Here is a 70,202-nt window from a genome sequence, read left to right as displayed (position 1 = left end):
CCACTTGACTATCAAGAAGCTGAGAAACCATTGAAGCCAATAATGGCATATAAGAGCTGAATAAGCCTCCGTCATAATCTTCATTCGAAGACTTATGCCCAAAGTATTACAAATGGAAATACATCCTAAACGAGGATTCCATAGCTCTTTGGCTTGCTCCCATGGACCGTCTAATCATGAAAGATATTGCCCGAAGCACACCATGACTACGTCCATGAATGAGTACAATTCTGAAGTTTATAAATCCGATCGATTTTTTACTAGAGAATAATTTTCTCGTCCTTGCTTCTAACTTGCTCCTGAAGCAACAAGTGTAGAAAGTGGAAGTTTACCAAATTCTCGGATCTAATTACTACCATAAACATATGGTAGAATCAGGGCCTGCCAAGGTGTGGCATCATGCCCAAAGCGTGATTCTTGGCACCTAAGACCTAAAACTTCAAGAATAAGGGATGTTGTTCTGAAACCTTAACCTTGCAGAATCTATTTCTGTCTAGATGGAATAGATCATTGGTTATGCACCTGTTCGTGCCTGTACCAATGTTGTTGAGGAGTACCATTCTCATAGTCAATATGTGAGATCAATTTTGCTCTATTGAACACCGTTGGAAGAGTAGAATTTTGACATGAATGACCTTGTTGGCCGAATCCACCCTAGTAACTTTGGTTTACTTTGTGAACACTTTTCCATGTTCTTGGATTCAAGTTTGGCCTATGTTTTAGTTATGGATAATCTTATTGATATTGTCCTCGAATATGAGTTAATTGAATCATGTTTCTTAATACATGTGACCGATTCAATTAAACACATGATTAGGTAGGATTGTGGAAAAGTTAGTTGTCTGGATGAATGCGTACTACGCTTACTAACTTTACACCTAAATCACATCTCTAACAATGACTTCAGGTCCATCCAACCTGATTAAGAGCATTTGGCACGCTCCTCGTTGTATAAATGGTACTAAATTACCATTTAAGGGACCTTAAATTCTCCCCGTCGTTGAGTTTTTAAGGATATTCGAGATGACAATGATCATCAATGAAACCATTGAAGAAAATAGAGTGAAAAATCTTTGCACCACCTCCAAAAATGAGCCTGAAACTTTGATTGGGGCTAGTAGGTTGTCTCCCAACTAGAAACACACAACATGTGGCTGACCTAGAGCCTAGTGATTGAGCAGTTTACTTGTTTTGGCACGACCTTTTGGGACACTTAGATCAAACAATGATGCTACTACGCATCTTCTTACCCGAACTAAGGATCTTGTGCCTACAAGCACACTTTGCCAAGCCTGATCATTAGGAAAATTGATTTTTATATCATTTCTTGCAAAGATACGAAATCACCATTTTTTCATAGTGGATTCAAGGGAATATATGTGGACTAATCCAATCAAAATGCGGACCATATAAATACTTATGGTTTTGGTTGATCAATCGATAAACTGGTCGTATGTTTGTCTACACACATTGCTGGTAAACTTCATGGCCGATTAAGGGCTCACCACCCTACTTATCCTTTAAGGTCTGAGAGACTGGATAATGCCAGAGAGTTTATATCGACAGTTTTCGATAAAGTATTGCATGTATTTTGGGTTTATAATTGAACATCGAATTCTCATGTTCACCTCAAATAGCCTCGCCTAGTGATCATAAAGCGCAAATTTAAATGATCGCCCGGATTTTGGTGAACGTACCAAGTTTTTTATTTTTGCCTAGGGCTATGCAATCTTGTACGAAACTATGTTGCCACCCAACCTACTTGACATTACAGTTGGTTACTGGGTATGAACCTGACGATTTTCGTATTTACCCATTTGAGTGTGCATTCCATGTGCTAAGTCGCATTGCCACAACATACCAACATGGATCCTCAAAAAAGGATGTGAATCTTTATCGATCATGATTCTCCTTCACATTAGCTATCTTAGAACCCTTGCATGCGATCTCTTTACCGTTTATTTGCGAGTTGTCACTTTAATGAAACAGTCTTCTCGCTGTTAGGGGGAGATAAGAATGTCAACTTTCCTATAGATCTGCACGAATTTGCGTGGACGTTACCCACTATGTCTCATCTTAATTCCCGTACCGCACATGTATAATAAATAAGTGCGATGAAATTCTAGCTTTCAGAATGTTGCTCCATATGCATTCATCTGATCTAGCTAAAGTGACAAGATCATATACTAGCTGCAAACATGCATGCAAGGATAGACATACTTAACGGACGTCAAGTCAACATCCTCGAAGGGTGTGTCATCCCTATTGGACGGTTTGGACGTCCCTGTTGGACGATCCAGTACACCGGTGGATAACCAATCAATCTGTCTTGGCTTAGAGCACGACAGATCACTTAGTTCGTAAGATTCACTTCCCTAGAAGAGAAAGACACGACACAACAATGAATCTAAACTTGATAGTTGTTTAAAATCATTTTCATCTTATGTGATTAATCTGGATTACTCTCGAGACATGAAGTTCTTGGTTCAATATACTAGTTTGGGTGAGCTAAATGGAATTGAAATGAGATTACCATCGATGATGTTTTCAGTTATATGGTAGCTACCAACATAAATGAAAAGTGACGATATCGAACCGTGTTCCATTGATTAAGTGATAACGTATAACTGATTGGACAACTGAAGTTACAATCCAAGTCAAATTCCTTACCAAAGTGTGTATTGGACCTGTCGTTCCTACACTGCCCAAGGTAACCTTGTTATGTTACAAGTGAAAAAGGAAGCGTTATGAGATGAATGAAATAGTGCGATATGATGCACGCCTTATAACGCAAGGTTTCTCTCAAACGTCTTGTGATTGATAGCAGTATTATGAAATGTGGTTAATGTTTTCTCCATAGGGATATTGATACGGAGATTTACATGTAAGTTTCTGAAAAATTACATGGACTGGTTCAAATAGTTCCAAACCATGGAACACATTCTTAACTTGTTTGAGGTGTTCACTTACAATCAGACGAATGTGGTATACCCGTCTAAGTGATTATTTAATCAGTCAGGGATATGAATTATGTCATTGCGTGTTAAACTATGAAGTCTTATTCCAAATTGCTAGAGTTACAGTTTATGTCGTTGACATACATCTCACTAAGACTCCGGAAGAGCTTGAGAAAACTGCCTCGCACTTGAAGATGGAATTTGAGATGAATGATCTTAGGAAAACTCGTTTATGCCTTGACCCGAAGTTCAAGCGTTGTTTTGGCGGTACCTTGGTCTACCAGTCGAACTACACTCCGAAGGTGTCACCTTTGAGTATACCTTTGATCGTCCATAGGTTATATACAAATGAGACCCTTTGAAGAGGTTATGGAATCTGAAATTCCATATCTAAGTTTAACTTTGCGCTTTATTGTACTTAGCTCATTGTATTTAGACAGGACATCTCCTTCATTGTTGATATATTGGTAAAGATGCAGTACCGCGCCTACACGCAACCACTGAATTGGTATTAAAGACGTACCCTAAAGGTACTACGAATTTAGGCAAATCAAATCCCGATGCATCTCGAGCGAATCCAACCCCCTGATCCATGAAATGATGCTTGCCTTGTTTGTTATGCTGACGCTAGTTACTTATCAAACCCGCACAAGGCAAAATCCCCAAATGGTTATGTCTTTACCATTAAGGATATCATAATATCTTGGAGGTCCATAATATGACCTTAGTTGCGAAACCTTCGAATCGTTCCAAGACTCACCTCACTTCACTACGCCACAAGTGAGACATGGTTAGAAGTTCTTGTTGAGCATATTTTGAAGTACTTGCTGTGTTTTCATCCATCGTTGAGTCCCGACGACGATCCATGAAGATTATGCCGCATGTATTAACCCGACCAAGCCATGATACATCTACGAAGTCAACGCCAAGACATATTGCGTCCATATCTACATCAACAAAGCATCAGGAGATTAAAGTCATGCAACCCAATCCCAAACAACCTTGCCGACCTCTACACGAGGTCACTGCCGAAGTCAACATTGCAGAAGCTTGTTCGAGGAATTGGTATGCCTAACTATTCATATGCAATGCTTGTAGTTCTCATTTGGAAGTTATGTCAAACTCAAGGGGAGTATCCAGAAGTATACTCACTTTATCTTAATGTACTTTTTTTCCCTAGGATTAGGAGCATTTTTTCCTACTGGGTTTTCGCTACCTAACTAGGTTTTAACGAGACACCCATCCTGGGCTGATCATACCCTTGTGAGCTCTTCTACTTACATCCAAAAGAAGTATAGTTTTGACTTAATGCAACTTCTCATTTTTCTCCTTAGTCTATGGGTTTTTCTCCCACCTTGGGTTTTTGCCACACTCTCTTCCTCTCTCAATTGCCCTCCATAATTGTTCAGTAAATTATGCCTACAACAAAAATAAAAATGTATGATAAAAAATTTAGCCATAAACATAAATATACCAAATGTAATGTTTCTAACACTAAATGAATATATTTAGAAATAAAAAAATATTATTGAAATAATTAATTACGTTTATTAAAATCTAAGGACCTTGATAAAAAAAATTAAAAATGAATAAGGTTTTAATCAATGTAATAGGAAAAATAGGAATGAAAACCTTTTTTTTTTTTCATTATATAATTCAGTTTGGTTCAGTATTATTGTACTTGTAGCTCAATAATTCGTTAGATCCACCAAACTCATCAATACATTAGCGGCTAAATCCTTTCATGCATGCATGCACGTATGTGATTGACTGTACGTAATACTATTACCTGAGTTATTGTATGTTGAGTGATAAGAAAGCTTGGTTGAGTGATAAGAAAGCAGAATGGAAAGCTTTCCAGATATTGGTCCGACAACAATGAAAACTGGGTATAAACACAAAGGATGGTTCCATTTTAGTACGCTCTTTCAATAATGCATGCATTATTGCATTTGCTTGCAGTACTATTCTTCGTTTCATTTTAGTTTCACGTAGTGGGAGTTGGTACATGATTTTGCAAAAGTATCCTATAAAAGAAACCGCATTGGACTTTTTTTTTTCGTTCGAGGTAATCTTTGTCGAATATGATTTGCAGATTCTCTTGGCTGCAGTGACTTAAGTCATGGAACACATGACTCAAAAATTGACACTTGATTCAGGGACAATCTTGAAATACAGAATAATATTACAACATAAACAAAATGTGTATCATGCAATACATATTTTAGGTCTCGTACATTTTTCATAAGAGTTTATTTTAGGTCCATGATCAAGGAAACCCGAGATCTTGCAAAATTTAATAAAAGACATGTGATATATATGTATATATGCAGTACTTACAAAATCTATACTATTATTAAGAAAACCCTCATTGTCAATTTTATTTCCTATTTTGCCCTTACTTTTGATACATACTATTGACAAAAGGAGGGCAAAATAGTAATTTTGTACCTTTTGACAAAATGACGATTATATCCCTATTTTTCCTATTTTACCTTTTTTTTTTTTTGAGATAATGATAATTGATGTGAGGACCCTAGGAATCAATTGATATGACCGTTCACTAATGATCCAACGGTCGTGACTCAATCTTTCAATTTTCAAGGTAAAATTCCTTAGGCCTCATTTTTTTCTCTTTGTTGAAAGACTTGATCTCAGACTCCATTAGCTCAGAACCGAAGTCTATGTGATTCCTCGGTTGAGATTTTCCAAAAAAAATCCCATTTTTGTCTGGGAAATTAGAGCAGAATCGGTGAGAAATATAACAGTGAATAAAAGGTGGAATAAAAAAGGATGGGTTCTTTTTCTTCCCTTTTTGTGATGAAAACAGGAGGCAGGCAGGGAATAAACATGGAAATCAGTGGGAAAGTGAGAAGAAAAAGGATGGGTTCTTTTTCTTTTTCTTCCCTTTTTGGGTGGTGTGTTATTATTTAAAAAGGGGGTGGAGTGAAGAGGGAAAGATTGCGCATTCCTGGCCACACAATTCGATTAAACGGTTATGATTTTAGGATTCCAAGACTCCGGATAAAAAGATTTGGTGATGAAATTTTTTTTTTATAAGAAATAATATAATGGTATTTCATTGATTTTTACAAATAATTACAGGAATTGTCAATTAAGTACAATAATTTCAATAATCAACAAATTAATTTCAAGTGAATTTGCACAATAAAACAACCGACAGAGGATCTTAATCCCTCCATTGGCTTCCCAACTAACGAGTAAATGCGCAATGGTTGAAATGGTCACCCCAAGCCATTACTAATTGGCAAACATTTTTAGTAGTCACTGCAACTGGTCTTGACAAGTAATGTTTAATTCTCATAAATTGGATAATTTTATTTTTATTAATTAATATAAAACCCTAAAATTCCAGACATGCATGGAGAATGAAACATAGACAAGTTACAACAACCCATTCGAACTGATCACAGTTCTCGCATGTTACACATTCCAAGCCAAATATATTAATATAGGATATACTGAACATATTTTCATACCACATTATTAATTGATGCGACGTTTATACGCATAAAATGATATACTAGAGTAGTACAAAAATATGATATCTCTAATTAATTTCCATCAATCGACTCAATACTTGGTCAAGATTTGATCTGCATGCTCTTGCACCACCTTCCAAGCCAAGGCAATGTGGTGTTCCTCAGTCAAAGTTGCACCAACTGCAAAACGTAACATGTACAAACCTCCAACCACACCATGAGTCATGTACACATGACCGGACACATTGATGGACTCCAACAACTTGCGATTCACCTCGTTGATAATTACACTATTTTCATCACCATTAGCATCACAGCAATAATCCGTCTTGCCATTCTGATCACTTGAAGCCTTGTTGCTAATCGAGGATGGCGAAACCCTAAAACAGACCAAAGAGAAATTCCTAGGAGCCACAATCTCAAACCTTTTGTCCATCGCCACAAGCCCTTCAAAAATCTTGGCCATTTTTACGTGGCTTCTAAGAAAGTTTCTAAGGTTAGCCACCCCATAGCTTCTAAGCACAAGCCATAGCTTCATGGACCGAAACCTCCGGCTCAAGGCTATTTGCCAGTCTTTGTAGTCCACCACCTGTTTCAATTCTGTGGCCTTGTTCCTTAAATACTCAGGATACGTTGAGAGTGAACTTACCAACGTGTTGGGATTCTTAACCCAAAGGCAACAACAGTCGAGAGTGGTGAAGAACCATTTGTGCGCGTTGAGACTGAATGAATCTGCACCCTCGACGCCATCAAAGAAATGTCGAAACTCGGGACAAATGCAAGCACTCCCAGCATATGCTGCGTCCACATGAACCCACATGCCATAATCTCCCGCTACGCCGCAGAGTGGCCCCAATGGATCAACAGTAGCAATCGCGGTTGTTCCCACTGTGGCACATAGAAATAATGGGACAAGACCAGCTTCTATGTCTGAATATATAATCACTTTTAGGGACTCGGGTGAAAGTGCAAATGATGTAGATCTTGTTGTCTCTATGGAACGAAAATTCTCGGGGTGAATTCCAACAATTTGGGAAGCTTTTTGAAGTGCGCTATGTGTTTGATCGGATCCATACACAACTAGCTTCCCAATGTTGTGTCTACCAAATTTGCTTAGCTTTTGATCCCTGGCAGCTACCATTGCACAAACAAGGGCCTCACAAGTAGTCCCTTGTATCACATCACCACCATTGCCGGAGAAAAGGAAAGACTTGGGAAGTTTGAGCATATTTCCAAACCAATCCCTGACTGTGCTTTCAAGCTCAGTTGCAGCTGGCGACGACATCCAGTTGAACCCCACAACATTGAATCCCGAGCTAAGCATTTCTCCAAGGAACCCCGCGACGCTACCACTGGAAGGGAAGTAGGCAAAGTAGTTAGGGCTTTGCCAATGTGTTATGCCAGGGACAATATGGTCCTGAACATCTTGGAGGATGGTTTCAAGGGGTTCAGGGTTGTATGGGGCGGTATCCGGCAAGCGTTTTTTGAGGTAGCCTGGTTGGACTTGGCTTAGAACTGGGTGTTTCTCTATAGATTTGTAATAATCTGCAATGAAGTCTATGACCAAGTGGCCTTGCCTCCTGAACTCCTCAGGATCTAGAGGGTTTGTGGGTACGTTGGGAGAATTGTTTTCTTGTGAAATGAGGCTACCCATTTGGAAATTGGAAGAGTTGGAGTGGATGTTGATGAGTTGAGTTGCACTTGAGAAGAGTGCGTAAGGTAAGCTTATATAGGAGTTTGGTGTGGAATTCCCATACGTGCTTGCGCTCAAATGCACACGTTTGGATCTCTCTCCACTATTCGAATAGAATGCAAGTAATGACATATCACCTCTTGCAAGGTTAGAGCTCAATATGTTGATTTACAATTGATACACTTATTTAGTAACGCTACAGACATCAAATTTGAACAATAAATATTATTTGATTACTTGTTTGTATATAAAATTTAGGCCAAATAACACAAATAGTCCTTGTACCGTATGAGTCGTTGTAGTTTCATTGGGCTTTTTATGTCTAACCCCCTACTAATCCTCTTCAAATAAAAATGGAGGCTTCTCCAAATTTTTTCTTAACTAAAAACCAACTAATAACTTTATTTAATAAAAAAACACTTGAATTTTAATGAAAAAAAAACTTAAATTTTAAATAAAATTACAAATATACACAAATAAAGCTAAAGTCTTACAACCCACAGGACAATAATTCATACGCGTCATTTCCTCTTCTCTCTTTCCTGTTTATTTCCCTTTTTTTTTTCTTTTTTTTTTTTGTATCTTTCCTCTTGGAATAGGATCCTCTCCGGATCCTTTTTGTGAGGATCCAGAAGATTAATTAATTATCTCTATTTATCTTATATCGTGCAGTTAAAAATTATTTTAAATTTTAAATTTTAATTTGAATATAAATTAATATGTAACAAAAACTGATTGCATGATGTACAATGAATGAACACAATTGATTAATCCTCAGATCCCCACAAAAATATCTGGAAGTTCCTTGTCCTTTCCTCTCCTCACTCTCGCCTGTCCACACCGTCATTTTCACTTGACAAGTAATTTTGTTCCCAGGCACAAATTCTCATAGGGCCATAGTATGATTAAATAAGAAAAAAGCAAAAACTAAACCTTACCATTTTCGTTACTCAATACTACGGTCTGGTGGTATTCAATTTTATTTGGAAGTGAGAGATGTTAGGTTCGAATCTCGTGGATAGAGAATTCGATACCAAATTAGGTTGTTCATTGTATAACTTAGCCGAATTTCCCCTCTTCTTAATGTAAAAATATCGATGTATTAAAAAAAAAAAAAAACCTTACCATTTCCACTGACCTTTTTATTATTAGTTTTTTATTCTACGTAGTATTTAATTTGGTGTGTTATCACATTTTTTCCACGACATAATAACATGATTTATTAATCACATACTAAAATATAACAAAGTTGTTATCAACAGACATTTAAAAAATAATAATTAAATAATACAATTATTCATCATTTAGAACAAACCTTAATTTGAAAACAGTAATTTTATAAACGGAGCTCACTTTAATTTGGAAACAACAGTTTAGTTTGGGCAAATTTTTTTGTGTTTCTGTCTGTCATCTGAGTTATAATACAACCTTGCATCCTTTAGGACAAGCTAAGTAATAATATTACAATAAAAAAATGAAGAAAAACTTTTATTTTTGAGTTTTAAAAACAGTGGGGGTTTAGTCAAACTAGGAATTGATAAGATTTTAATATAATTTAAAATTCGGTTGTAGTCAATTAGGATTTTAAATAAAGATTTTGAAATCATAGTGTAGTCAAATTAGGATTTTAAAGAACTTTAAAGAATACATTCAAATCAAGAGGTAGTCGATTATGATTTTAAAAAAGTTCACACAAGTCTAGGTGTAATGAAAATTCTAAAGATTTGCTAGGATTTTAATGAATTCGGGAGCAACAAGTATATATAACCAAGAAGAAAAAATTGGCACCTTACCCCCTAGGATTTCAAATCCAACAATTACTTTCAGTTTTATGGCTTTGCATGTTTCACTTGTGAATGCTTTGATGCCAACACCGAAGAAAGGGCTTCCAGTTCGTCTTCATCACCACTAGGCATCACACTGTCTGAAATCTTCTGTTTTGGAATGTTTTTTTGTTAATATTTTTCTTTTCCCTTTGTATTTTTTATCTTCTGCGATACTAAAAGTGATAAATTGTACGTGCGAGGTTTGAAACTCAACAAGCGGGAATACATTTGTGTTGATTGAATTGAAGACTTTGGCCTTCAATTTTTGAAAACTTTCTGCAGAACTTGATAAACGAAATTCATCCAGTAGATATGGTCTCCAAATCGAGACTTTGCCTCGCGCCCTCATGTTTTGGTTTTTATTACTGATTAAGCAAATTCAAATTTCTTCTAAAACCTAATTAGTTGATGGCAAATTGAAACTTTATTATTCAATCATCAAAAATGAAAATTTATTTCATTGGGAAATCGAATCTCTGCTACAGCATTTTGTAGGTTGAAATTTTTTCTTGAAGTCTGTGGAATCATGTTTTGGGGTACAAAGGCCCCAAGGGGAAGGGGAAGAGAAAAAAAAATTCATTTATGTTTTGTATTAAAAAAAATTACCTATATAAATGAAAAGAAAGGCTATCCAAATTCATCAAAATATAATCACTTATTACTACGGTTTAGTGATGTTCCTCTTCACTTGTAAGTGAAAAGTTTTAGGTTCGATTCTCGCCAAAGGCAAGTTTGAACCACATTATTGCTAGCTCATTGTAAGGCTAAACCCATCCCCTCCCTCTTAGTGTAGATAACATCATTTGTTAAAAAAATAATAATAATAATCCATCAAAATATATAGATAAAGTCCACACTACTCTTCCAAAATCCATATAAAAATCCTGAAGATTTAACAAATCCTATCAAATCTATCATTTACAAAAATCTTTTAAAACCCTTCCAAATCCTAATTCATCTGATTTAAATAATACAACTATGCCTCATTTAGAACAAATCAAGAGATACTATTTGAAAAAAGTTGAGATTCCACCATAAAACCAATTGGCAATATGGAGAGTAGTTCAACTACTTATAAGCACATGCACAGTCCCTCTTTTCATCGATGTGGGATTCATTCTCAACACTTATCTCACGTGTGGCGAATTTTCAAGTGTAACACGTGAACAACACTCATCAATACGGGATTCATTCTCAACACTCATCTCACGTGTGGCGAATTTTCAAGTGTAACACGTGAACAACACAACTCGGGTGACGTGAAGCACATTTGCCCATTGGGCTTCACATGTGGGATGATAACCTGCTCTAATAACATGAAGAAGTTGGGTTCCACTATAAAACTAAATGGCAATATAAGAAGTAGTCCAATTATTTATAAGCACATGCAATGTCCCTTCTCCCATCAATGTGGAATTCATTCTCAAAACTACTTCTAGAAACAGTATCACTATTTCTAGAAAATAGTGGTTACTATTACCATTTATAGACAGTGATATTATTTCTAGCAACAATGGCTCAATGGTCTCTATTTCTAGAAATGGTGGTCAACATTTCTTGAAACCATATATTTTACCGAAGTGGTCTCCATTTCCAAATAGTGCCAGTATTGTTTGAAACTTTAAGTTTAATTAATTTTTTTATATTTTGAGAGGAAATGCACCACCCTTGACATATGACACGTGAACCGTGATGGCAACCGTGTATATGAACAGAAGGTTGATAGTGCTGGTGATAAATGAGAACGAGAGAGAACAGTGACAAAAAGAACACCCAGAGACTGGGACCCGGAGGTGGGGGAGGGAGATAGACACAGGTAAGAGCAACTCCACCCATAGAGTCTTTCCCCCTGGCAATCCACTATTGAATTCACCTTTTTAAACAGTAACTGCCTTTAATGAATAGTAACTGCCATTAATGAACAGTAATTGCCATTTGCATCTCCACCCTTGGAGCCCTCCCCCCTGGCAATAGACAATAAAATATTAGTTTTTTTTGTTTGTTTAAATAATACAAAATAAAATTATTTGTAATTTCGGATAAAATTTTTTAAATCGTTCTCGTTGCGCCACGTGTCATTTTATAAAAAAAAACAATTATTTAGCGATGGATTTCGATAAGATTTTTATCCAATGTTATCGTGCCTGTCACAGCCCGTCCCGGAATTTTTAATTCCGAGGACGTGAAATTACAAAAACGCCCTTAAACGGGATTAAGGTGCGTAATTTTGGTGTTTGTTTTACCTAAAATTTCTAAGCTATTGTTGTGTTGGACTTTAGGTAGGGTCCTATACCCTAATTTCCTCCCCATTTTCCGTAACCTTTCCTTTTCTCTCTTCTTCTTCCATTTCAGATCTCTCTCTCTCACCCTCTCGAACACACGGCAACCACCAAGACCACCACAAAAACACCCTAAACTTCCACCAACGACGGATTTAAGAGTGTCATCGTACTCCTGAAGACCATACGATCACGATGATACCCATTTCAAGTAAGTTTCACTTCGAAAACCCTAGTTTCTAAAGTTGCCGTGAATGTGTACTGTTCATGAGCTTTGAATTGGTTGTGTTTTAGGCCAAACCAAGCTCATAGTGAGCTTTAGGATGTCCCAAGGAAGCTCGGAGTGCTTCGTTGGAAGTTTTTGGACGTAAGAACACGGAGATCGACAAGTTCAAAGTTTGGCCGGAGCTTTCGAGGCGTTTTCCGGCGAATCCCCGGCGAGTTAGGAGTCGAGGTAGGTATCAATCTCTTCGTCTCGTCAAGTACTACAACTTTCATTTTTGTTTCACTCAATTTCGTTGAGTATTGAAGAAGTTATACTCATTTGAAAAATACCCAGTTTCCGGCGACCTCCGAGGCTTTCGAGGCAGTTTCCGGCCAAACCACGGCTAAATAGGTGTTGTGCAAGGTACCATTCTCTTTGTCTCTTCAAGGGCTACAACTTTCGTTTTTGAATCACTTGATTTCGTTGAGAAATGACAAAGTTATGGCAATTTGAAAAACTGCCCAGAAAACGGCCGCCGGAAAAACCAGTCCGGCGACCCAAGGAAGAAGAAGGTGCTACAGTAAAAATAAAAAATAAAAATAAAATTATTTTAAAAATATGTCGACGTCCGTGACGTCGAGTAGATCACTATGGTATATTCATATACCTAAATTGAACACCGTATGAGAAAGTTATTGAGGATTGTTGGTTAGGTGTTCAAATAACGTTTTATAATTTTCACATTTAGGTGAAAATGTGAATTGACGATCCGACCGTTGGATCGTCACCAAACTTTGATACGTTGTAATACGTAATATTTGAGGATTATTGGAACTTACGGATTGGGAATCCGAGTTACGGATCTTCCGGAATTGGAATTGTAAGTCCATAATATAAAATGTTAACCGTCACTTAGTTTTGGAAATTGACGGAGATCCGACCGTTGGATGGTAATGAAATTTTAGGATGTTGTCCTAGAGGTATAATGTGGACCTCTGGAAGTTATGGATTAAAATCTGAGTGGTGGATCTTCCGGATCAATCTACGTAGTGACGTATTTTATATAAGTTATATATTCTATCGATATGAATTCTGAGGTTGGAATTGATTATTGTTTTAGGCGCCGATCGTCATGACGCCTTGGCGTATTGTGCTAGGGAGTTGTAGGGCGAACTCCAGGTGAGTGGGCAGTTTTGTTTTCCGTATATATATATATATACTTGACGTTTCCCAGAAATTGAAAATGCATGAAATTATGCTTTAAATGAAAATGCATAAAAGTATATGAAAAGTATATAGAAATGTGAGTTGAAATGCCATGCATGAATTAATATATGATGCATATGTATGAATTGGTGCGGTGGACGCACATGTAAGAATTGATTTATGATGCATATGTATGAATTGGTGCGGTGGACGCACAGGTAAGAATTGATTTATGATGCATATGTATGAAATGGTGCGGTGGACGCACAGGTGAGTATTTAATTACTGTTATGATGATGATGATATATATTGAGCTCAAATCCTGCACCATGGTTTAGTGCTTATAGTATTCACCGCATCGCACGCTCGCCTTGGATCCAAGTAGATGCTAGTCGTACAGTCCACGCGGAGTGGGTACGACAGGCCAGTCGCGAGAGTGTTAGTGAGATTCCGACTGGTGGGTGACCTTAGATTATGTGCACAGATGATTTATGAGAAGCACTAGAGCGTAACTTGTGTGCAGAAGGCCGGACGGGTCACAGAGGTGACTCCGGTAGAGTGATAGTGATAGATTTTGAGCTCTAGGTTCAACCGTACAGGGCTATTAGAGGGCCTCCGGTTGATTACTTTCTTGCACCTGATATGATTATTGTTGATGCATCCATACTTAACTGTTGAATTAGACATGGCATGGCATGATTGATAAAGAAAAAATGTTGAGTTAATGAATTAAAGTATTGAGAATATATATGTATATTTATATTTTACATTTCTGGGAAAATATACAGGTTTTACAGAGAGGGGTTACAACGTTTTGAAAAATGTTTGGATTTGGAAAAGAATTGTTTTACTGACCCACTGAATTTTGGTTTTGCGCCCCTCCAGGTTCAGGAATCACAAAGGTGTGGTGACTACGAGGAATACAGCGGGGTTCTGACAGATTGGACAAAATTAGGACTCACCTTCGGGTGTATCAACTTATAAATTGTATCTTAAAGCTTCCGTACTGTGCAAATGGTTACGTCACTCTCACGTGACGGCCAGCATGCCCTCCTTCGGGACGGGGTGTGTCAGTTGGTATCAGAGCATGGTTGCAATCTTGGACATTTTGAGAAGTTCTAGTGAATTCTGTCAGAACTACACTGTCTTGTAGCAAGCCACTTAGTTAGAGGAATTTAGTCTCCCTAATATAGTGGTTTAGGGAAAACTATTATTATGGTGATTCAGTCTATTATAAAAAGGGACATTTTAAGACGGGTTATGAGTCGAATTTGAATCACCTTATGAAATGATGAACCTGAGGGAGCGAAGTAACGGTTTAACCATTTGGAAAAGATGTTTCAGATTATGCAAGTCAAAGGAATCTTCCTTCTGACAGGGGGTCGAGACGACTACCTGGTTTTGGGTATGAATTTGTATCCTGGTGGAAACAGGAGTATGATTTGTTGTCATCGGAGGAACAACCGATTTAAAATTGTTTAAGGAAAAGTTTATCCCTCTGGCATTTATTGATGGTAGTAAACAAGAGTTTACAAATATGAGACAAGGAAGGTGATGATCGAGGGATATTATAGAAAGTTTTCAGACTTGCCTCGTTCCATCCAGATATTGTTGTGAATTTGGTGGAGGTGTTATGTTGTTTTAGGCTGGGTGACAAAAGGAAGTGGTATTTTTGGGTGACCCCTATCCATGGTATTTCTTACCAGGAGTATATGAGATGTTGTTGAGCCTTGAGGACTCTGAGAATATGATCAGCGAGAGTAAAGATGAATAAGAAAAGAATGGGAATTAGATGAAAGAACGATAAAGTTAATGATTCGTCATATCAAGAATATCGAAAGACTCAGAGCTTCAAAAGAAGTGAAGCTAGAGTTAATTTTTCCAGTTGAGGTTTTAATGTCGCTGGTCAGAGTAAAAGTGATGGATATACTGGTAATCCCAGATATTTGAGACAAGGTGTCTCGAGTAAAGGAAATGTACTTTGTGCAGCAGGTACAAAAATTAACACTTTGGGAAGTGTGAAATTAATGAATGTGTTTATGTGAACAGAGGGGACACAGAATTGTGAATCGTCCCTAGAATCAGTTGTACTCAATAATTTTCCATGATATCATAGTGTCGATTCAGCAGAGTTATGGACTTAGTAGTTTGGTCGGATTGACCGTGAGTACAGAGAGATTTGATGAGTTATATGTTCAGCTGTACAGACCATGAGAAATTAGTGAGTTATAGGCTCGGCCGTACCGACCACGCGAAGTGGATCCGGCCGACGTATTATTAAGATAAGAGTTGAATCAACCGTATTGGTCATTCTAGTTGACTTCGGCTGATATATTTCTTATTATGTATGTTATTACCTAGAAAGTAGTAAATAAATGTAGTTGAGACGAGTGTATGTATTTTGCATTGAGTAACAAAATAGTAATGTTATATCTTTGAGAGTGGTTGCCTACTTATCGAGACAACGATGATTTATCAGTATTGCGGGCTGCAGACCGTAATATTAATAACTCATTCGTGGATTCGTTAAGCAAGCAACCTGGTAGATTATTTTATGTTAGTATTGTACTTATTTAGAATGCTTAATAATAATAGAATATATATTGTGTCGGTTAAATTATTTCCATTAGATTGGTTGGTTATAATTGTGACTAAATGGATTGTTACGGGAAACCAGTCACTTTCCATCGATCTGGATGACCAGAGATTACTTTTGTAAGTATGCAAAGTGGATTGAGTCAGGCCGTTATTTACGCTGTGAGAGCAAAGAGATTGTTTTTGAAAGGCTGTCAAAAATATTAGCTCATGTGGTGCTAAATGATGTTGTTTGGAGTAGTGTGAATAATGTCAAAAGGGGTTAGACTTTCTTGATGTCTTCCCTGAAAGTATACCTGGATTGCCTTCGGGCAGAGATATGAGGTTCACTATTGAATTGTTGCCAGGTATAAATCTATGTTAAAGATTGGTTCAGGATGAGTTAAGGGAATTGGAAATTCAGTTGAAAGAATTGGTTGATAAAAGTTTCATTCAACCTAGTACAACACTTTTGAGGAGCACCAGTTTGTTGGTGAGAAAGAAAATGGACTTAGAGATTGTTCATTGATTATAGACAATGGAGTCGGGTAACGATTAAGAACCGTTATCCATGGTAATGTACTGATGTTTATTTAACCAGCTCAGAAGTAATTGCGAAGATTCAAAGATTGAATTGAGATCTGGTTACTACCAATTGAATATTATAAGTGACGTTGATCATAAGATGGTTTTCTGGACTCGTTATAGTCTTTATGAAGTTTGGTGATGCTATATGGATACTCATGCTATTTTATGAGTTATTGGATGAAGTATTCCAATAATGCCTTGATAAATAGATATCATTTTCATTGAAGATATTCTGGCATATTCTGAGCCAGAGCAGAGCATGTAAACGTATTAAGTCGGTGGAACAAAGATTGGAAGAATGTCGGTTGTATGCTAAGTAGCAAATGCTAAAGTTAGATGAATCAGGTGGCATTCTGAGATTTGTTATATATTCTTAAGGTATTCAAGTGAATCCTTAAAAGATAGCAGAAATTGAGAATTTGGAACAACCACGAGTCGTAATTGAGATTTGGAATTTCTTAGCTTACCAGGCTATCTTGGATGGTTGTGAAAGATTTTTCAGTCATTGCTTTGTCATTGACGAGACTGTTGAGAAAAGAGGTCATGTATGAGTGGGAAGGAAATTGTGAGCAAAGGATTCAACAACTGAAGTATTTCCTCACTCATGCACGTATTTTGGTATTCCCAGAGAATAGTGGTAATCATAAATTTTTAGTGATGTTTCTTGAATGGTATTGGAGGCATGTTGATGCAAATGTTAGGGTGATTGCATACGTTCCACGATGAATGGAATCTCATAAGATGAATTACCCTACTGGTGATTTGGAAGTCACGATTACCATTCTTGCTGTGAAGTTATGGAGACATTATATTTTAGTAGGAATGCAAGATTTTTTTTACGAATCCAAAAAGTCTTCAATATCCATTACTTGGAAGGATTTTGATATGAGGCAGCGAAAGTGAATTGTATTGCTTAATGAACATGATTGTACGATCAGGGTGATCGTAAAGTTTGTTCTAGTTGAAGCACTTGGTGAGAAGACTACAGTAAGATTAATATCTGGCACGTTGCCAAGAGTATCATCTTGTGGATTGAAAACCAACGGAAGAAAAATTAAGAATGGAAGATCGAGAAGAAGTTATACTTGTTAAGTAACAAGTTAGTACATTTACTCCAGTGTTGAGTAACAACCTTTCCCAGACAGTGCAACACTACTTATTTGTTTTATGGAAAAGAGAATTAGATTACGGAACTGCTAAGTTTCTTAAGTATGTTGGTTGTGCAGTTTCCGAAGTAACGCCATAAGGACCATGAAATGTGTCATGTGAGTCGGTTTTTGATGACTTGTGAATGGAACGTTTCTGGGTAGAGAAAGATTCGATCAAGAAAGAGTTTTAGTAGACCCTGAGACTATGGATGAGTCTCCTCAAAGTATTAAGGTGATTAAGTTAACCTGAAGTAACCATGAATGGCAAAAGAGATCAACAGATGGATATGCCACTAATCGAGTGTGTAAGGTAAATGGTTTGATATTTTTGGAAATTTCACCATGAAAAGAAATAGCAAGATTTGGAAAGGAAGACAAGATAAGTCTTAGACACATCAGATCGTTTTGATCACTAAAGGAATCGATGAAGTTGCATACAAGTTTGTGATGCCTTCAGAATTGGCTAAGGCACATAATGTATTTTGTGTTCGATGCGTTGTCACTAGGTGGCAGATTTGTCGCATAAGATTCTGGTTCAACCTTTGGAGATTAATCCGGATTCGACTTGATGAGGAACCAGTGACTATACTGGATTGGAAAGATAAGACTCTGAGGAATAAGATCGTGAGCTTGGTAAAAGTATTGTGGATGAACCATTCAGCAGAAGAAGCTACTTGGGAGACAAAAGAACGGATGAGAGATATGTATCCGAGGCTATTTTTTTAGTATTGAGAGTTTGGTTGGTGGCTGGAATTTCGGGGACGAAATTCTATAAGGAGGGGAGATTGTCACAGCCCGTCCCGGAATTTTTAATTCCGAGGACGTGAAATTACAAAAACGCCCTTAAACGGGATTAAGGTGCGTAATTTTGGTGTTTGTTTTACCTAAAATTTCTAAGCTATTGTTGTGTTGGACTTTAGGTAGGGTCCTATACCCTAATTTCCTCCCCATTTTCCGTAACCTTTCCTTTTCTCTCTTCTTCTTCCATTTCAGATCTCTCTCTCTCACCCTCTCGAACACACGGCAACCACCAAGACCACCACAAAAACACCCTAAACTTCCACCAACGACGGATTTAAGAGTGCCATCGTACTCCTGAAGACCATACGATCACGATGATACCCATTTCAAGTAAGTTTCACTTCGAAAACCCTAGTTTCTAAAGTTGCCGTGAATGTGTACTGTTCATGAGCTTTGAATTGGTTGTGTTTTAGGCCAAACCAAGCTCATAGTGAGCTTTAGGATGTCCCAAGGAAGCTCGGAGTGCTTCGTTGGAAGTTTTTGGACGTAAGAACACGGAGATCGACAAGTTCAAAGTTTGGCCGGAGCTTTCGAGGCGTTTTCCGGCGAATCCCCGGCGAGTTAGGAGTCGAGGTAGGTATCAATCTCTTCGTCTCGTCAAGTACTACAACTTTCATTTTTGTTTCACTCAATTTCGTTGAGTATTGAAGAAGTTATACTCATTTGAAAAATACCCAGTTTCCGGCGACCTCCGAGGCTTTCGAGGCAGTTTCCGGCCAAACAACGGCTAACTAGGTGTTGTGCAAGGTACCATTCTCTTTGTCTCTTCAAGGGCTACAACTTTCGTTTTTGAATCACTTGATTTCGTTGAGAAATGACAAAGTTATGGCAATTTGAAAAACTGCCCAGAAAACGGCCGCCGGAAAAACCAGTCCGGCGACCCAAGGAAGAAGAAGGTGCTACAGTAAAAATAAAAAATAAAAATAAAATTATTTTAAAAATATGTCGACGTCCGTGACGTCGAGTAGATCACTATGGTATATTCATATACCTAAATTGAACACCGTATGAGAAAGTTATTGAGGATTGTTGGTTAGGTGTTCAAATAACGTTTTATAATTTTCACATTTAGGTGAAAATGTGAATTGACGATCCGACCGTTGGATCGTCACCAAACTTTGATACGTTGTAATACGTAATATTTGAGGATTATTGGAACTTACGGATTGGGAATCCGAGTTACGGATCTTCCGGAATTGGAATTGTAAGTCCATAATATAAAATGTTAACCGTCACTTAGTTTTGGAAATTGACGGAGATCCGACCGTTGGATGGTAATGAAATTTTAGGATGTTGTCCTAGAGGTATAATGTGGACCTCTGGAAGTTATGGATTAAAATCTGAGTGGTGGATCTTCCGGATCAATCTACGTAGTGACGTATTTTATATAAGTTATATATTCTATCGATATGAATTCTGAGGTTGGAATTGATTATTGTTTTAGGCGCCGATCGTCATGACGCCTTGGCGTATTGTGCTAGGGAGTTGTAGGGCGAACTCCAGGTGAGTGGGCAGTTTTGTTTTCCGTATATATATATATATACTTGACGTTTCCCAGAAATTGAAAATGCATGAAATTATGCTTTAAATGAAAATGCATAAAAGTATATGAAAAGTATATAGAAATGTGAGTTGAAATGCCATGCATGAATTAATATATGATGCATATGTATGAATTGGTGCGGTGGACGCACATGTAAGAATTGATTTATGATGCATATGTATGAATTGGTGCGGTGGACGCACAGGTAAGAATTGATTTATGATGCATATGTATGAAATGGTGCGGTGGACGCACAGGTGAGTATTTAATTACTGTTATGATGATGATGATATATATTGAGCTCAAATCCTGCACCATGGTTTAGTGCTTATAGTATTCACCGCATCGCACGCTCGCCTTGGATCCAAGTAGATGCTAGTCGTACAGTCCACGCGGAGTGGGTACGACAGGCCAGTCGCGAGAGTGTTAGTGAGATTCCGACTGGTGGGTGACCTTAGATTATGTGCACAGATGATTTATGAGAAGCACTAGAGCGTAACTTGTGTGCAGAAGGCCGGACGGGTCACAGAGGTGACTCCGGTAGAGTGATAGTGATAGATTTTGAGCTCTAGGTTCAACCGTACAGGGCTATTAGAGGGCCTCCGGTTGATTACTTTCTTGCACCTGATATGATTATTGTTGATGCATCCATACTTAACTGTTGAATTAGACATGGCATGGCATGATTGATAAAGAAAAAATGTTGAGTTAATGAATTAAAGTATTGAGAATATATATGTATATTTATATTTTACATTTCTGGGAAAATATACAGGTTTTACAGAGAGGGGTTACAACGTTTTGAAAAATGTTTGGATTTGGAAAATAATTGTTTTACTGACCCACTGAATTTTGGTTTTGCGCCCCTCCAGGTTCAGGAATCACAAAGGTGTGGTGACTACGAGGAATACAGCGGGGTTCTGACAGATTGGACAAAATTAGGACTCACCTTCGGGTGTATCAACTTATAAATTGTATCTTAAAGCTTCCGTACTGTGCAAATGGTTACGTCACTCTCACGTGACGGCCAGCATGCCCTCCTTCGGGACGGGGTGTGTCAGTGCCACGTGTCGTTATCTTTTGAGAATCTTTGACGATAGATTTTGATCAGATTTTAACTTGTGGAACAAAAATTGGATTGAAACTTTGAGAGAAATATAAGAATTTGATTGAAAGTAGTTGAGAAAATATGAAATTGTGGTGTAAGGTAGATGGAGAAGAAGTCGTATTTATAGAAAAGTAAAAACAATTTTTTACAAATTTTTTTTTCAGATTTTTTACAATTTTTTCGGATTTTTTCCATTTTTTTTTAATTTTTTTTTCAAATAATTAATTTATGCCGTTGGATTTAAAAAAAATTGAATTCCAACACTCCAGATTGTGCCACGTGTCACAACGGTAACTTTTCTTAATTTTAAAACTATTTTTTCTTTATTTATAAAGCATATTAATATCGACCGTTGATCTCAGATCGAACGGTTGATATTAAATAAGATTTTTTTTATTTTTTTTACCGTTGAGATCCAACGGTCCAAATGAAGGAGCTGTTGAGATCGAACAGATCGTGGGAAGCCACATGGCTTCCCAACGGTAACTGTGACATTCTGAAAAGTCGTCTGCTTTTCTGAAAAGCTGTCGTGCGACGCGCCCCCACGCGCGAGTGGGGTGCACGCGCCTGACAGAAAAAAATAAAAAATGGGCTTGGAGCTCGGGCTCCGGGGCTGTCACAAATTGACAGGCCCCCTGCTCGGGCCTTCTCCACGAGCTCGGGTTCTTCATGGCTGGAGCAACTTGACAGGCCCTCGGGCCTTTTCTTCTCCCCTGTCCCCCGGCCTATTTACAAGGCTGGAACTGCTCTAATGGCAGGGAGGCAGGGGGCAAAGTGGTAAGGACGCGCGAGTTATTTATTTTTATTTTTTTTAACAAACGATATTACGATATTATCTAAACGAAGAGAGAATAAGTGAATTTAACCTTACTAACAATAATTTAATTAAAATTCATCTTTAACAAGAATAAATCTTAGACCTCTTATTTACTAGTGAAGAAGAATATCACTAGACCGTAGTACTAAATGACAGACGCACATGTTATTAAAGACTTTTGGTTCAAATTTAACGTTTGAGGTCTTTTTTATTAGTTTTCTTAACAAAAAACTATTCTCCTTAACCTTCAATACGCTTTGGATTTAGAGCGCTATTCATTCCAATCCAATCTTCTGTAGGACCAACAAGATTGCTACCACAAGAAAAATTACGAACATGAAATTAAACAAAGCAACATAGGAAAAAATAAATTAAACAATAATGTTTTGGGTGTTGCATTTTCTGTCATTTTGTCAATTGACAATGTGAGTCTGTAACATGCGATTCATGATAAACACGGTTCACAATACTTTTGCTAGTTTAAAATCCGCAACGTGTTTCAGCGTTTGATTCTGAGGATGACAAAGTTGAAAGAGAAGCCAGTCAGAATTAAGTAAATGGAAGGGGGAAAAAAAAAGTATGCTGAAAACACGACTCGCGAAAGGAAGGGTACAGAAGCAACTGTTACCTGGCTTTTTTATGTCCGGAGACGGGAGGATCTTCAAAACCAGCAAGCCTCCTCTTCTGGATGGACTGTCCAGAGATAAAAAGAATAGGGATCAGAAATGTAGATCCAAAGGAGATGTGGAATTCAATAGACCTCCTTTTCTTTACTTTTCATGTTAAAAAATGAATCGGGTATATCCATCAAATTCATTAACACAGCTCGTACAAGGTTAGATGACCAACTATCTCCGGTGCTAAAAATAGGATCATGGAATCCGGCTGTCAAGTTCTTACCCAATCTTTTTGTTCCTTCAACTGCTCAGTTGTCAAGCCATGAGCGGTATTCTTGTTCATACCAGCATCGCCATTGTTGTCCTTGTGACGGTTTCTGTGTTTCTTGTGATCTGTATCCTTGTCTCTGTGCTTTTTATGCTTCCTCTCCTTTTTATCAACCTCACTTTTTGACTTCCCCGAGGTACGGATCCCCTTCTCTGCCTGTTAAAACCATTCAAAAATGGCTTTATATATCAGAATTTACACGACCAAACAAACCCTCTACCCCCCTTGAAAAAGAAAATGACTGACCAAACTAAGCAAACACGTATGTAGGAAATGACTTACAGAAGGCAATTTAACACGAGTTGTTTCCCTTAATGGAAAAGCTTCATGAAGTATACCCAAATCAAAAGGATGTATATGTCCACTTTTTTCTCTCGTACAAAGGTTTTTCTGAACAAGCTGATCTAATTCCATCCCTTCCCCCTTCCTGATTGATGTGTCTCCCACCACATTATGTAGATAATGAGTCTCTGATATTGACAAGGGCAGTGATCTCTTGCAAAAGAATTCATGATGATGACAAAGCTTATACTGATTTATGAGATCAGCAGCACCGCCAAGTTCCCGAGGCCCTGATAATCATTTAACATTTAAGAAAGCACCTAGATTGCTATGATAATTTACTTTGCAAATCAAAATCATATAATTCAGAGAACAAGAACACACTAAAAACCATATCATTTGCAGAACAAGAAAACACTAAAACCCAAAGGTTGCTAGATTTAAAAGTTGCCAACAAGCACACCGATCAAACTCTAGAACTGCAAAGAGTTTAAACTACTACATGTCAAAACACAGATGAAGAAACTAATTGCGGATGAAGCATTTGCTTCTTTACAAAGTACCCGAAAATCATTCATAATGGTAAGAAAGAGAAATTCTAAGCCAGCTATTTACCAGTGATATCTGTGTAAACGAGAAGGGATTTGTTATTGGCACTTCAAAATTCTCATTTTGCACTCCAAACTTTCTATATTTAGAAAGAAAAATACACTTGCGAGGAGTGCAAAATGAAATTTGTGGAGTGCAAATAACAATTCCAAAACGAGAATTCACAAATACAAAAAATTCCATCACAAAAAGATTAGTCCATGACACAGACTCAAGTACCATGAATCTGCACAGAGATGGTTTCCCGCACAACAATTAGAAAAAAATTATCTAGAAAAAAGAAAGAAAACAAGCGAAATCTTAGTGGGTATGTGTGTGCATGTTTTACACTGAAATATTAATTGTGCGTGCGCGGATGTGGGTGCGTGTGTGTGCGCACGCGCATGTGCAAAGGAACTAGGAAACACGAAAATTGTTAAATGCAAGTGAACAGCATTCTAAATCTCGAATATCTTTTATAAGAGAATTATTTCTCAAATTGGGAATCAAAATTAGAGACACTTATTTTATATTTGTGTCTACAAATGTATGAATCATTATATACAAATTATTGAACAGAAATTGCTGTAAGAGAATTAGCATGTAGTTTTTATATGTTTGAGTGGTGACCATCTCAGGACTCTCCCAAGTGACCATTTCAGGATCAAATGGGTTGAAGAAAGCTCTGATTGCTATATCACTGCGTTTAAACTTCACGTTCTACTCTTCAGACGTGAAGCTCTGAATAGTGAATACATATACACTAAGTGCAAACAAGTCCTCCACATGAATAACAAAAAAAATACATATAATAGACAGTCTAAAGACTCTAAACCCTTCAGCATGCAGAAAATGCACCGCATACGGAGACCAATACAAGCTCTACCACAATGTGAAGTGAGAAATTATTATCCAAGACATCATGTTGAGAAAACATGGTTTAAAATATATCTGCGCCAATGGGTATGCCAAAGATATAACATTTGTGCATCCAAAAGACAACATAAACACCACACGAACACAAACATGGTTTAAAAGTTAAAACTTGGAACAAAACTTATCATCTCTGTGTGAAAAATCAGATATCATGCCTCAATAATATAACCTCTTCAAAGCAATCAAACACATAAGTAGCGGAAACAATCGATAAACTTAAAACCTCTCATTGTCTAAGCTTCTTCTTACCACTTCCAAACCTCTTGGCTTCAAGATCCATCTGTTTAGTGACACAGACACATCAAAGTTCCAGTCAACTTCCTCTACCAAGTCCCAAAATTTAACCAAAAAGAATGTAAATTCAGCAGCTATCAAGCTTTTATCCGAGGCCTGTCGATCGAATACACCGAACGAAACACGAAACCAATGCGTAAAACGCAAAACCCACAAATCAAATTCTTCAAAAATCAAGCAAAACAATGTCAATGTTTCATCCTGAAGCCAATGAATTATATCTGAAGAAATCGAGCAAAACCCAATACATATGTTACCAAGAAAAAAATAAATTAAAAAAAAACAAATAAATCTAAAGGAACCAAAACTTCAAAACAAAAAAAATCACGTCGCATGCTTCTTGTGAAACAAAAAATAAATTAACAAACACAAATTACTGCTTGATTGGAGTTCAATATGTTCTTGTGCAACATTATGGCAGTCGTAAATCGAAGTTTCCAGCAGAGAGAGAGACCTGAAAACGACGCGTCGTGGAGAAACAGCAAACGGTGGAGAAATGACCGTTGGAGATCGGCGGTGCGGGGGCGCTGATCGCCGGCAATCGTTGATTAGGGACAGAGAGGGAAAGTTATATTAGGTTTGGTGTTTTGACCGACGAAAACCTGTTGAGATATTGGGCCGCTGCGGTACATGGGCTTATTATTTACTTCTTGGGCTAAAAGCCCATAAGATTATATTATTTTTGGACACAAACTTCAAATCCGATAAATTTCAATATCCAAAAGGATTAGTTTTTGCATACAAAAAGGGATGTATTCAATTGATAATTTGAGAGACTTTAATGAATTTATAAATTCATGGATTTTATAGAGTTTAATTGATTTATAGAGATTATATATAAAATAACAGTCATGACTAAGTCATTTACATCAGCTTGGGACAACTCAAAAGCTTTGGTAATTAAAACGACTTTAATCGGAATAAAATTGAAAGGTTTATTTCAGAAATTAAAACTGCATTTTTGAAGGCTAAACGATCTTTTTCGTCCTTAAACACGAAGGGCTTATGGTACCATTAGCCTTGCGATTCTCTTCAAAATTGACATATTATACGCTCAATTCTAACATCAGAATATTTCTTGTTGGCTTTTCTATTGTCATATCAATTGAATTTGATATTTTCCAACTTTAATTTTTCTTTGTAAGAATTTGAAATGTTTTATTTTATTTTTCTTTATTTGTCAAAATTGACCTATATCTTGTCTTACATCACTTACTCATTCTCCAAAACAAAAATTAGATCAAATATTACAAATAATAAGTTACTCCATATAATCTACCACCATTTAATTTAAAAGAAAACTAATGAAAATGGCTTGAAAATTTTGAGTTTTAACGATAAGAACAAAATAAAGGGTAAAGTGAATAGTACCATAATTGACTTTTTAGTGTAAAAATATGATTTTTTTCGTTAAAGTGAACAGTGAAAAGCTCCCTTAATTTAATGGTTTTCAGCTACACGATCAAGGGACCACCCTCCCAAGAGTCACGAAGAAAGATGAGGGTTGGTCAAAGGCCTACTCATTTTTATTTTTATCTCACTAATATGTTTTTTTTTTAGTATATCCATATTTTTACATTAAGGGAAATGAGAAGTTAGGCTAAACTACACAATGGACAGCTTAATTTGGTATCGAATTCACCATCCACAGGATTCAAACCTAAGACCTCTCACTTCTAAACGAAGAGAAATATCACTAGACTGTAGTACTGAATAACCACTAATATGTTGCTAACCCTTAATTATCCCTTCATAATACAAATCTCTAAGCAACAAATTGTGGCATATTTGAAACTAAACACTCATTCGCTACTCTTTGATCAAACGACTTAAACTCCATCCTACAGCTCTAATCTTCCCTCATACACAAGTTTTTTTTTAAGAAACAATATTATATACGCTAAAGAGAGGTGGAACTAGCTGAACATCACAATGGGCTACTAGCAATAATGTGGTTCTTTAACGAAAATCAAATTTAAAAAATCTCACTTATAAACAAAAATAAAGAGAATTGTTATTGACACTCCAAAAATCTCATTCTACACTCCAAACTTTCTATATTTGGAAAGAAAAATACACTTGTGAATAATGTAGAATAAGATTTTTGGAGTGCCAACAACACTTCCCAAAATAAATACTACTAAACCATAGTACTAAGTGACAACCCTCTTACACAATTTCTTCTCGGATGAGGATTCTCTCCCTTTCTAATATCTCTCAACTTCCCTCCCCTCCTATTTGAACAGTTATGGTTTAGCCATGTCAACATCTTATATTGATTTTTTTTTATAAAGACAATAAGATAAAAAATAATATGTGAGAGGAGAGTATGGAAAGAGATGAGAATAGAAGGGGAGTGAATCCTACTCTTTTCTTCTCCATCCTTAAGCTACCGTTTGGTACGTGAGACGAGACGGAACGGAGTGGGACAAATCGTTTCGTCCCATGTTTGGTCCCCCTAAAACGGATGGAACGCGATGTTCCATGGGACAAATTTTGGGTGAATTTTCGTTCTGTCTTACCCACTGGAATGACTCGTTCCACATATGTGGAACACAAAATTATAACCTCTCCATCTCCTTCTTCTTCCTCCTTGTTTCCATCCGAGGGCATCTTTATTCCCTCTCTGTTTCGTCTCATCCTGTCCCGTCCCGTCTGCATACCAAATGATACTTAAAATCGCAGGCATCAATTTGTTGGTCCCACTTAACTTCACGTGCAAACCTTTCCCTCCAATGAAAAACGAAACCGTAGGCCCCACATATTAAGAAAACCAATTACCATTGCCCACGTGTAAACGAGAAAAGTGGACCTTGTTTTCACTTCTCTTCCTTCGACTGTCGGCAAGTTCTCTCTCTGCTCAGCGATATCAAGACACGTGTCACGTTCCCATTCGTAAAAAATCTCCCATGTATTTTCCCCGCATGGGTTCGAACGAAAAACCACACTAATATAAACCCCCCACACGACACCCTCTAAGTGTCGGCAGAAAACAGCGCATTAATTCATGCCGTCGAAAGATATTTTCCAGAGAAAATCCCGCGCCGGCTGAGACATTTTCCCGGAAAATTTCAGCCGAATTTCCCAACGGAAAAATGATGAAGCGGAGGTCCAATGGGAAAGGCAGAGCGGGGGATAGCCGTGATAATATGGCGCAGTCCTCGACGTCGAGGGACGAGGAAGTTGCGTGGGAAATGAGGCCCGGAGGAATGCTGGTCCAGAAAAGAGGAGAGAAATCCGACGCTCCGGCTCCGAATTTGTGTCTCCGGATTTCATTCGGCGCTCTCCGTTACGAGATGTCGGCCAGCGCTCAGTCCACATTCGGTAAAAATGACCTTGATCTAACGTTTCGTATTCTTTGTTTTGTTTTTTGCTTTCTGATTCTATCTGGCTCCCAAGAAAATGGAGGAAAATTATGAATTATTGTCTCATTCTCTCGCAACAAAACACATTACATAACGTTATTGTCGTCGAATTCCGAGTCAATCACTCAGTGTTATGCTTTGAATTTGTCAACATAGTTGTGAGTGATTGACATGTAATAACGACACCATGACACCACATTACGTATAACATGGAGGGAAAGTTGATTAGATGCAATGTCCGTGGTGGAGCATTACTGTGATGGTTCTTTGACCTAATTGTTATGCTTAATTGACTTTAGAATACCGACACAATAGCATCCCACTTCATAGGTTATTATGATTAGAATACTCTACTTGCAATGTTGGTGGCGGAGGGTGGTGGCGAACCGTGAGGGTATAATGGTAAATTGACGAGGGAGTTGACTGAAACCAAACTCTACAGGGGAGTTGAAGAAGGCTCTTACGGCGAAGGCAGGGCTACAGCCTGGCGAGCAGAGGCTGCTATTCAGAGGAAAAGAGCGAGAAAACGGCGAGTACTTGGACATGTGCGGAGTCAAAGATCGTTCAAAAGTCGTACTGATGGAGGACCCAACGGGCATCGAGAGGAGGGCCGTTGAGATGCGTAGGAATGCCAGGATCCAGACCGCACATCGCGCCATACTGAACGTGTCCATGGAGGTTGACAAGCTCGCGGAGCAGGTGAGCAAAACGCAAACTTCCACTTCGTCACTTGATCCCTGTTCACTTTTGTTGTTTTTGTAATGCGTGTGTTTTATGTTGGATTGTTTTTTGGTGGGACAAAAATCGTATGGAGTAAGGTCAGCCGTTGGAGTGGAGTGTGATGATTCGGTCAAAAGTGGGTGAGACAGCTGGGTTTGGAGTGTAGAATCTTGACCATCAAGTTTGGGTTTAATGGGGTCCTTAGGCTTGATGATTCAGTTACACGGCGTACCGACTTGTGTTTTAGGCTAATTGAAAAATATCTTCATCTAAACATAATTGCTTTGTAAGGGTCTCGGAGTAGAAAACTTACATGCAACTAATGCGTTAATGGAGTAGTAGTTTAACCTATTAACAAAATGACATGAGAAAATTAAAGCCTAGAAATAATCACGATAAACTTGAAATACCATCTTATTAGTGTGTTGGTCTCACAATTTCATATAAGTTTCTCTCCGTTAAGTAGTGATTTGAAAACACGATAGTCATTAAGTGGTGATTTGGTGAATGCCCAGTTGAAACTGTGAGTGAACCTCTGGTTGGTGCGGTTGTTGAATCATGTAATTGACTTGGTAAATATGGTTTGGAAGTTCGGATCACATTACAAGCTTTAGATCATAATTAGGGATTGTAAGCCAATTGTTTTGGTGTTTAAGCTTCTTACAAGTATAAGGTTTTGATTTTGATGTGCATTTCCTAGTGATATATAATTATAAATCAGTTGAACTACTGTCCATTGTATTGGGGTATGTTTGCTTGAACCTTATAAGTTACTCATTTACCAGAAATACCAAGGTTTACATTCATTAGATTCCGTTCGTGGGATGTGAGAAAACTAATCGATTGGTTTCTCACGTCCCTTAACTTGGAATCTAGAAGTTTTTCTTATATTGCATATCTCTAAGGATTCATATATTGGATTGTCTATAGTGTTCTGGAGTATTGGATACTCTGAACTTTTTAACAGTTCGATCTTTGATCAAACCATAAAAATTAAGATCTAACGACTGAAAATTTCAAATATATTCTAGAGCACCATAGATGTTTTCTCCCATGCATGCATACGTTTAACCATGAAAAATTGTTAGATAATCAACCATATGAATATTAATTAATTAATTTTCGCTTTCACAGGTCTCGGCAATTGAAAATTCCATATCAAATGGTGTCAAAGTACCAGAACTTCAGATAACCACACCAATTGAGATGCTAATGAGACAAGCAATCAAGCTGGACAAAATTTCTGCAGAAGGAGATGCTTCTGCTCAAAAGAATTTGCAGGTAATAATATATCTTCAGCGATCATATATTCAAGGCTTTAACTGCAGACGTTGGTTAGGTCAGTTGGCCAGGCAGTGTGTCGACTCGTTGTAGTAGTTTATAAAGGCTTTAATCCAAAACGGAACTCTAATTCGAAGTTGCTTTTTCCAGGGCAAGAGGGTGCAGAAATGTGTTGAAAGTCTGGATGTGCTGAAGATATCAAATGCAAAGGTAAAGCCTGTTGTTGTGACAACCAAGTGGGAGACTTTCGACCCTCCTCCAACCACAGCTAAATGGGAGTTTTTCGATTAAACTTTCACGATCACCGTCACTCTTTTCTTCATCTTCTTCGCTCATTCGTTTTATGTAATTAGCTCGGGATCGGAGCGCAGTCACGAGTGAGCTGTCTGTACTTATAGCTTCTTCTTCCATATGAACATCGCCAATAAGCGTTGGTAATGATCAGTCACATATATATATGGTTTAGATAAATGCAGTTTTGTTGCAGCTAGAGGTGGGTTCAGTTCAGTTTTTTGTCAAAACCGAAACCGAACTAAAACTTCTGTTCAGTTAGGTTCGGTTCAATTTTTTTTTTCGTTTTTTCGATTTGATTTTGTTCGGTTCAGTTTTGGTACGGTTTCAGTTTTTATTTTATTTTATAAAACTTGATCTATTTTAATATGGAATTTGGAAAAGAGGCTTTGCATTAGTAGACTAATATTAAGAAAATGGGGAAAGTGGAAAACTCTTCCAAAAGCAAACAAATAAAGAAGCTCTTCCAATGAAATATCCTCCATAATTGAATCAAGTATGCTTCACTACTACAAAAGGACCCTATAGTGTCAGTTGTTGCGTCGGTTTAATATCATATAGTGGCGCACAAGAGAGTTGCGACACCCACTGAATATGACGTCGGATTTAGAAAGTCTGCGTCGCTTCTATATGCGACACGCATACTTAATGTCGCTTATAACCGACACACGTTTTAATAATTTTAAATACTGGCGTCGCTTTTAATAAAACAGTGTCGCTTTTAAGCGACATTAAGTATGCGTGTCGCATATAGAAGCGACACTAATTGATTTTTTTATATATTTTAAATCCTACGTCGGTTCTGAGCGACATATATTTTATTTTTTTAAATATTTTGAAACCCAGTGTCGGTTGTAAGCGACAGATTGATCGTCTTTATATTCACTCACCCGTGTTCATCTTTTCCTCTTGCATTTATCTCATTCTCACGGTTCACAAACCTTCTCTCTCTCACCTTCCGAGTTCTTCCAAGTTCATTCTTCACATTCCGAGTTCTTCCAAGTTCATTCTTCACAAAGGTAAATTTTTCTTGCTTGTAGTATTTTTATTTTCTCCTCTTATGTTTAATATTTTGATACAATTTATTGTTGTAGGGAATTTATTTGAGCTGGTTGAGTATATAAAGAATTGATCGACGACGGAATTCTTCTATAATTCAGGTTTCTATCACTAAATTCTTTAATTTTTAAATTGTATAATACACAAGTTTATTTATTTAAAAATTGTAATTTAAGTAGTTAGATAAATTTCTATTATTTTTGTTAAATTACTTCATATTTAGGCGAAATAATTAATTTTGTCACTTGAATTGTTATGAGAAAATAGAATGAATATTATCTATAAGCATTTATGTTAAATTAACAACATTAAATATAACTTAAACTTATAATATTGAGTAATTTAAGAATATATTATGTTAAATTAATTTTTTTTTCACTCTAATTGTTATTTTAATTTGTTGTTATTTTGATAATTTTTTGTTGTTATTTACTAGAATGGATTAGATGAGAATAATTTGAATTGTTATGAGAAAATGGAATGAATATTATTTATATGCATTTATGTTAAATTAACAATATTAAATATAACATAAACTTATAATATTGAGTAATGTAAGAATATATTATGTTAAATTAATTTTGTTCGCACTTTAATTGTTACTTTAATTTGTTGTTATTTTGATAATTTTTTGTTGTTATTTACTAGAATGGATTAGATGAGAATAATTTGAATTGTTATGAGAAAATGGAATGAATAATAATTATAAGCATTTATGTTAAATTAACAATCTTAAATATAACATAAAATTCTAATATTTAGTTATATAAGAATATATTATATTAAATTAATTTTTTTTTGCAATTTGAATTGTTATGAGAAAATGGAATGAATAATATTTATAAGCATTTATGTTAAATTAACAATATTAAATATAACATAAACTTATAATATTTAGTAATGTAAAAATATATTATGTTAAATTAAATTTTTTTTTTTGCAATTTGAATGGTTATGAGAAAATGAAATGAATAATATTTATAAGCATGTATGTTAAATTAACAATATTAATATAACATAAACTTATCATTTTTAGTAATATAAGAATATATTATGTTAAATTAATTTTTTTTACAATTTGAATTGTTATGAGAAAATGGAATGAATAATTTAAATAAGCATTTATGTTAAATTAACAATATTAAATATAACTTTTGCACTATAATTGTTATTTTAATTTATTGTTATTTTGTTAACTTTTGGTTGTTATTTACTAGAATGGATTAGATGAGCATAATTTTGATAACTTTTTGTTGTTATTTTAATTTGTTTTTACTACAATAGGTGTTGAAAATTAAAAGATTGCAATCGTGATCGTGATAGAGTTCGAGGGTTGAAAGATAGAAATTGAAAATTCTAATAGTTATGCCTACATGATAGGGATTGCAAGATTGTAGGCATCTTAGTGTCAGCGTAATATTTTACCCTCGTAAACTGGTAAAACATGGACAAGAGTTGGTTGACGATACCTCGAAATTTTGAAGCGTATACAGCTGGAATTAATTTGTTTTTGGATCAAGCAGTTGCAAATGGTGTTGGTCCTGATAAGTTTAGATGTCATTGCAAAAGATGTTGTAATCGATATACTTTTGTTAGGAACACTATTATTGAACATCTCATATTGTATGATATGGATAAAGATTATAAAAATGCTTGCTGGCGACATCATGGCGAGCAAAACATTGGAGAGCAAAATGTGGCAATTGGAGAAGAAGAAACAGGAGATGAGGTGATTGGTATGCATGACTTTCTTAATGATGTATTTGTCCAACCATTAACAGAAGAAGGTGTTGGGCCGTCTACTGAACCGTCTATTGGGGAAGGGCGTCCAGAAGAGGCGGAGACTTTTTTTAGGTTGCTTGAAGAGGCAGATCAAGATTTGTGGCCAGGGTGTAAGGAGTTTAAGAAATTAGAAGCAGTTGTAAGGCTGTATCAGATCAAGTGTTTAGCGGGAATGCCAGACGACATCTTCACAACTTTACTGGAGTTAATTAAAAGAATGTTGCCTGAAGGGGATTGTTTGCCTGAATCATGTTATAAGGCAAAAAAACTTATAAATGACTTGGGTCTGACGTATGTGAAAATTGATGCATGTCCCAATGATTGCATGATCTATTGGAAAGATACTTCGGATTTGACCGTGTGCTCGGTTTGTGGTGAATCAAGATATAAAGTTACCAACGCAGCGGATAGGTCGAGAAAAAAGATCGCAGCTAAGGTTATGTGGTATTTTCCTTTAAAACCAAGATTGCAACGATTTTTTATGTCGAAGCATACGGCTGAACATATGAGGTGGCATGCAATTGAATGTCCTAAAGATGAGTTTATGAGACATCCTTCAGATTCTCCAGCATGGAAGCATTTGGATAATTTATATCCGGATTTTGCGTCAGAAATTCGAAATGTTCGATTAGGGTTGGCCAGTGATGGATTTAATCCTTTTGGAAAAATGAGGAATGATCATAGCACATGGCCGGTGGTGCTTTCTGTTTACAATTTGCCGCCTTGGATGTGCATGAAGCAACCAAATTTGTTGTTGTCTCTTTTAATACCAGGACCGCGCAGTCCTGGTAAAGAGATTGATGTATACATGCGTCCACTGATTGACGAGTTGAATGAGTTGTGGGAGGTGGGCACTCCAACTTATGATGCGTATTCCAACCAAAGTTTTATGATGAAGGCTGTTGTCTTATGGACTATAAGTGATTTTCCGGCTTATGGAATGTTGTCAGGATGGAGTACACATGGCTATAAAGCATGTCCACATTGCATGCATGATAAAGAATCTATTTACTTGCCGGCGAGTCGTAAAATTTGTTATATGGGCCATCGACGGTTTCTTGAAGATAATCATAGGTTTCGAAGGCAAACCACAGCTTTTAATGGTCGTCGTGAGCATCGTAGTGCACCAAGGCAGTGGACTGGTTTACAATGTCTTGAAGAACTTTGTACATTGAGATTTACTTTTGGAAAACCAAAGAAAAATGCTTCAGTCGGGCAACGCAGAAAAAGAACTTCGAGCAGTACAAGTGGTAACAGTCAGTGGAAGAAGAAATCTATTTTTTATGAACTACCTTATTGGAGGCATCTGTTGATTAGACACAATCTTGATGTTATGCATATCGAGAAGAATATATGTGACAGTCTGGTGGGAACATTGCTAGGTATAGAAAAGTCTAAAGATGGATTGGCTGCACGTGCAGATCTTGAAGTCTTGAACATAAGACGCAGTCAACACCCACGTAGAGAAGGAAATAGAACATTTCTACCTCCAGCTTTGTTCACGTTGAAAAGAGAAGAAAAAACTGCGTTTTGCAATGTGTTGTCTACTATTCGGGTCCCCGATGGATATTCATCAAATTTATCGCGATGTGTGCACGTGAATGAACGAAAAATACATGGGTTGAAAAGTCATGATTGCCATGTTTTAATGCAGCAGTTACTCCCGCTTGCAATACGCCCGGTTTTGCCTAAAGCTATTACTATGGTATTATTAGAGTTGAGTGCAATTTTCAGACAGTTGTGTAGTAAGAAGGAGTCTGATGAAGGATTCAAGGAACTGAGTTCAAGAATTGCCTTGACATTATGTCAACTTGAAAAAATATTTCCTCCTGCATTTTTTGATATAATGGTGCACCTTCCAGTTCACTTGGCAGATGAAGCAGCTCTTGCAGGGCCTGTTCCCTATAGATGGATGTATCCAATTGAACGGTAATTAATAATTTTTTATAAATTTTTTACAATTGTAGTCATAACTTTAATTTATAATTATTACAATTGTAGTCATAACTTTAATTTATAATTATAGGTATTTGCAAACGTTGAAGCGCAATGTTCGTAATAAAGGTCGTCCTGAAGGTTCTATGGCTGAAGCAAATTTGGTGGATGAGTGCTTGTCCTTCTGTTCCATGTATCTTAGAGGTGTCGAGTCTCGTCGTAACCGTAGAGGCCGAAATGAAGATGGTATTGGACGTGGAGTGTCTGGTGGGTTATCAATTTTTGACTCCAAAGGATGTTATATGGGTTCAGGAGAACATGTGGAGCTCGATCTAAATACTCTTGATCAGTGCCATAGATATATTCTAAATAATTGTGATGAAGTGAACCCATTTAGAAGGTAATAACGTTTAATCACACGTTTTAATGTTTTATTGATTTTCTTAACTTTGAAAAATTAATTATCTAAATTTCGACATAATTGTGTAGCCAACATGAGGAATTCTTGAAAACTAAACATCGTCGAGAAAGGTTAACTATGCGCCAAATTAAGGAGCTAAGCAAGAAAGAATTTCCAGAATGGTTCAAGCAACATGTGAGTTGATATAACAATCACATTATTTATTTATTGTTTTGCATTTTAATTATAACATGTTATAGTTATTCTGTCAATTTTTATCTTCATACTTATTACAGATGAATTCAAGCTATCATGCTAATGACACGTTGATATCTGAAGACTTGCATTGGCTAGCTAATTATCCTAGTAGGGTTGTGAGTAGATATAAAAGTCACATTGTTCATGGGTTTAGATTTCGTATAAAATCTGTGGATGATAAGCATAAGAATCAAAATTGTGGTGTCTTTGTACCTGCAAATGTTCCTGGAGCAATTGGGCAAGTGAATTGTTATGGCAGAGTTGTTGATATGTTCGAGGTTAAATATTGTGGTCCTACTGAGGCGGAAGATAGGGGTCGAGCTGTGATGTTATTTAAGTGCGAATGGGTTAATAGTGAAAGTCCACGAGGAATGAAGACCGATCAATATGGATTTACTATGGTGAATTTCAATCAATTGGGATTTAAAGAGGATCCTTTCATACTAGCATCACAAGCATTACAAGCATTTTATGTGGAGGACACAATTGAAAAAGATTGGTACGTAGTTGTTCGAACTCAGCCGAGGGATTTGTTTGACGTACTAGAGGATAGTGATGCTATTGATGATTATGCCATACCGAATTTGGATGATCGAATTCTTGATAATGAAAATTTTCATACAAGGGTTGGCGTGGAAGAGACTCCTTTTCTTGAATCATTAGCGCTGCCTACCGAGTTCGTTAATCATGCCAATGTCGACGATGAGCTAACAGATGATGAAGGAGAATAAATATGTTAATTATTTTATGTATTAATTATCTTATCTTTCATTTCGTATGTTATGATATCTTATTATCAAAATTATATTTCTGTTTTTTTTTATTAAGTATTAAATATAAGTTAAACCTTTTATTTTTAATATTGGGTTATAATTTTTTTTTTTTTTTTTAGCTTGTTTCCTGTCGCTTTTAACCGACGTCGGTTTAATTAAAATATTTTGGGCGGCATTTTTCGCGGTTTTTTAATTCATTTGGCGTCGGTTTTAACCGACGCAATGAAAGCTTATTTCGACGCAATGTCATTTTAGCGTCGGTTTAAACCGACGCAAACTAAGATTATTTCGACGCAGACTGTCAGATTACGTCGGTTTGATCCGACGCAATATAAGCCTATTTCGACGCAATGTCAGTCTATTTCGACGCAAGTTAAAAACCTGTTGTGAATTATATGTATTAATGCGAAGAAAGGATGATTATTTATTCTTATTTAAAGTTCACGAAATTTTTTGAGCTGTTAATTACACTATTTTTCTTTTTATTTAACAATTTTATACTTCAAAAAACTTTAACAATTTTATACACTAGTGGATATCCCAAAATCTTGTGTTATACTTAATGAAAGTATGAATAAACTGTTTAAGAGTTAGTGAATGTATCGTTTTGATGGAATACGAACTCTACGAAACTAATTTCAACGATCGAACCGTCAAACATGTTTGTGTATAGTTCGAGATCGCATACGCCAAAAATTAAAAAAAAAAAACTTTCTGAGACACAGTAACGGGAAAAACTTATTCGACGGTTATTAACGAAAAATCACGATGTAACGGTTATTTTAACTCCGATTTTGATGATTTTTTATATGTACACTCCTTCACCCTATATGAATACGGTGAATGAATGCGATCTTCAATTTGAAATATTTACACTAGTGGATATCCCAAAATCTTGTGTTATACTTAATGAAAGTATGAATAAACTGTTTAAGTGTTAGTGAATGTATCGTTTTGATGGAATACGAACTCTACGAAACTAATTTCAACGATCGAACCGTCAAACATGTTTGTGTATACTTCGAGATCGCATACGCCAAAAATTAAAAAAAAAAAACTTTCTGAGACACAGTAACGGGAAAAACTTATTCGACGGTTATTAACGAAAAATCACGATGTAACGGTTATTTTAACTCCGATTTTGATGATTTTTTATATGTACACTCCTTCACCCTATATGAATACGGTGAATGAATGCGATCTTCAATTTGAAATATTTACACTAGTGGATATCCCAAAATCTTGTGTTATACTTAATGAAAGTATGAATAAACTGTTTAAGTGTTAGTGAATGTATCGTTTTGATGGAATACGAACTCTACGAAACTAATTTCAACGATCGAACCGTCAAACATGTTTGTGTATACTTCGAGATCGCATACGCCAAAAATTAAAAAAAAAAAACTTTCTGAGACACAGTAACGGGAAAAACTTATTCGACGGTTATTAACGAAAAATCACGATGTAACGGTTATTTTAACTCCGATTTTGATGATTTTTTATATGTACACTCCTTCACCCTATATGAATACGGTGAATGAATGCGATCTTCAATTTGAAATATTTACACTAGTGGATATCCCAAAATCTTGTGTTATACTTAATGAAAGTATGAATAAACTGTTTAAGTGTTAGTGAATGTATCGTTTTGATGGAATACGAACTCTACGAAACTAATTTCAACGATCGAACCGTCAAACATGTTTGTGTATACTTCGAGATCGCATACGCCAAAAATTAAAAAAAAAAAACTTTCTGAGACACAGTAACGGGAAAAACTTATTCGACGGTTATTAACGAAAAATCACGATGTAACGGTTATTTTAACTCCGATTTTGATGATTTTTTATATGTACACTCCTTCACCCTATATGAATACGGTGAATGAATGCGATCTTCAATTTGAAATATTTACACTAGTGGATATCCCAAAATCTTGTGTTATACTTAATGAAAGTATGAATAAACTGTTTAAGTGTTAGTGAATGTATCGTTTTGATGGAATACGAACTCTACGAAACTAATTTCAACGATCGAACCGTCAAACATGTTTGTGTATACTTCGAGATCGCATACGCCAAAAATTAAAAAAAAAAAACTTTCTGAGACACAGTAACGGGAAAAACTTATTCGACGGTTATTAACGAAAAATCACGATGTAACGGTTATTTTAACTCCGATTTTGATGATTTTTTATATGTACACTCCTTCACCCTATATGAATACGGTGAATGAATGCGATCTTCAATTTGAAATATTTACACTAGTGGATATCCCAAAATCTTGTGTTATACTTAATGAAAGTATGAATAAACTGTTTAAGTGTTAGTGAATGTATCGTTTTGATGGAATACGAACTCTACGAAACTAATTTCAACGATCGAACCGTCAAACATGTTTGTGTATACTTCGAGATCGCATACGCCAAAAATTAAAAAAAAAAAACTTTCTGAGACACAGTAACGGGAAAAACTTATTCGACGGTTATTAACGAAAAATCACGATGTAACGGTTATTTTAACTCCGATTTTGATGATTTTTTATATGTACACTCCTTCACCCTATATGAATACGGTGAATGAATGCGATCTTCAATTTGAAATATTTACACTAGTGGATATCCCAAAATCTTGTGTTATACTTAATGAAAGTATGAATAAACTGTTTAAGTGTTAGTGAATGTATCGTTTTGATGGAATACGAACTCTACGAAACTAATTTCAACGATCGAACCGTCAAACATGTTTGTGTATACTTCGAGATCGCATACGCCAAAAATTAAAAAAAAAAAACTTTCTGAGACACAGTAACGGGAAAAACTTATTCGACGGTTATTAACGAAAAATCACGATGTAACGGTTATTTTAACTCCGATTTTGATGATTTTTTATATGTACACTCCTTCACCCTATATGAATACGGTGAATGAATGCGATCTTCAATTTGAAATATTTACACTAGTGGATATCCCAAAATCTTGTGTTATACTTAATGAAAGTATGAATAAACTGTTTAAGTGTTAGTGAATGTATCGTTTTGATGGAATACGAACTCTACGAAACTAATTTCAACGATCGAACCGTCAAACATGTTTGTGTATACTTCGAGATCGCATACGCCAAAAATTAAAAAAAAAAAACTTTCTGAGACACAGTAACGGGAAAAACTTATTCGACGGTTATTAACGAAAAATCACGATGTAACGGTTATTTTAACTCCGATTTTGATGATTTTTTATATGTACACTCCTTCACCCTATATGAATACGGTGAATGAATGCGATCTTCAATTTGAAATATTTACACTAGTGGATATCCCAAAATCTTGTGTTATACTTAATGAAAGTATGAATAAACTGTTTAAGTGTTAGTGAATGTATCGTTTTGATGGAATACGAACTCTACGAAACTAATTTCAACGATCGAACCGTCAAACATGTTTGTGTATACTTCGAGATCGCATACGCCAAAAATTAAAAAAAAAAAACTTTCTGAGACACAGTAACGGGAAAAACTTATTCGACGGTTATTAACGAAAAATCACGATGTAACGGTTATTTTAACTCCGATTTTGATGATTTTTTATATGTACACTCCTTCACCCTATATGAATACGGTGAATGAATGCGATCTTCAATTTGAAATATTTACACTAGTGGATATCCCAAAATCTTGTGTTATACTTAATGAAAGTATGAATAAACTGTTTAAGTGTTAGTGAATGTATCGTTTTGATGGAATACGAACTCTACGAAACTAATTTCAACGATCGAACCGTCAAACATGTTTGTGTATACTTCGAGATCGCATACGCCAAAAATTAAAAAAAAAAAACTTTCTGAGACACAGTAACGGGAAAAACTTATTCGACGGTTATTAACGAAAAATCACGATGTAACGGTTATTTTAACTCCGATTTTGATGATTTTTTATATGTACACTCCTTCACCCTATATGAATACGGTGAATGAATGCGATCTTCAATTTGAAATATTTACACTAGTGGATATCCCAAAATCTTGTGTTATACTTAATGAAAGTATGAATAAACTGTTTAAGTGTTAGTGAATGTATCGTTTTGATGGAATACGAACTCTACGAAACTAATTTCAACGATCGAACCGTCAAACATGTTTGTGTATACTTCGAGATCGCATACGCCAAAAATTAAAAAAAAAAAACTTTCTGAGACACAGTAACGGGAAAAACTTATTCGACGGTTATTAACGAAAAATCACGATGTAACGGTTATTTTAACTCCGATTTTGATGATTTTTTATATGTACACTCCTTCACCCTATATGAATACGGTGAATGAATGCGATCTTCAATTTGAAATATTTACACTAGTGGATATCCCAAAATCTTGTGTTATACTTAATGAAAGTATGAATAAACTGTTTAAGTGTTAGTGAATGTATCGTTTTGATGGAATACGAACTCTACGAAACTAATTTCAACGATCGAACCGTCAAACATGTTTGTGTATACTTCGAGATCGCATACGCCAAAAATTAAAAAAAAAAAACTTTCTGAGACACAGTAACGGGAAAAACTTATTCGACGGTTATTAACGAAAAATCACGATGTAACGGTTATTTTAACTCCGATTTTGATGATTTTTTATATGTACACTCCTTCACCCTATATGAATACGGTGAATGAATGCGATCTTCAATTTGAAATATTTACACTAGTGGATATCCCAAAATCTTGTGTTATACTTAATGAAAGTATGAATAAACTGTTTAAGTGTTAGTGAATGTATCGTTTTGATGGAATACGAACTCTACGAAACTAATTTCAACGATCGAACCGTCAAACATGTTTGTGTATACTTCGAGATCGCATACGCCAAAAATTAAAAAAAAAAACTTTCTGAGACACAGTAACGGGAAAAACTTATTCGACGGTTATTAACGAAAAATCACGATGTAACGGTTATTTTAACTCCGATTTTGATGATTTTTTATATGTACACTCCTTCACCCTATATGAATACGGTGAATGAATGCGATCTTCAATTTGAAATATTTACACTAGTGGATATCCCAAAATCTTGTGTTATACTTAATGAAAGTATGAATAAACTGTTTAAGTGTTAGTGAATGTATCGTTTTGATGGAATACGAACTCTACGAAACTAATTTCAACGATCGAACCGTCAAACATGTTTGTGTATACTTCGAGATCGCATACGCCAAAAATTAAAAAAAAAAAACTTTCTGAGACACAGTAACGGGAAAAACTTATTCGACGGTTATTAACGAAAAATCACGATGTAACGGTTATTTTAACTCCGATTTTGATGATTTTTTATATGTACACTCCTTCACCCTATATGAATACGGTGAATGAATGCGATCTTCAATTTGAAATATTTACACTAGTGGATATCCCAAAATCTTGTGTTATACTTAATGAAAGTATGAATAAACTGTTTAAGTGTTAGTGAATGTATCGTTTTGATGGAATACGAACTCTACGAAACTAATTTCAACGATCGAACCGTCAAACATGTTTGTGTATACTTCGAGATCGCATACGCCAAAAATTAAAAAAAACTTTCTGAGACACAGTAACGGGAAAAACTTATTCGACGGTTATTAACGAAAAATCACGATGTAACGGTTATTTTAACTCCGATTTTGATGATTTTTTATATGTACACTCCTTCACCCTATATGAATACGGTGAATGAATGCGATCTTCAATTTGAAATATTTACACTAGTGGATATCCCAAAATCTTGTGTTATACTTAATGAAAGTATGAATAAACTGTTTAAGTGTTAGTGAATGTATCGTTTTGATGGAATACGAACTCTACGAAACTAATTTCAACGATCGAACCGTCAAACATGTTTGTGTATACTTCGAGATCGCATACGCCAAAAATTAAAAAAAAAAAACTTTCTGAGACACAGTAACGGGAAAAACTTATTCGACGGTTATTAACGAAAAATCACGATGTAACGGTTATTTTAACTCCGATTTTGATGATTTTTTATATGTACACTCCTTCACCCTATATGAATACGGTGAATGAATGCGATCTTCAATTTGAAATATTTACACTAGTGGATATCCCAAAATCTTGTGTTATACTTAATGAAAGTATGAATAAACTGTTTAAGTGTTAGTGAATGTATCGTTTTAATACAACAAATTATTTGCATAAGAAAAATTCATTTTAAACGAATAATGATAAGTTAAGATAGAATATTTGTGGTGAATTTAGAATATTTATCATAATATTTTATGAACTAGTTGGTCAATTATTTACAATAAAAATCAAAATTTTAAGGATATTATAAACCGAACAATGTTTGATCAAAAGTTTCAAAATTATTGATGTTTGATTAAAACAATTCAAATATAAGCCATCAATATCAAAATGTTCCTAAAATTATATTTGTGTTTTTATTAAGCATTATGTATAAGTTAAATTTTATATATTAAAATATTATAAGAAATAACCTTTTTTTATTTTAACTATTTTTTTTTTCTCCTGCGTTTCCATTTTTTCTTTTTTAGTTAAACTCTTTTTTTTATTTTTTTGTTGGGCGGGAATTTTCCCGGTTTTTTTGCACGGGGAAATGGATCGGAAGAATTGGACGTGCGAAAGAACCGAAGCATCGAAATAATAAATAGTTGCGTCGAAATAATAAGTAGTGGCGTCGGTTTTAATCGACGTAAATACTTATTATTTCGACACAACCACTTATTATTTCGACGCCTTGTATTATACGTCGGTTTAAACCGACGCAACCAGTTATTGTTTCGACGCAGGCATTTATTTCTATGCCTCGGTTCTTTCGCACGTCCAATTCCGAGGACACTGCAATTAATGTCTGTCAGAATAACGTCGGTTAAAACCGACGTCATTGTTCTCTATTTCGACGCTAGTTAGAAATGTCAGACTATAACGTCGGTTTTAAGCGACGCAATATGCCCATATTTCGAAGCCTCGGTCACATTCGCACGTCCAATTCCGAGGCCACTGCAATTACTGTCTGTCAGAATAACGTCGGTTCAAATCGACGCAATTAGCCTCTATTTCGACGCTATTTAAATCTGTCAGACCTAACGTCGTTTTGAAGCGACTCAATGTTACCCTATTTCGACGCTAGTCAAAAATGTTGCAGAGGTGGTGTCGCTTTGAAGCGACGTAATAGTTGCATATTTCGACGCTAATTTTTTTGGCATATTTAAGGTTCTACGACCTATTTCCGTCTCTCTCATTTCACTCCCCATTTCACTCCCTTCACTCCCTTCACTCCCTTCACTCCTATTTCCGCACTTCTTCCTTTGGTTTTGCTATGGATAGTAGTTGTGATTCTCAACGTGATGAGGAACTTCATGTGGAAGGGGAGGAGGTCGAAGCTGGTTATTTTTCTACATTATTATTGGATTCGTTTTTTTTTTTTTTTTTGTGTTTAATCTTCTATTATCCTTATAAACTGAAAGTTTACATCTGTTTCCAACTTTTTTGGTTTGTTTTAACTGTGGTTTTGTTATGAACAAGGAACTTCTCAACGGAGGCGAGGACCCTCAGTTCCCAAATGGACGAAACAGCTTTGTTCGTTTGATATGTCTGGAAAATGCGTTAGTGATAACTCTAGTGCATTTTCAAAATATGTGGCATCGGAGGTTAGAGACCACAGAATTCTCCCATTGGCGAAGCATTGGCGTAAGATTAAGGATGTAGATAAGGAAGCTTTTTGGAATAGAATTAAGGTATAGGTATTTATATTTTTATTAGAAAATGAAAGAATAATTCAATGATTGTTATAATATTTGACTTGGTTGATTTATTTTTTTTATTTTTTATTTTATGGATGTAGGGAAATATTGTTTTTGAAGATGCTGATATACCAAGATTGCCTTTGATCCGCTTTATGACGCTTAAGGTTGCTGAGCATGCACATAAGGAGTACAGAAATAAGTTAAAAAAAAAATATTATACCAACAGAGCTGCAGAGGAGCGTCCCCAGCCTCCTCCTGATGTGAATCCTACCCAGTGGGGTAATTTGTTGGCATACTGGAGTGGAGATAAAACAAAGGTAAACGATGTAGTTTATTTCGTTATAACTATAAATTTGTGTAATAATTTTTTTATTTTTATTTTCAGGAGGTTGCTGAAAAAAACAAGATTAATCGGCAAAAGAAAACAATGAACCATACTACTGGTACAAAATCTTTTGCAAGAAAGCGGCAAGAATATGTATGGATTGTACCATTTGAAGAAATGTTATTTTAAATATTCAATAGTTATAAATTTTAATTTTAACGAGGTTAGCCTAAAATTGTTTGTGTGAAATTTTATTTTTGGTAAAGCGGAAGAAACATGGGAAAGAAGCTGATCCTGTAACCTTTTTTCGTGAATGTCATACACGAAAAAATGAAGCTTGGATTGATGAAGAATCGGAGCGTACAGGGGTAATTTATTTTACTGTGTTGGTATTTCATTATTATTCAAATTTATTATCTATAGCTTATTGTTCTGTTTTACGATTGAATTTTTCTTTTTAAAAATTGTAATGCTAGGCAACAATGGAGAGCAATCTGCAAACTTTGATTCAGTCGGGGCAAGAGGATAATGAAGATCTTAGGACCCAAGTGTATGTTGACACAATGGGTCCTGAGAGGTATAATAGAGTCAGAGGATACGGTCATGGGGTGACTCCTGATATGGTTTCCTATGCATCTTCTTCGTCTTCTACATCAATTTCCTCCAAGAGGTCATCTAACAGTGCAATCGCATTGCTGATGACTCAAAATAATGAGTTGAAATTGAGGGACGAAAATAACAATAAACGGATTTCGGACCTAGAGAACAAGCAAAGTCAGTTGTTTGCGTGGCTTTTCCAAAGATTTCAGCCACAAGCACAACCACAACCACCGTTTAGCCCGGGAACCCAACAGTCAGGCCAGAGTCAGCCTCCTCCTCAACAGTCGGGTCAAAGTCAGCCGCCCCCTGCATATCCTTATGCTGGCTATAATCAGCAACCTCCGTATCCTATGTATCCGCTGCCTATGCAGCCCACGCCATACATGCAGCAGCCGCCTATGCCATACATGCAGCAGCCTCCCATGCCTTACATGCAGGAGCCGCCTTATCAAGTGCCAGTATATCGACCCGAGATGGCTGCGCCTTGTCCTGAATTTCCAGCTGGGGGGTTTGCTGAAATGCTTGCGGGTGTTGGATCTGATGTGGACTTGTCGAGGATGTTGGCATCAAATATAGGACCTCAAGGGCGAGAAGGATCTGTGCCACGTTCAGGCGCAGATTCGGTTCCGTAGTTTATTTGGTTCGCTTTTTTGTCGGTTAAATATGATACTTTAATCGTTCTATCTTTTTTGTTTTTTATGTTATGTTTGTAATGTCGGATTTAGTAGTTGTTATGACGGATGGGTTTTTGTATATTTTGACATTATTTTTATTGTTAATTATTTTCATTAATGTATGGACAATATTGTGTATGTTGGCAGACTTTTTTTTTAATTATTTTTATTAATGTTTTTTTTTTGACCTTGAAATTAATTAATATAATTATATAAAATTTTTCTGTTACAATGAATCGAAGAAGAATGCGATTTGTGTGTTTTTTTTTATTATTATTAACAAAGGTGGTGTCGGTTAAGACCGTTATTCGGTTGCATATTTTATTTATTTAATTGTTATTTGGCGTCGGTTTATGGGATATTAAATTGATTTAATATTATTTCAGTGTCATTTAAAAGCGACAGTAGGAATTATATTTTACAATTAAATTGCTAATGAACGTTTCCTTAAAGCGACGTAACGTGTAAGTATGCGTCGCTTTAAACCGACGTTAGTTTAGTGTCGCTTTAAAGCGACGCTATGTAGTGTCGGTTTAAGCCACCAAACCGACGCTAAAGCCCTTTCGTGACGCTAGCAATAGTGTCGCTTTGAAAATGCGACATTACATTGTTTTATGTCGCATTTTTTCCAAAATTGCGACAGAAATCTGATTTCTTGTCGGTTTTGACTCCGACGGTGATAGCATATATTGTAGTAGTGCTTCTTGAAAAAGCCCTAGGTTTAGTTCCAAACTTGGCAACAAAGTTTCACAAAAGAAACATTATGGGCATACATTCATAAAGTGTAAAATAATTTGGGTTGATTTGGTTTCCGAACCTCCAAAATCGAAACGAACCAATAAGGTTCGGTTTGGTTTTTCTTTTTCGGTTCAAATTTTTTTTTAGTTTTTGATTTTTCGGTTTTGGTTCAGTGTTAGATCTGATTTTTTTTTTGTTTTCGATTTTTTGAACACACCCCTAGTCGCAGCACTTTGATATTCTACTTTGCCTTAGTATTGTGGACATGCAGTTATCTCCATGAAGCCATGGTTTTAACCCAAAGCAATTTTTTATGAGTGTGACCGAGAGAATATAATGTTTCACTTATATGACTTGTGATTACAAGTATAGTAATGATCCCTTTGGACGTGAGGTTTATTTCAAGTGACATAAATAATGCATCGGGCGAGGGTACCGATTGTGAGAATGTGAAGAAACGTCTTACATAAATTTTTTTTAGTGAAGTATATAAGTATGGTACTTCCTGTATTTTAGTACCAAGCTACTTTCATCCAGTACGAGAACTGTCATAATCAGGCATTTCACCGAAAGCTTTCCCACAAATCTCTCCACATACTAAATAGAATTATTAGGAATTGGGTTCTACTTATTATTTGAAGCCATAGGAATCCCTTTTTTTCTCACACAAGCATGATCCGATGCTCCCAAAAGAAGCAGGCTCAGTAAAAGAAGCATACGAATACATTATGAATATGCCTGTGCAGCCAAATGCTGTTATTTGGAGGACCTTATTAGGAGCGTGCACGATACACGGGCAGCTCGCCCTTGGAGAGACTGCAAGAGCGCACATTCGAGAGTTAGAGCCCGGACATAGTGGGGATTATGTGCTCCTATCCAATCTCTACGCATCTGAACGCCGTTGGTTAGATGTTCAAAAGGTGAGGAGGACAATGTTTAGTGAAGGGGTGAGGAAAACTCCCGGGTACAGTATTGTTGAGCTGAGGAATTGTATTTGTGAGTTCACTATGGGTGACAGATCTCATCCACAAAGTGAAGAGATATACGCAATGCTAGCAGATATCACACGATTGTTGAAACTGGAAGGGTATGTGCCTCATACAACAAATGTTCTTGCAGACATAGAGGAGGAGGAAAAGGAAAATGCTTTGTCCTATCATAGTGAAAATATCGCAATTGCATTTATGCTCCTTAATACTGCACCAGGGATGCCGATTAGGATTTGGAAGAATTTGAGAGTTTGCGCAGATTGTCATCTGGCAATTAAACTCGTATCGAAGGTTTATGACCGGGAGATTGTTGTGAGGGATCGTAGTCGGTTTCACCATTTTAGAGATGGTTCTTGTTCTTGTAGATATTACTGGTAACATCTGCAGCAAGTTGTTTCATATTTGTCAACCTGGAACGATAAAGAGGTGTGGCACGAGCCGCACGGCAAGGGATGAAGCTGCCATTGAAGGTTTGCATTTGACATGCAAAGTTTGGCCGCTTTTTGCCCGGACTTTGTCAGACATTTGCTGCCAATCTGTGGTGCATAGGAAAACGATCAGTCCTGGAAAACAATGGATGCTTTCTAGTGACATTATTTTTGCATGTGGTCCAATATCTTAGTAGATAAGGTGTTGTGTTTTTGTCCTGCATCGCGAGTTCGAAACTCCCCCTCCTCTTGATTAATAATAATAATAATCTTTTTTGAAAGAAAAATTGTCATAAACATATTTCATTTATCAAAAGCTCTGAAGTGTATGAAATGGCCTTTGGTGATGAAGTTTATGCTAAATTGTTAATATTCTTCCTATATGGTTTTTCTTTTGCATATATAGCTATTTATATCTGATGAAATTTGTTTTGGCAATGCCTATAAAAAGAAAAGTTTATGCAAGTGGTGCTTGGAGTCTTCATCTTCAACACACTACGTTTTAAGTTTAAACTCTACCCTCTCTTTTTAGTTTAGATCAGTGTAAATTTCGTTTGTAATAAAAAAAATTATATTAAATAATGATACAACAATTTGTATAAGAAAATGGTATAGGCTTTATGAGTAGTGCTTTTTGCACACATTTCCCATCTCAAACACACGTTTCTAGTTTCATGATCGTTAGATTGAACAATAAAAGTAAAATTGAAGGTCAAGAATAACAGGGAGTGCACATGATAAAAAAGGTGCGTTGAAATCATTACTTTATTTTTTCTCCTTATTTTTTTTTTCTAGCAACGGAAATAGAAAAATAAAGTCCAATTTATGAGAGGGTCTTGAGTGCGGTGTACGGTACGAGGGTGATGTGAGACGAGAGAGAGGGTGGGCCTGGGCGTAGGATTTTTTTTTAGAAAAACTAATGAAAAAAGTGAGAAAATTTTAAGTTTTAACGATAATGACAAAATAAAAGGTAAAATAAATAATACTAGATTTGACTTTTTAGCGTGAAAATGTGATTTTTCGTTAAAGTAAACAGTACCGCGAACTTTTCATTAAACCTCTATTTTTTTTCTTGTTCAGCTTTAGGATGGAAGGTGGTCCGGATGCCGGATCTAAGAATTTCTCCCAGTTTAGCCCTGGTGTACAATTTAATGGATATTCGAAAAAGACGAAAAAGGAAAGACAAAAGAAGAAGGGAGGAAATAGTGCATTCGAATCCGTTAATCCAAACAAGCCCTTAAGTCGAAAATTTTGAAAAACCCGCCACAAGTGCGAAGACGAGCGCGTAAGCTCGGGAGATTTTGGCGGCTTAATTTCAAACGCCGAAGCTTCGTCTTCTAGATCTGCCGCTGCGTTCAACCAATCTCTCTGATCAAAGCAAACAGCAAAGGAAAATGGAGACTCCTCCGGCCCACCTCGAGAAGATCGGCAGAGAACTCAAGTGCCCCATTTGGTATCTCTCTCGCTCTATACCCATATACTCCGATCATATGTGTTAAGATTTGTTTGTTTGATGGGAAAATTATGGAAAATAACCTAGATAAAGAAAACCAATTTTGTGCCCTTCGCTTTCTTTTTGTTCTTGTTATACGTGAAATGCAAAGGACCCATCTGAATAATCCCATGCGGTAATTTCTAAACTATGGTAATTTTCTCGGCAGCCAAACTGACCCTTTACATGATTTTGTCTAGAATCTGTATAAAGATTTGATATTTCTCTTCACTCCGCTAATGGGTTCGATTTTTCCCCATCTGTTTTGCAGTTTGAGTCTGCTGAGTTCTGCGGTTTCACTCAATTGCAATCATCTCTTCTGCAAGTAACCTCCTCCTTCATTGCTACCTGAATGTAAATATTAGGTTTTATTTGGCTGTATTAATACTTGCAATGTGCTTGAACGTATTGCCAGTGTTTGCTTATTGTTTACAGCTGTTGCATTGTGAAGTCGATGAAATCGGGTTCCAATTGTCCTGTTTGTAAAGTCCCATATCGGCGTAGAGGTATGAATCATGATGCTTTTATTTTTGTGCCAAAAAGTTTGAAGGTACTACTGTTTGATGTGAAACCCATTATTCTTACCTTTAATTTTTGTTTTAGAGGTTCGCCCGGCTCCTCACATGGATAATTTGGTTAGTATTTACAAGAGCATGGAAGATGATTTGGGAATTAATATATTTGTCACTCAGAATGCACCCCCAACTAAATCATCAGGTATTATTTATGTACATGCATTTGAGAATGTTACGTTGCAGTATAAAATCTATGAGTACTATTTAAAACAACAGTTATGCAATAATTTTATTTGCAATTTGCATACAGGTTTAGTGTAATCAAAGTATCAATACCAGCATTTTATTTACTGGGATTTCAGTTTTGTTCCCGCTGTTCATAGTGCAATTGTTAATTCCTAAAATGTGTTCAAATGTTCTAACTTTTATTTTCTGACAACATTACTGTTGAGTTGAGTCGATACATTGTGGATGCATCTGTCTGGAATTATTTTACTTTTGTCAGTAGAGTACAAGATATTGACATCATTTGCACAATTTGATTATATCCTATCATACCTGAAGTTTCTCAATCTTCAGTATATAGCACATCAATCATGTTAAGATACACTTCTAGGTGGTTTTTAGCTTTTTGGTTTTACATATACTATAGTTTGACTTGTGCACTTTTTTTGTTTCCATTTGATTTGCTTTTATTTATTACAGACGGAAAACATCATGCTGAAGATGATTTTAGCCACGGCTTTCAGGATAGAGCGCAGAAACAGAAAACCTTAAGAGGAAAAAGATCCAGGAAAACTAAGGCCAACCTGGAAAGTTCTGGTTCTATTTCAATTAAACCTTCATTTCCAAACAAGAAAAGGGTCCAGGTTCCACAGTCTCCTCTTTCAGAAACCCCAACCCGCCATGAAAAGTTAGAAGGTGATTTAATGGCTGATCGAGTGAAGCAGAGTTCAAAAACACTAAAGGAGAAGCCTGTTCTAAATGAGAAGGGAGAACTGGTTCTGTCACCTTTCTTTTGGTTGAATGACAAAGATGTAGAAAATTTGAGTCAGCATTCTTCCGGTGATCAACTTAGCGATCTTCCATCTCCAAATGTTCCCACATTCAGTGATATCAAAGACTCTGATGATGAAAATTCTGTTAGGTCCCTACCGGTAAGTGTATAACCTGTTTCATACCTTTGAAATGAATGCAAGTTTATATCATTTCACTCATCAGGCAATTAAAAAAATGTATATAATTTATTTAGATGATGCCATAAAGTTATCTTAATTGTGGATAATCTCATGTAGGGAGAAGTGCACAGCACATCTTCTAATGCTGCAGATCTATTTGATAGTGAGATGTTTGAATGGACACAAAGAGCTTGCTCTCCTGAACTCTTCCCAAGTCCTGAGATGCAGGTATCAGCTCGTTTTTACCTCATATGTAATTCTCCCTTCTACAAATTCTATTATTGTCTAGTCCTCCAAATTTGCACAAAAAATCTAAGGAAATTGAAATGCAGGTTGCAGACGATGAACACGATAGAGTTCAAGAGAAGGAATCAAAAGAAGTCTCACAAAACAAGAAATCAGATGAACTTTCTGTAAAAAGTGCAAGGTCTAAAAGAAACAAAAAAAGTAATGGAAATATGGATTTTCTGCCAGATCTTCCCACTGCTGGAACTAAAGATGTTAGTCATGAAGTTGTTAGTAATGAATCTGACAAGCGAGTTAGGAAGACAAGGAATCTCATGAAAAGAAAATGTGCTACAAGCCATACAGATCCAGGAACAAATATTAGTGTCACTTCAAAGGGATCTGAGGTATTTTATGAAGAACAAGCATGTGAGAATAACGGTGGTTCTTTAGCTAAGACTTGCAAAAGGAGTAAGAAGGGACATTCATCTGTTGTAACCAAGCCCACATCTGAAAATGTTCATGTCCTCTCTACCAGAGCTGATAGTCGAATTAATGGTGATGAAAATAGGGTAACTGAATCACCTACTTCAATAGGAAAAAATGCTGGCAGTGATGAACTGTCCAGTAAGAAGGCTGGAAATATCTATAAGGAGGTCAATGACAAGAACAAGATTGACCGCCCAGTAAGGTCAAAAAAACAAAAGATGGTCTCCATGAAAAAGACAATGCTTGAGGATGTATCAGAAATACAGAAGCAAGCAAATAAGGATACTCCTACTGAGTTGTCTCCTACAAATCTTCCCACAGATGATAACCAGAAAGCCTCTGAATCCAGGAATAAATCCAGAAAACTTGCTAGAAAAGCCAAGTCAGGTGATCGAGAACTGAAAAGTAAGAAAAAGCTGAAAGCTTCTTCTGATGGCAACTCAAAGGATGATACTTCTGTTGAGATTGGAGAAGGTCATGGGAATGTTAACGAAAATGGAAATGAAACCGCTGAGAAGAGCAAGGACAATCATAATGTTATAACTGATCAATCACCAGTGCAGAAGCTTCTTTCATTTACAAACAATGTGGTTTTGAAGAGATGTGAAGCTGTTCCTAGTAATATCCAGTGTGCTTTCTGTCTTTCATCAGAAGAATCAGAGGTCTTCCTCACTCCCTTCCCTTTATATCCTTTTAGATGACTCATAATTTAGAAACCCTATCTGCACATAAAATTTACCTTTACAATTCAAAGCTGACATTTGTTACCATTGAAATTCTAATTACAGGCTTCTGGAGAGATAGTCCACTATTGTAATGGCAAGCCTGTTGCTGCGGATCACGATGGAAGACTCAAGGTTATACATGTACACAGGACCTGTGCTGAATGGTACAAAGGAAAAAACGATATTCTACAAAATTAACCAAAAACATGATTAATCTTGTGTTTAACCGAATAAATTTTAGGACTGAAACAATTTTTTTTACACAAACTTTTCTGTAGATACTCACATCTTATAAATGCTCAAAAATATATGCAGGGCTCCTAATGTCTATTTTGAAGATGATATTGCTATTAATCTTGAAGCTGAATTAACTAGGAGTCGTAAAATTAAATGTTCTTGCTGCGCAATCAAAGGAGCTGCTCTTGGGTGCTGTGAGAAGAGTTGTCGTAGGAGCTTTCATGTTACCTGTGCAAAGCTGATGCCTCAATGTCGCTGGGATACTGTATGTATAACAAAAAGAAGTGCTATTTCCATTTAATGTTTTCATTATCCATGCTGTATTCTAATTCCCATTGTGTTGAATCAGGATAACTTTGTTATGTTATGCCCCATTCATGCCTCCTCCAATTTGCCAAATGAAAGCCCTGGATCTCAAGCAAGGAGGAAGAAGAATCCTAGAAAGTACGTACAACTTATCCTCGAATATCTAAAGTTTACCTCATGCAAACTCAGATTTTCTAAGATTCTCATTTGTGCCTCTTTCTTTCTCTATTATAGACAACCTAATATTTTCTTTTTGTCAATATAGACAACCTAATGTTGAACGTCCTAAAGTTGCTGCTAAACAAGACAGCAATATCCCCCCAGATCAGAAGTTTTGTGGATCGTCCAAGAAATTGATTCTTTGTTGTTCATCTCTCACAAATGCAGAGAGGGTAAAAGAGCTGCTTAGAGTGCTTTCTTTGTTCCTTTTTTTTTAACTTTTTTTTCCCTTTTCAAAATCAAAATGTTCTAAATTATTTCACTAATCCTTGCTGGTTTGAACTGCAGGAATCTGTCTCTGGATTTGAAAGATTATCTGGACTTACGGTTTTGAAGAATTGGGATTCTAGTGTTACACATATTATTGCATCGACAGATGAAAATGGAGCATGCAGAAGAACCCTCAAAGTTTTGATGGGTATCTTGGAGGGGAAGTGGATTCTGAGTGTGGAGTGTGAGTATTACTGTTTCTGTTTTAAATGTTCTCCCTCAAGTACTTGGACTTTACAATTGTAATGGACTACAGAAGCTGAAATGAGATATTGATTTACATGTTCACATTACTGATAATTGTTTTGCAAGATCTCGCTTTCAGTTCGTAGAGTGGATCAAAGATGTGTTTGTCCGTCTGTTTGTGCAGGGATTAATGCTTGCACAGAAGCAATGAAACTAGTTGATGAGGAGCCTTATGAAATCAACGTTGACATTTATGGAATCAGGGATGGTCCTCGACTTGGTAGACTAAGGCTGCAGAACAAGGTTAGCTTTTCCTCAAGTTTAACTATCATCACGAAAACTTAAGATTTTCATGGCTTCACCATATGCATTGTTAATCTTGTTCAGTACATAAATAGGTTACACACTTAATTTTAACAAACTGTTTTTGGATGCAGCAACCAAAACTTTTTGAGGGGTTCAAGTTTTACTTCATGGGAGACTTCATACCTTCATACAAGGGGTATTTACAAGACCTTGTAATAGCTGCTGGAGGAACGATTTTGCAAAGAAAACCTGTTCCAGAGGGCCCGAAAGCCTTGTCAGCCGGTTCCCCCAAATGTCAAACCTTCATAATTTACAGCCTCGAGCTACCTGACCAATGTCATTGCAGCAAGAAGAGTACAATTTTCAACACTAGGCAGGCTGATGCGAAGGCTTTGGCCACCTCCACTGGAGCCAAGGTAGCAAGCAACTCATGGGTATTGAACTCCATTGCTGCCTGCAAGTTACAAAATCTCTCTGATTCCAAATAGTATACATACTGCAGAAGTTGTGTACATGTTTAGAACTTCTCCAGATCCAGTTTCTTATTTCAAAACCGTAAACATAAATGATTATGTAATTCTTCGTTGCTTCCAATCAATTGTGGTTTTTAATCCTTTCAATGTACAACTCCAAGTTTTGGGAATTTCTTGAATCAAATCTGTGCTGAGCAGTTAAATTGTGTGATGCAGCTGCTGACTAGTTACCGAAACTCTTCTTCACAAAAGAATGCGAGAATTAAAATTAATAAGCGATTCCACACAGATTCAAATATACATCTCTTCATTATCAACTATTGTTATCCAGGATGAACAACGAAACGAGAAGAAAACTCAGAATTATACAACTCTTTCGGGCCATGGTAGATGCAACCTAGAAACCTGAACTAGTCAAATGCACATGAACAACAAATATGCAACATCACTAAATCACTTCTACTTCTGACACATTAGAACTGCTTCCTCGTTTATTATATAAACTCGAAGAATTTTAGTTGTTTTCGTGTCTTGGCAACCGAAAGACAGACTGACAAAACTGCAAAAGTAGAGAGACCAGGCATTTCTGGTTTCTAGTCACCCTTTGTTCTCATGCAACAGGAGGCGAATTAAGTAGTGTCGATCTCAGTGTTGTGTTTTGCACTTTCACCTTTCTTCGACCCATGCTTCGAAATCTTCATACTGAAGCTCTCAAACAGATGCTCCAATGCTGAGATCTCCTCTTCAATATCTGCTGCTTGCTCATTGCTTGTGGCAATCTTTTGCTTGAGTGCGCGTATTCGTTCTAGGCCTTCTTGAACTTCCACCCCCATCTCCTCCATGGTCGAGTGCATCCCATTGTTTTCCTTTTGTGCGTCTTTGATCTTTCTCTTTAAGGATCTACACCCATCAAGGGACTTAAGAAGTTGCTCCGAAAGTGCCTTGTTTCGCTCCTGGAGTGCTGCATTCCCATGAATCTCTACCCCACCACCGGCACACCTCTTCTCCTTGTGCTCTGCTGCACAAGCTTGTACTTTTGCCAACAGCATCTCATTTTGCGCTCGAAGATCATTGATATGTTCCTCCATCCCAGTCAATTCATGAACCTTTCTCGCAAGCTCCGATGCAATAATCTCGTTCTCCTTTCCCAAGCCTGAACACATTATTTCTAGGCTCTTTCGCGCTGCCAAGCTTGCGCTAAGCTGTCTTCTCAACCTTTCTTTCTCATCAATTACTGGCTCCGGAGGCCTTTTGTCCCTTGGAACATTTGGCCTAAGATCTGTATTGCATCGCCGGAGCTCTGCTCTCCTCTTAACGGTTTGAGATTTCTGAATCCGGGTTTTAACATCATCAATTATCGTCATCATTCCCGCCACCCTTTGCATCTTCCTGTCATCATTGTCTTTTGTGCAGGCCTCATTTTGCTCTTGGATTAGCTTTAATAATAACTTCACATTGGTGGCAATGCCTAACCAAAGAACAAAAAGATTACGCAGAAATCAGTTCATATTGCATCCTTTTTGCAAAAGTTTTATTGTGATTTTTTCACAAAAGAATGAGATAGGAAAAATTGTTGTCTTAATTCAGAAATTAGAAAAACACACAATACATGTCATTTTGCAGTGATTTAGTTTTCATGATTAGAAAATACAAGCATTGAAAATTTAAGATTTCTTCAGCAACAATCTTCTGCATATACATACATACATATAATTATACATATAAGGTGTATGTATGTATAGATTACCATCAAAACTATGATCTTCTGGGCGTTCTTTAGAAGCTGTGGAAGAAGCTGGCAACTCTGCAGGAGATGAAAATGCTCGAATCGGGTTCATATTCAACCAGATAAACACGATAAAAACCGATCCTTCGATCCTCAGGGGGAACGGAATGAAGCTACAGACTATACAAGATGTAAGTATGAATCTATATGATACAGTGGAGGATAATTCAAAGATCAAACAGAAGAAGTAATTAATTAATTAATCAAAAGGTTGTTTAGTGTTTGTTGTGATTAAAATTATGCCCTAATAATTTACTAACAACATAAAATATTTCGAGAGATCCAAAAAGAGAGACTGCTTGTGCACTCTCTCTCTCCTCTCTAGCTGTTGGAAAGCAAAACCTTCCTTCTTCTGTTTGTTTGACGTTCCTCAAAAGCTGTCTGTAATATTATTATTCGATACGATTCGTTGGTTTTGGCGTTGGGAGAATTGTTGGTTCTTGGTTGTAAATCATGCGGAATTATCGGTGACGGTTTGACATTTTCTTTGGCCATTGGATGCTTTGACTTCTTATCACACAAAAAATGGGTGGAGTAGTTCCCACTTCCCATGCAGTCAAGTTAATTAGTTTTCCTTTTGTTATTGTTTGCACCTGCATAAACGAGAATCAGCTCCCTTCCTCTCTCTAGCTAATTTGCATGCAGAAAAACTAAAAACTAGAAAAATAAACAGAACCCAAACAGATTGTACAAAAGAAAAGCAGATCTTGGACTCGAGAATAATTAAATGTAATTAACATTACAGTCTTAGTGGTACTTTTTTCTACTTGTAAGTAATATGGGTTAGTTTTAAATCGCATGAATAACGAATTTGATACCTAATTATAACTGACGTATTTTGTGGTTTAGCGAGAGAGAGGGAGAATATGAATAATAGTAATAATAATAATAATAAAAAGAGTCCACCCAAAAGCATGTTACCATATCTGTACCCTAGTCGTGCCTTCTTGACCAATAATGGAATCATATCTCCCAATCACATCCCATACATGTGAAGTTGAGCACCATTAACGCCGCAATTTGTATTCTACCTCTTCTTTTGGCATAAACAGATCCACATAACAGATGTACCTAATCACAAATACAAAAAAGTATACTTATAAGATATCTATTCGTTTATATAAAGTCAGGGTTCGGCGCAAATACAAGTTGGAGCCTCAGATTGCTTAACCCTAACCCTAACTTTGAGTTTGACCAACACTAGGGAAATTTCTTCAGTACCACGTAGTATTGAATGATAAGGAAATGAATGAATGAAATTGAAAATAAAAGATCTAAACAGTTGTATAAATCAAATCTAATGGCTAAAATACTCGTAACACTTTCTGAAACTTTCTACGAAAAAATAAATGTTAAAGTTCAGATTTTTTAGACAGAAGTTGTGATGCAAGACAAAAACAAAACAAGGGAATTTTGGCTAGAATTTCAGTGAGCAAAACATTGCTGCTGCACTGTTATTTCATTCATAGAAACATAATCGTCGGACAAACATTCTTATCTGCAAGAATTGCAGAGGTACACTACCTCGGAGGCAACAGCTGGACCTGTTAACCTCAGCCCTTCACTTGTTCTTATCCTAGCCTTACATTTGTTCTAAGTGACTAGAATTCTACATACTACACGTCCAAAAACTAGCCGTTAGAACTCAAACAAAACTAGCCGTTGTAAAACTTAAACCCTTTTCTGGTCTTGTCTTCGAAACCTCAAGGCTGCAAAACAGCTTACATTCAACAATAAAACAGTATGTAAAAACTTGTTTTCACATACTACGCAAATCTTGAAAATTTTTCCCGAGAATTCCCCTATTTTGAAACTTTCTAGGCTAATATAAAAGTTTAGATACCAAAATTAAACTCGGGATAAAGTTAAAGGTTCATTGCACATTTAATCCAAAAATAAAGATCCTGATTAATTTACAAAAGTTTTGAATATTAGTCTTTCTGAATATAAGACCATTGGTGAAATTTTGTCGTTTACCTTTTTGAACTGCTTTTCGACACTATCTGCTATGAATATATGAAATTATGAGAGAAAACTTCAGCAGCTTTACTTTACCATTCCAAACTTTACTAGCAACCAAAACAGCAGAAAAACCTGATGGGCAAGTGATAAGATCCAAATCTCTAGGCCCTTAATCAACCTGCAAGTAACATAGAGGATAGAGATGGGGAGGGAAGGAAGAGAGAGAGAGCAGAGCTCTTGAATTGTTTTTGTTTATATTTCTTTTGTGTGAATTCTCATCTAACTTTTACATCCAAAGCATGAGCTTATATATAAGTTTCCACTAAAACAAATTGCCAGCTGACAATAACTAATCACTCCCTAATACTCATATTTAGTCTGCTATTACATCACTAATTGTGATCGACATATAGGATCATAACAGCAAAAGACAAGAAAATCCTCCGCCTTAATTTTAAATCCAAATCCAGAACCGCCGGAGGCAAAAGGCGGAACTGGTTGGAACTTCCAAAGGACGTCACCGTTTTGATACTGTCTCCACTGGGAGCTATCGAGATTTTGGAGAGCGTTCAGAGGGTGTGTATGGCTTGGCGCAACATCTGCAAGAACCAGCCTCTCATGTGTCGCACCATCGACATGCACAATGACGGTGATCTCGATGAGATGCCGTACAACTTGGAGAAGATGTGCCGCCTTGCCGTTGATCGCAGCTGCGGTACTCTGGTCTATATTAATGTCGAACACTTCGGCACCGATGATCTCCTTAAGGATATCACTGATAAGTATTTTATTAATTTTCGTTGCTTGTTAAATGTTTGGTTGGTGAGATATATGTTTTGCTATGGTAATTTCCCAAGTTTTTGAAAGGCTTTCAATTTCTCTAACTTAATAAGTTGGGTTTGTGATAATTTGTAAAATACATATGCTTGTGTATTTACTGAGTTGTTCAACCTGGATCCATAATTTACTCATATTAATCCAAATATAAATAAATAAAAAAGACTTTTACTGGTGGACTGGAATTGCTTTTGGAAAAAGCACTTTATATTTTGTTTGGCAGAAAATCATAAAACTGCTTTTGAGTTTTGCTTATTAGAAGAGAGAAACACCTTTTTGAGCTTATTCAGGAAGTACAAACTTTTTACTTCTTTTTAATAAAAGAACTATTAGTAGAAGTGTTATGAGCAGATAAGCAGTCCCAAACGCGCCCCAAAAGATCACATGAATACAGTGATAAGCCCACTTCAGATATTCCTCAGTCAGCACACATTCAAACGGACTCTCCCTCGTCGAGTTTGAGTTCATCTCCAACATTGAAGCGCCACTAAGGGTGGGCATAGTTTGGTTCGGTGCGGTTTTGAGTGAAACCAAAACCGAAATCAAAATTTTTTGCGGTTTGGTTTGGTGCGGTTTTGAAGCCAAAACCAAGATGAAATCAAACCGTTTGGTTCGATTCGGTGCGGTTTCAAACGGTTTCGGTTTGGTTTTTAAGAAAAAATGTACAATTTGCAATTTAACATATTAATAAGCATTTCCTAGTAGCTAGCAATAGAAAAAAACATTTGTTATATAAACAATTAGCATGTTGCATGCAGTTGTGATGTTAAAATATGTTTGTGCAACAAAAGGGTGTCCCGTACAAGGTATAACATAAAACAAGTTGAATAACATTGAATTCATTAAACATGAGCGAAACTTTCATACTAGAATATGCGATATTATGCTTCAAATGAGTGGACTTCATTAGATCATTGTTCGACTCTTGATAACAAGATTATTCCACCCTTGTACATATATGTGTGTGTGTGTGATGGTATAAAATAACAAAGATCCTTCAAGTTAATGAACGAAAGAAACTGATGAATGATGATATTTTAGTGTGGTTGTGTCCATACTAAGTGCATGGATTCTAATAAACAACCAATTAAAACATGAAATTTAATATGGACATTTAATTAAATGTTTATTAATATTTGAGGTGCGGTTCAATTTCAGTGCGGTTTTCAAAAGCCAAAACCGAAACCAAACCGTTTTCTATGTTGCGGTTCGGTTTCAAAACTGAAACTGTTCCAAAACCACAAAACCAAACTGTTCGGTGCGGTTCAATTTGGTTCGTGTTTCGGTTTCGGTTTTCGGTTCTAAGTGCCCACCCCTAAGCGCCACAGTCCATCAGCCACACAACTTTCTCCTATCTGATATACTTTCAAATATTTGTATTTATCTCTTCAATGTAACAAACTGATCCATTGTAATCCTATATATATATGAATGAATGAACGAACACTCACTCAGTATCAAGTTGAGCTTATACAATTCGAGTCCTATATTTTCAGTTTCAAATCTCTTTTATGGTATCTCAGAGCTGAAAGTCTAACGACTAAAAGCTTTAATTTTTTTTCAATGGCGTCGAGTTCTAGTCCCTCCAACCCCACTGTTCTCTCCTCTCTTTCTAATGCTTCCAACTTTCTCACTATAAAGTTAGACCGTACCAACTATCCCTTATGGCATGCTCAGATGTTGCCCTTGCTTCGAAGTCGGAATCTGGTGTTTTTTGTCGATGGAACCAACAAATGTCCTCCTGCTTTCTTGCAGGATGATAAAGGCACACTCACTGATGACGTTAATTCTGCATTGGATGCATGGATTCAGCAAGATGCCATGGTGCTTTTGTGGATCAACAGTTCCGCTCATCCTACTGTTCTTGCTTCTCTCATTGGTAAGACAAGTTCATATTCTGCATCGACTTGCTTACGTGAACAATATGCTTCTCAATCTACTGGTCGTCTACTACAACTACGTAGTGAGCTTATGAGTACCCATCGTGGTGATTCACCTATTGCTGATTTTCTTGACCGTATCAATTGTCTTGCTGATACTCTCTCTCTCTAGTTCTCTAGTCTCTGATTCTGATCTTGTTGCTATAATTTTAAATAATGTTGGCCCTGCGTTTGAAAGCACCGTTACTTTTGCACAAGCACGGGATGAGGCTATTTCTTACAGTGCTCTGGAAGCTCTTCTTTTAGGTGCTGAGAGACGTCAAAAGCTCCATACTGTGTTCGAAAATGGACCCACTGCTCTTGCTGTTGGACGGGGCCGTTCCGGTCCTCATCGTGGTGGTGGCGCTACTCGTGGTGGTCGTGGTCCCTTCCATAGTGGTCGTGGTGGTTAGTTTGCTCTTCGGCCCCCCGGCCAAGGCCAACATGCTCCTCACCCTCGCCCTGCTCATGATGGTGTTCTCAGGGCCCAGTAGCCCCTTTAGATTGTCAATTGTTTCATGATCATGTGTTCTTTTCTGGTACAAAAATGTTGAAATTTCCTTTCGACTAAATATGTCGATGTAGAAATTGTTTTTGGGTGTACTGTTTTTGTGCGTCTAAGTAACTAACTAATCTAAAAAATTTCAATAGTTGTCGTGGCATCATATGCTTGCGACTCATGTGTTGCTGGGACTTATCAGATGAAGGATTGAGTAAAGTGGCTCCAAATCTTCCTCTGTTAGAGGAGCTTGAGGTTTCATTAAGCAGACTCTCAAGGGATTCAATGGAAGTGGTCGGGGGCTTTCCAGCTTTTGAAGTCATTCAAAATGAATGCCCAGTGGTCAGGCCCGACCTTAAGAATTTGGGAGCCCTAGGCGAGTCTTCAAATTGGGGCCCTAAAGTTCTCGGACCTCCGACTCTTTGTATATTGGTATGTAGTAAAAAGAATTCACTAATTACATAAAAAGTCTATTTCTTCATCGAATATCAATAAAAATTAATATCAAAAGAAAAAAGATATACTAACATTACTTAATATATATGTCACATGTCTTTAGACGCAAATGCACTAAGTGTTTGCAGTCAAGATTGAGAGTGAAGAGCAATACAATTTTATGATCAAGAGAGTAAAAAATAATAAAACTTGATTGACGAATATAATAATTTAACAACGCCAAGTAGTTCTCTTGTGTTCTTTCTAGAATCAACACACACTAGCGAATCAAATTTTAGAATAACCTAGTTTAAAAATAAATTATTGAAAAGAAAATTTAAATTCAAAGTTATGGTTACCTCAAATTACAATCTTCAGGACCAAGTTATAGTTGCTTAAACATTCAATAGAAATAGAAAGACTGGGAAGTTGAAAGAAAAATGATTACAAAGTTATGATTATTCTGGTTTTTGTTATTTTTTTTAGGTTATTTTCAAAAGCAAAAGAAAAAAAAAATGCATTTGGACAGATTGAGGCCATTAATTTCACTAGCTTCTTGTCACACACGTAGGCCTTTGTATGTTTTTTATTTAAGAAACTCAAGTTTTTTCTATTTATAGAATTTTTATTTAAAATATTTTTGAAAATAAATAAGAATTTAAACATAAACCTCCCACTAACATGAGGTTTTGTTATTTTTTTTTCTAAAGTTGAAAATTTTAAATTCATTCAAAATTAATATTTGTTGAATTATTTTAACTCCTTTTGATTCTTGTAATTTTAAAAATTTTAAAGAGTAATTTATCTTTAATTTCAAAGATTTAAAAAAAGCAAAAACTAATGCCTACAAGGTGTTTCAAACTGCCCACCCCAATACAAACAGAGTGAAACCGTTTCCACTGCACCAACGAGCTAATTGTGATGTTTCTTACATTTTCTTTATTTATATTTTATATACAGGATGTATAAAAAAAATTGGCCCCCCCACCCCGAACTTGGGGGGCGCTTTGGGCTTACCATTCCCTCACGATTTAGTTTTTAGGAACTCACGAGCAACTTCCCAGTGGGTTACCCATCCTGGGAGTGCTCTGGCCTCCTTCTCGCTTAACTTTGGAGTTCCTACAGAATCCGAAGCTAGTGAGCTCCCAAAAAGCCTCGTGCTAGGTAGGGATGAGAATATACATTTAAGGATCACTCCCCTGGGCGATATGGGATGTTACAGAGACGATGAGTTGAATAAGTTTGACAATGTTCCTTGTCACATAACAGATTGCGATTCGGTTGCTAGCGCTGGAGGGATGCATGATTTGCACCACCTCCAACTTTTCGGGAATCAACTGACTAATGAGGGATTGAAAGAAATTGTTGATTGTTGTCCACATCTTGAGTCGCTGGATTTGCGCCATTGTTTGAATCTTGATCTGAGCGGAGATTTGGGAAAAAGATGTGTTGAACGCATTCAAAATTTGCTGCTCCCAAATGATTCCATTGACGACTATGAATTTCTTGCTACATCATATTCTTATGGACCACATGGTTATGATATGGGAGCATATGGGTTTTCTGGTGATTACTGGTATGATGACTATGATTGCTATGATGGGCATTGATGCTTCGCAGATGAGAATGGTGTCTATGATGATTTTACTAAAATTCGATTGACCGACAGCGAGTTTGATTAGGAGACCGTCCATCTGCTGAACTTTTTGTAGTGAATGCTTTACAGATCATACGACTGTGAAGTGTTCTACTTCAATCGTGGAAAGGTGACTACATAGATTATGTTTTCGATCGAGTGGTTGGCTATTTTTCAATCTGTTTACTTTTCAGGATACTAAGAACTAGCTTGTTTGGTTACAATACAGATGGAGAATGATATGTTTCTGAATGATTCCGTTAAAGACTATGAATTTGCTGCTGCTGCAGCTGAAGATATTGCTTTTATAATTACGACTTCTCGTATTGTCACCCTAAATTATTACTGTGACTATGATGCTTACGAATTCCCAGTTGAAATCTACGACTACTTTTATTTGAGTTGGACATCTTTTACGTTCAAAACAGAAATTGAAGTCCTTTCGAGAAAATGCACATGTTGACGTGAGTCAAACGGTTTACATTTGTGAGATTAGGATCTCCTAGATTTATTTTTTCCTTGTATATTAAGTAAATGTATCTTTTGTATATGTATTAGAGTCTGAATATATTTGAAACCCTAAATACACTTTTATTTGTGGGGACTCTTGGACTTTTGGGGGCTTTTCAGGATGGTGATCCAAAGAATAATGATGCCGGAGTCCCTTCTAACTATAATGCCATTAAAAATTGGTTAAATGCAGTGCACGTAATGCAAATTGAAAGAAAAAAAAAGAAAAAAAAAACAACGGATTGAATGACAACGTGATGTAGGACTAGAAGAGTAGCTCGTAACAGCGAGTTTCTACACGAATAGTGTTTTTTGTGGTGAATAGTGTTTTAGAGTTTTTAGAGTTCGTTTTCTATCCAATATACTTTTACGGACAGGGAACGATGAGATGAATCAGACTTGTTGTTTTGCCACGATATATGATGAATTTCGGTCGTATAATGACATTAGTGGGTCAAGGCATATTTTAATTTTTATTTCCTTTAGTTAGGGTTTCATGAAACTATTTAAACAACTTTTAATATTGTATTTCGGTTATATTTTCATTCTATTATCAATCAAAACGATAGTTTTCCTTACACTTGTTTGTGGAGCATTTTCAACGAATTATGGGTAAATAAAACAAATTTTTTTATTCATTCTAAAGATAGTTTATTAACCAAGCCAGAGCAGAAATGCAATTGTAAGTCCAAGAAAAGACCCACATGATAAGAAAAGCCGAAGCTAAGCCCGCCAATACAGACGAGGAAATTAAAGCAAGGAAACTAATAGAGTTATAAGCCCTTTAACTGGAGAAATTTTTAATCTGTCGGAAACACGATCCGATATACCTAATGTAATAATAGAATTGGTTTGAAAAATTGCTCATTCCATTGTCCATCAATAGTGTTAGGACAACAAGCACCAGAAAGAGAGGTGGGGGTTCACACTTCACACCCTGAACACTTTATTTAAACCAAGCTACAATATGACATTACATATAGATACGTACTATTTCTTCTTCTTCTTCTTCATTCCGACCTTTTAATCATCCATTTACCATTTTTAATAGATGTATGATAAAACTTGTGATGAACATATTTTGGATATAACGTAATTGCTTCATCTTCATCATTGATAAGTGTAATACCATCATCTGCTATAACCAATCTAATAACACCACGTAAACGACTTATCTTGAATTTATAATTGGCACCTGAATGATCATCATGGAACAATAAATTCCAATCGTCATCACAAATATCAACACATCTGGCAGTACTCTGAAACTTACAAGTCAGAAAAACACGCATCTTTCAGTCTCCTGAATCATCAATATCTTTGTTGATATAAAGACCTTCATTATTGAAAGCTGATCCCATATCTTTATCATACATCTTGACTGAAACCGTATCACTTGAACGGTTGAACAAGGAAAGCAAGCGAACCATCTTGATGATGAACTTGCAGAGGGTGCGAACGAACGAGCCCTAGCTAGCTTCTTCCTCTCTTTCTTTGAAGAACATAAAAGATGGATCCATGAATGAAATGAAAGTGCTTGCAGCCCTTTTATAGCCTTTTTCTCCCTTGTTGAGGAGGCTTAGTAAAGTATGGAATCTGAAGTGGTAGTATGAGGTGTATCCCAACTACTTTATAAGCACATGCAAGGTCCTCTCGTACTATTATAATTATCAGAGCTTGAAATACTTGCCTTCACTCAAATTTCAGATTTTTCTTACCCCTGTCTATGTATGAATATGCAACTATTTTATATATTATTTGCATGATTTATTTCATGAATTTCCGATATGATTTTTATAGCAATTTACACCTAATTTTTAACAAACTTTCCCTTCACCCTCTCTCTCTCGACAATAAAAACGAACCTTGTCTGTGCAACGAAAACGAAATCGATTTGAACCGAATGGAAGTCTATCTCATATCTTGATAGCGAACCTAGCTCAATGTCCATTATACTTCCCCGGCCTTCCAGTAAAATATTCCTAGTTCGACCACAATCAAAATTATTAAAACATGAAAACGAAACCGTACCGTATAAAATTGCGCAGATAAGGTTCCTTTTTATCAAAAAAACGTACAAATTCCAAACAAATTATGTAGATAAGGTTCCTCTTTATCAGAAATTGTCTGATTCTGTTGAAAATGAATCTTACATTGATAAGAAGATAGACCATACATGTGCTTATAAAGTAGTTGGTCATTCTTCATATTTCCAATTAGTTTTATGGTGGAAGTGGAATCCCAACTTTCTTCATGATATCAGAGTAGGTTGTCTCACGAGTGAAGCCTTATGGCCATACGTGCTCCATGTCACATGAGTTGTGTTATCCACGTGTTATGTTTGAAAATTCGTGTTATCCACGTGTTAGGTTTGAAAATTCGCCACACGTGAGAGGACGTGTGAGAATGTGAGGACAAAGTCCCACCTCGGTGAGGTACCAAACCATGTAAGGACAAAGTCCCACCTCAACTTTCTTCATGGTATCAAAGCAGATTGTCCCATGTGTGAATCTTAACGGTCACACGTGCTCCACGTCACTCGATTTGTGTTGTCCACGTGTTTGACTTAAAATCTAACTTACGTGAGGGGGCTGTTGAGAATGAATCCCACATTAATGGGAGGAAGAACCTTGCATGTGCTTATAAATTAGTTGGGATACTCCTACTACCACTTCAGATTCCATACTTTACTAAGCCTCCTCAACAAGGGAGAAAAATGCTATAAAAGGGCTGCAAGCACTTTCATTTCATTCATCGATCTATCTTTTCTATTCTTCAAAGAAAGTGAGGAAGAAGCTATAGCTAGGGCTCGTTCGTTCACTCCCTCTGCAAGTTCATCATCAAGATGGTTCGCTTGCTTTCCTTGTTCAACTGTTCAAGTGATACGGTTTCAGTCGAGATGTGTGGTAAAGATATGGGATCAGCTTTCACTAATGAAGGTCTTTATATCGACGAAGATATTGATGATTCAGGAGACTGGAAGATGCGTGTTTTTCTGACTTGTAAGTTTCAGGGTACTGCCAGATGTGTTGATATTTGTGATGACGATTGGAACTTATGGTTCCATGATGATCATTCATGTATAAATTCAAGATAAGTCATTTGCGTGGTGTTATTAGATTGATTATAGCAGATGATGGTATTACACTTATCAATGATGAAGATGAAGCAATTACGTTATATCCAAATTATGTTCATCACAAGTTTTATCATACATATATTAAGGATGGTAAATGGATGATTAAAAAGTCGGAATGAAGAAGAAGAAGAAATAGTACGTATCTATATGTAATGTAATATTGTAGCTTGGTTTAAATAAAGTGTTCAGGGTGTGAAGTGTGAACCCCCTCCTCCCTTTTTGGTTCTTGTTGTCCTAACACTACTGATGGGCAATGGAATGAGCAATTTTTCTAACCAATTGTACAGTACTATTAGTTTCCTTGCTTTAATTTCCTTGTCTGTATTGGCCGGCTTAGCTTCGGCTTTTCTTATCATGTGGGTCTTTTCTTGGACTTACAATTGTATTTCTGCTATGGCTTGGTTAATAAACTATCTTTAGAATAAATAAATAAATGTGTTTTATTTACCCATAATTCGTTGAAAACGCTCCACAAACAAATGTAAGGAAAACTATCGTTTTGGTTGATAATAGACTGAAAATATAACCGAAAGACAATATTAAAAGTTGTTTAAATAGTTTCATGAAACCCTAACAACTAAAGGAAATAAAAAATAGGGTTCTTTAGAAAAAGACCCTTGAAACTCTTATTTTCCAAACAAAAACCCACCTAATATTAAATATCCAAATAAAACCCAAATTTCAAATAGAGTACCATGTAGACAAATATGTAACCAATTATTATCACATATTTACAACTTATGCCACAAAACCCTAATTATGTCAATAAATATTATTACTCACCCTAATTATGATTAGTAATTAACCCATATGGAAAATTTCACCTTTCTTGTATGGTAAATATTAGGAATATATATATATATATATATTAATTTAGCCATGTTCATAAACAATTATGGGCACATTTTTCATATGGAAAAAAAAAAAATCCTTTGTACAATCAGTTATGTTGCATCAAATAATAATATTGTTTAATAAAAACAACAAAGAACCAATTAATATTCTTTTATGTTGTAGGTAAATTATTTTATCTAGATTATTACATATATTAGGCATTTTTTGTTTGTTATCATATATGCTTGTTAAAAATAATTTATCTATATTTATATGTAAAATATAAGTAAATTAATTTTGAATCAAATAGCATTTATTTTGTAGGTAAATTAAAATAGTAGTTCCATTATTTTGGTAAAGTTAAACAGTGCCTAAATTATTTCGTAAAAATTAAACCAAGACAAATTATCTCTATTAAAATAAAACAGTAGATATTCGACAAAAAAAAAATAAAAATAAAACAGTAGCTACATTATTTTCTTATAAGATTAAACAATAGGTAAATTATATTGTAGGTACATTATGTTTGTAATATAAAAAAAAAGAAATTGAAATTTATAAACAAAAAGTAGTATATATATTATTTTTTAATCAAATTTCCTTTATTTGTAGGTGAATTATTTTCATGCATTATTATATATATTGGGCACATTTTACAACTAATATATATGTGTGCAATAATTTACCTATATTATTATATAAAATATAGATAAATTTATTTTGAAATCAAATAACATTTTTTGTTTTATAAGTAAATTATTTTGCATGTATCATTACATATATAGGGCAAATTTATTACTAATACACATGTCCAAATAATTTACCTATATTTTTTAAATATAGCTAAATTATTTTATAGTGCTCTTTCATATTTTCATTTGGTAAGAAAATGACAAGATTAAATTAAAATTGTCTAATTTTATGCAAATTTGAAAAACAATTACGAAATCTTAAGGAAAGTATAACATTATTAGTTCTTTTTTGCCTTAACATACAATTTGTTATGACATATAATTATTTTAAATATTAATGCATTTTTTCCATTAATCTCTCCTTTCAAATCTGCATAGAATTAAATGTTTACATTAAAACTGTTTTTAGGGGTATTTTAGGCATCTGAAAAATGTAAAATGTGTAAAGGCAAACAAAATTAATGAATTTGCTTATGTGGAACCTAGTCATTGGGTTTTATTCAGATAAAAAGACTATGTCGGATTTTATGTAAAGAAACTTGAGTTTCAGGGGCTAAAGTCATATTTTCAGTAAAAAATAATTTTATTTTGACCCACTAATGTCATTAAATGCCTGAAATTCATCATATATTGTGGCAAAACAACAAGTTTGATTCGTCTCGTTGTTCCCGGTC

At 36.0% G+C, this 70,202-nt stretch overlaps 8 protein-coding genes and 2 long non-coding RNA genes across 18 annotated transcripts; 7 read left to right on the top strand and 3 right to left on the bottom strand.

The window, feature by feature from the left end:
* Window positions 1-6,285: 6,285 nt before the first annotated feature.
* LOC103406477 (tyrosine decarboxylase-like) lies at window positions 6,286-8,156 on the bottom strand. The gene has a single exon (XM_008345462.4). It carries the CDS (start codon window positions 8,112-8,114, stop codon window positions 6,552-6,554), a length of 1,563 nt encoding a protein of 520 aa, XP_008343684.2. The 5' UTR covers window positions 8,115-8,156; the 3' UTR covers window positions 6,286-6,551.
* A 4,129-nt stretch (window positions 8,157-12,285) lies between these two features.
* Window positions 12,286-17,730, top strand: LOC139188399 (uncharacterized). The gene is made up of 5 exons (XR_011571808.1): window positions 12,286-12,469; window positions 12,553-12,712; window positions 12,818-12,886; window positions 13,584-13,642; window positions 14,555-17,730. It is a non-coding gene; the product is annotated as an uncharacterized lncRNA (long non-coding RNA).
* A 968-nt stretch (window positions 17,731-18,698) lies between these two features.
* LOC139188398 (uncharacterized) lies at window positions 18,699-21,511 on the top strand. The gene is made up of 6 exons (XR_011571807.1): window positions 18,699-18,837; window positions 18,973-19,110; window positions 19,194-19,353; window positions 19,459-19,527; window positions 20,225-20,283; window positions 21,196-21,511. It is a non-coding gene; the product is annotated as an uncharacterized lncRNA (long non-coding RNA).
* Window positions 21,512-22,605: 1,094 nt separating this feature from the next.
* On the bottom strand, window positions 22,606-25,889 carry LOC103435033 (probable mediator of RNA polymerase II transcription subunit 19b). Of its 4 annotated transcripts, none has more exons than XM_070805718.1 (6): window positions 25,748-25,889; window positions 25,249-25,389; window positions 23,476-23,765; window positions 23,149-23,349; window positions 22,877-22,941; window positions 22,606-22,760 (listed from the first exon to the last, which is right to left on the bottom strand). In XM_070805718.1, exons 2-6 carry the CDS (start codon window positions 25,277-25,279, stop codon window positions 22,748-22,750), a joined length of 600 nt encoding a protein of 199 aa, XP_070661819.1. In that variant the 5' UTR covers window positions 25,280-25,389; window positions 25,748-25,889; the 3' UTR covers window positions 22,606-22,747. The 4 variants fall into 4 exon arrangements, with proteins under 4 accessions (XP_070661819.1, XP_070661821.1, XP_070661818.1 ...); XM_070805720.1 differs by having other exon boundaries at window positions 25,249-25,279; window positions 25,748-25,877; XM_070805717.1 differs by having other exon boundaries at window positions 25,249-25,457; window positions 25,748-25,866.
* Window positions 25,890-28,237: 2,348 nt separating this feature from the next.
* On the top strand, window positions 28,238-31,149 carry LOC103435034 (BAG family molecular chaperone regulator 3-like). The gene is made up of 4 exons (XM_008373432.4): window positions 28,238-28,617; window positions 29,101-29,357; window positions 30,513-30,659; window positions 30,810-31,149. The coding sequence occupies exons 1-4, from the start codon at window positions 28,389-28,391 to the stop codon at window positions 30,948-30,950; spliced, it is 774 nt and encodes a 257-aa protein (XP_008371654.1). The 5' UTR covers window positions 28,238-28,388; the 3' UTR covers window positions 30,951-31,149.
* Window positions 31,150-33,335: 2,186 nt separating this feature from the next.
* Window positions 33,336-37,244, top strand: LOC139188753 (uncharacterized). Its single transcript, XM_070806479.1, has 4 exons — window positions 33,336-35,720; window positions 35,818-36,126; window positions 36,216-36,321; window positions 36,423-37,244. The coding sequence occupies exons 1-4, from the start codon at window positions 33,454-33,456 to the stop codon at window positions 37,113-37,115; spliced, it is 3,375 nt and encodes a 1,124-aa protein (XP_070662580.1). The 5' UTR covers window positions 33,336-33,453; the 3' UTR covers window positions 37,116-37,244.
* Window positions 37,245-44,477: 7,233 nt separating this feature from the next.
* On the top strand, window positions 44,478-46,461 carry LOC139188704 (uncharacterized). The gene is made up of 6 exons (XM_070806385.1): window positions 44,478-44,544; window positions 44,684-44,895; window positions 45,003-45,221; window positions 45,290-45,382; window positions 45,496-45,597; window positions 45,706-46,461. Exons 1-6 carry the CDS (start codon window positions 44,478-44,480, stop codon window positions 46,459-46,461), a joined length of 1,449 nt encoding a protein of 482 aa, XP_070662486.1.
* A 1,514-nt stretch (window positions 46,462-47,975) lies between these two features.
* LOC103435146 (pentatricopeptide repeat-containing protein At4g21065) lies at window positions 47,976-48,608 on the top strand. Its single transcript, XM_008373535.3, has one exon. The coding sequence runs from the start codon at window positions 47,976-47,978 to the stop codon at window positions 48,606-48,608; it is 633 nt and encodes a 210-aa protein (XP_008371757.3).
* A 1,134-nt stretch (window positions 48,609-49,742) lies between these two features.
* Window positions 49,743-55,494, top strand: LOC103435036 (protein BREAST CANCER SUSCEPTIBILITY 1 homolog). Of its 6 annotated transcripts, none has more exons than XM_008373434.4 (14): window positions 49,743-50,111; window positions 50,422-50,475; window positions 50,586-50,656; window positions 50,754-50,867; window positions 51,371-51,822; window positions 51,961-52,071; window positions 52,176-53,219; window positions 53,346-53,446; window positions 53,598-53,784; window positions 53,869-53,963; window positions 54,091-54,217; window positions 54,333-54,498; window positions 54,685-54,803; window positions 54,938-55,494. In XM_008373434.4, the coding sequence occupies exons 1-14, from the start codon at window positions 50,053-50,055 to the stop codon at window positions 55,292-55,294; spliced, it is 3,057 nt and encodes a 1,018-aa protein (XP_008371656.1). In that variant the 5' UTR covers window positions 49,743-50,052; the 3' UTR covers window positions 55,295-55,494. The 6 variants fall into 6 exon arrangements, with proteins under 6 accessions (XP_008371656.1, XP_017188052.1, XP_070661817.1 ...); XM_017332563.3 differs by having other exon boundaries at window positions 54,640-54,803; XM_070805716.1 differs by having other exon boundaries at window positions 49,768-50,111; window positions 50,566-50,656.
* Window positions 55,495-55,567: 73 nt separating this feature from the next.
* LOC103435035 (uncharacterized) lies at window positions 55,568-58,138 on the bottom strand. Its single transcript, XM_008373433.4, has 2 exons — window positions 57,027-58,138; window positions 55,568-56,747 (listed from the first exon to the last, which is right to left on the bottom strand). The coding sequence occupies exons 1-2, from the start codon at window positions 57,115-57,117 to the stop codon at window positions 55,909-55,911; spliced, it is 930 nt and encodes a 309-aa protein (XP_008371655.1). The 5' UTR covers window positions 57,118-58,138; the 3' UTR covers window positions 55,568-55,908.
* Between the last annotated feature and the right edge of the window lie 12,064 nt (window positions 58,139-70,202).

The sequence above is a fragment of the Malus domestica genome, chromosome 10 (genome assembly GCF_042453785.1).
Source record: "Malus domestica chromosome 10, GDT2T_hap1".
Lineage (NCBI taxonomy): Eukaryota > Viridiplantae > Streptophyta > Magnoliopsida > Rosales > Rosaceae > Malus > Malus domestica.
The sequence above is the reverse complement of the archived record's forward strand: the minus strand, read 5'-3'. Positions and strand labels throughout refer to the sequence as shown.

Excerpts from the sequence above, each read along its gene's own strand:
- LOC103435034 (XM_008373432.4), top strand. The coding sequence starts at position 28,389 with ATGATGAAGCGGAGGTCCAATGGGAAAGGCAGAGCGGGGGATAGCCGT. Across the intron at positions 28,618-29,100 it reads CAGCGCTCAGTCCACATTCG|GGGAGTTGAAGAAGGCTCTT; the intron begins GTAAAAATGACC and ends CAAACTCTACAG. Across the intron at positions 29,358-30,512 it reads TTGACAAGCTCGCGGAGCAG|GTCTCGGCAATTGAAAATTC; the intron begins GTGAGCAAAACG and ends TCGCTTTCACAG.
- LOC103435035 (XM_008373433.4), bottom strand. The coding sequence starts at position 57,117 with ATGAACCCGATTCGAGCATTTTCATCTCCTGCAGAGTTGCCAGCTTCT. Across the intron at positions 56,748-57,026 it reads AGAAGATCATAGTTTTGATG|GCATTGCCACCAATGTGAAG; the intron begins GTAATCTATACA and ends TTCTTTGGTTAG.
- LOC103435033 (XM_070805718.1), bottom strand. The coding sequence starts at position 25,279 with ATGGATCTTGAAGCCAAGAGGTTTGGAAGTG. Across the intron at positions 23,766-25,248 it reads AGCCAAGAGGTTTGGAAGTG|GGCCTCGGGAACTTGGCGGT; the intron begins GTAAGAAGAAGC and ends AATGATTATCAG. Across the intron at positions 23,350-23,475 it reads CTCGTGTTAAATTGCCTTCT|GCAGAGAAGGGGATCCGTAC; the intron begins GTAAGTCATTTC and ends TGGTTTTAACAG.
- LOC103435036 (XM_017332563.3), top strand. The coding sequence starts at position 50,053 with ATGGAGACTCCTCCGGCCCACCTCGAGAAGATCGGCAGAGAACTCAAG. Across the intron at positions 50,112-50,421 it reads GAACTCAAGTGCCCCATTTG|TTTGAGTCTGCTGAGTTCTG; the intron begins GTATCTCTCTCG and ends TCTGTTTTGCAG. Across the intron at positions 54,804-54,937 it reads GACTAAGGCTGCAGAACAAG|CAACCAAAACTTTTTGAGGG; the intron begins GTTAGCTTTTCC and ends TTTTGGATGCAG.
- LOC103435146 (XM_008373535.3), top strand. The coding sequence starts at position 47,976 with ATGCCTGTGCAGCCAAATGCTGTTATTTGGAGGACCTTATTAGGAGCG.
- LOC139188753 (XM_070806479.1), top strand. The coding sequence starts at position 33,454 with ATGGACAAGAGTTGGTTGACGATACCTCGAAATTTTGAAGCGTATACA. Across the intron at positions 36,127-36,215 it reads GAAGTGAACCCATTTAGAAG|CCAACATGAGGAATTCTTGA; the intron begins GTAATAACGTTT and ends ATAATTGTGTAG. Across the intron at positions 36,322-36,422 it reads CAGAATGGTTCAAGCAACAT|ATGAATTCAAGCTATCATGC; the intron begins GTGAGTTGATAT and ends TACTTATTACAG.
- LOC139188704 (XM_070806385.1), top strand. The coding sequence starts at position 44,478 with ATGGATAGTAGTTGTGATTCTCAACGTGATGAGGAACTTCATGTGGAA. Across the intron at positions 44,896-45,002 it reads CTTTTTGGAATAGAATTAAG|GGAAATATTGTTTTTGAAGA; the intron begins GTATAGGTATTT and ends TTATGGATGTAG. Across the intron at positions 45,598-45,705 it reads AAGAATCGGAGCGTACAGGG|GCAACAATGGAGAGCAATCT; the intron begins GTAATTTATTTT and ends TTGTAATGCTAG.
- LOC103406477 (XM_008345462.4), bottom strand. The coding sequence starts at position 8,114 with ATGGGTAGCCTCATTTCACAAGAAAACAATTCTCCCAACGTACCCACA.